General features: G+C 52.8%; 2 protein-coding genes and 1 long non-coding RNA gene across 10 annotated transcripts; 1 reads left to right on the forward strand and 2 right to left on the reverse strand.

Annotated features, from left to right (window-relative positions):
- Positions 1 to 4171: 4171 nt before the first annotated feature.
- On the reverse strand, positions 4172 to 8836 carry LOC109435775 (uncharacterized). Its single transcript, XR_002136017.3, has 3 exons — positions 8714 to 8836; positions 8008 to 8117; positions 4172 to 6075 (listed from the first exon to the last, which is right to left on the reverse strand). It is a non-coding gene; the product is annotated as an uncharacterized LOC109435775 (long non-coding RNA).
- A 10-nt stretch (positions 8837 to 8846) lies between these two features.
- Positions 8847 to 19153, forward strand: NINJ1 (ninjurin 1). Its single transcript, XM_019713844.3, has 4 exons — positions 8847 to 8988; positions 16711 to 16936; positions 17630 to 17791; positions 18640 to 19153. The coding sequence occupies exons 1-3, from the start codon at positions 8914 to 8916 to the stop codon at positions 17782 to 17784; spliced, it is 456 nt and encodes a 151-aa protein (XP_019569403.1). The 5' UTR covers positions 8847 to 8913; the 3' UTR covers positions 17785 to 17791; positions 18640 to 19153.
- Positions 19154 to 33446: 14293 nt separating this feature from the next.
- CARD19 (caspase recruitment domain family member 19) lies at positions 33447 to 49341 on the reverse strand. 8 transcript variants are annotated; one of them, XM_019713848.3, is made up of 8 exons: positions 49061 to 49202; positions 45714 to 45827; positions 38815 to 38867; positions 37963 to 38105; positions 35778 to 35931; positions 34596 to 34655; positions 34283 to 34354; positions 33447 to 33734 (listed from the first exon to the last, which is right to left on the reverse strand). In XM_019713848.3, exons 3-8 carry the CDS (start codon positions 38831 to 38833, stop codon positions 33619 to 33621), a joined length of 564 nt encoding a protein of 187 aa, XP_019569407.1. In that variant the 5' UTR covers positions 38834 to 38867; positions 45714 to 45827; positions 49061 to 49202; the 3' UTR covers positions 33447 to 33618. The 8 variants fall into 8 exon arrangements, with proteins under 8 accessions (XP_019569407.1, XP_019569405.2, XP_019569406.1 ...); XM_019713846.3 differs by lacking the exon at positions 45714 to 45827 and having other exon boundaries at positions 49061 to 49215; XM_019713847.3 differs by lacking the exon at positions 45714 to 45827 and having other exon boundaries at positions 37963 to 38100; positions 49061 to 49212.
- Between the last annotated feature and the right edge of the window lie 14207 nt (positions 49342 to 63548).

A 63548-nucleotide genomic window follows, 5' to 3' on the forward strand; every position in this document is an offset into this window, starting at 1 on the left:
CATGTGATCTACCATAGTATGTTCCTGTGTTTCCCCTGTTGGAAATTTATTTCCAAATTGTCATGCTTAGTTATCACAGGACAATGAATATATTCATGTATGGGCATTTCTTTTCTCCCTTTGAGTTGTTTCCCAAAGATAAAATCACAGACTTGGAACTATATGGAAGGGAATGAATATTTTACTCCTTCTTGATACGTATTTAAATGTTTGCCTTTCGAAAGAAATCAGCCGCTGCACTTCTCCACCAGCTATACTCACAGGTGCCTATGGCAGACACCACAAATCACCCACCCCATATTTCTTAGGAAATGAGCTATGATTTTATTCTGGTGGGCAATTTGGCCAGTTCACCCAGTAGCCAGGGGTAGCTAATGAGATGTAAGCAGAGTTTATTGAGTGAGTCATCTGGAAAGCTCCTTAAACGTGGACAGAAAACTAGAAAGGAGCCCATTTTTGCCTCCTCTACCTCCTTCTTGCTGTGATGGTTGGATCTCCAGCAGCCATATTGGGCCATGAGGCCATTTTGAGGATAGAAGTTCCACACTATGCAAAGCAGAGAAGAAAGATCCTTAATAATACTGTGGAGGGGTCATCTCAGTCTTAGATTTCCTATCCCCAGCCTTCTTTCAGGTGAGACAAAAATAAATCCTGTATTAGTTAAGTCTTTGAATTTTAGAACTCTATTACTAGTAGCAACTGAGCTACTTCTTAACCTCTTCAAAAAATTACCATCATTGGTTTTAGCACATTAAAAAATTTAAATTATTAATAGGTGTCAAGTAAGACTTAATTGTTGCTTAGTTTTGGATTTTTGGAGGGACATTATAGGCAGAAGGTGTAGCACAGACAAAGCTATACAAGCTGGAAAGGACAGGCATTTTCAGGGACACAGAAGTCACTTCCTGGAGTGGAGGCCATCTGCTCTCATCTTACTGACAGGGTATCAGGTGAGACATAAATTCACATTATTCACATCATGGAAAATGGTTGAGACACAACATCCCAACAGACTGTATTTCCGTATTTTGATATTTCCATCCCCCCTCTCCCCTGCAATACCTGCCTCTCCCTCTCTTTCTTCCCATCCCTGTCTCGCTACTCCTCTCCTTTGTCCCTCCGCTGTACCCCCCATCTCTTTCTTCCCCTCCTCCCTTTCTCCCTCTCTCTCTAACAGTTTCATCAGGAGAGGAATCAGTGAGTCCCCTGCCAGGACAGAGTGACTAACTCACCATGAATATGGACAGGTTGCACAGCTTGGAGAAGGAGCCGGAAAACTGACACCCTCCAGAGAAGGAGAGCCTAGCCCTGCTGGCACTCTGTGAAAAACTATTTCTGTGCTCCCTGCGTTCAGATGGAGACACACCATCCAGCTGATAAATGCCCCCTTTGTGCTGGATGGGTTTCCATCAACTTGTGAGATGCCTTTAATGAGAGCCGGCTGCACGCTGCCCTGGGCTCAGCCCAGCACCAACCCTGCAGGCTGGATGCCACTGGAGCCAGGGACAGGAGACATGGCATTTTAAGGAGCTGTCCCAGAGACTGCAGCCTCTGCACAGGGCAGACAACAACCACACGCTGCACAGGCAGCCAGCCCCATGAGAGGCCAGTGTGTCCCCAGGGCCTGGCTCCTGGACTTGCCTTGAATAGATGGCTGAGGGCCAAGTGGGTTGGCCCCTGAGCAGTGGTGTCCCCTGGACGAGCCCCAGGGTTCAGCCAGGCCCTACTCCTGCCCAGCCACAAGAACACACTGCATCCTACCAGTTCCTGACTGACAGCATGAGGGTCCTTTCTGTGGCACCCCTTCCCTTAGACTGGAGGTCGCATCTGTGGAATTGAAATGGAATATCTCAGCTCCCAAACTCTTATGGTCAGCCTTGGCTGAAAGCAAGGAAAGAAACCAGAGGCTGGTCCACCATGTGGGATTCAAGGGAACTTGGAAGAAGAGGTTGTTGAAACTAACGTTTTTAGACTGAGAAGCACAGACCAGGCATTACAGCTTGTGGCCATACGAAGTGTTACTGCCCCACTCCCTCACCTGGCCACTTGCAATTGTTCCCAGCAATCAAGGTCCTCCAGGCCCGTGCTTTTCCACAGCACACTTTACAGGGTTGAGGGCAGTGCTTGCCCATCTGCTAGACTGGGTTTGCTCCTCAGCTGTGAGATGTGACAGGTGACAGGACATGGCCTGGTGGTCAGGAACCCCACCTGCATGAAAGCCATGACAGCCAATGTGGCCATGATAGCTTCAGGCCTCTTCCCTTCAGGGGCTCGAACAAGTAAAGTAACTAAAAATGATGCCTTCGCAGTACAGCCCTTTCTAAATTGCCACACTGATAAGTCTCGACTTTCCCACAGCAGAGAGACCCGTGCCCGCACTAAGAGGCAACTCATGAGGGCAGCTGTGTGAAGGAACACCCACAGCATGTGCTCAGAAGTGGGGCCCCTCAGTCAAATCCATGACTTGACCCAAATTCCCACCTCAGGGCTCAGGGTGGGGCCTGGGCAGAAAGGAAAGATGGTGCTGGCAAGCCATGTCCCTCAGCGGTTCTGATACTGGTGCAGCCAGAAGCGACACAGGACACCCCTCTGGATGGAGCTGCATAGTGTCCCAAAGGTGTGAGGCCTACCGCTGTCCTCTCCCTGCACAGCATCCACACCTGGGCCTGAAGCCTCTGGCCCACCACAAGTCCCTGGGGTGTTTGCCTAGAGTCTGAGGTGGGCCACGCGTTTCCAGGGAAGGGAGGAAAGTCTTCAGGTGGCCAAGAGCGCCTGAGGGTCTCACCGTGACCTCGAGGTGACTCCCAGCACCTGCTGGGGAGGGCAAGTGGGTTCAGGAGACCTGAGTTCAAATGGGAGCCTCGGTTTCCCCAAATGTAGAATGGGCACAGCACCCCACAGTGAGATAGTGCACACCAAAGCCCCAGCCTGGGCATCTGGGTGGCAATGTCTCCACTTGGAATCATGGTCGTAACTCACGGCCTGTGAACAGGCCCCGACAACAAGGGTGGAAAGCATTCTGGGAGCTGTGAGTACTAAAGCAGATAGCCCCTGAGCCTCAGTGAACCTCAGAGGGAGGTGGTGTCCAAGGAAGGGGCAGGGAGAGACCTGGGGGTACAGAGAAGATGCCCTCAGGGGAATCTGGGGGCTTCCTGGAGGAGGAGAATAAGGAGGTTCTGGTCCTGAGCAGGGGAGGCAGGCAGGGGGCTCTGAGGGCTGGGTGTGCACAGGCCCCACCAGTGCCTTAGCAACTGTTTGCTGAGCACCTGGCCAAGTGCGAAGCTCTGAGATCCAGTTTACTAAGGAGCCATGGCCTGCCCACAGGGCCTCCTCACCACCCAGGGTTGGGCCCTCAACCCAGCCAGCCAGCTCCCTGGACAGGCCACAGCCAGCAGCCGACCTTCAGAGAGGAAGGGGCTACCCAGACTAGACCTGACCTGCCAGTGACGGCTCTTGGCCAAACCACAGGCCACTTGCCCACCCTGGCTCCAGAAGTCCGTCCTCTTTCCCATTCTCACCTGTAACCCCGTGGTTTCATGGCCTCAGTCAAGGTCAAGAACACAGAGCCGGCAGCCCTGTCATTAGTGGTTTGTGGAGTAGAGGCTGGGCCCAGCTGGCTGAGCGAGGGACACCTGGAGGCTGGATAAAGCAGACATGCCCAGGGCATGACCCGGGCAGCCAGAGAGCGTGGGCTGAGAATCAGCAGTGCCTGGGGCTTTATGTCTGGGGGGGGGGGGGGGACAGTCAACATGCACACAAACAAGTGCTTCCAGACACTGACCCAGGGCAGGGGTTAGTGGGGCCAGGGGCCCCTGCAGACAGTGGTCTGTGATCAGCTGACAAGAAGCAGCCTGCCACATAGAAGCCTGGGGGCAGGCTCTCCAGGTGGGGGATGCAAAGGCCGTGGGGAAGAGTCCATGGAACAAACAGAAGGGCAAAAGGAGCAGAAGATGTAGCCTCCAGAAGCAAGGATTTTCCAGAGAAGACTTTAGAGGAATTTAAACTGGCCAGTGACATAATCTGATTTACCTTTTCCAAATAGGATTGAGGGGGAGGAGGAAGTGTTTCAATCTGTTGTATTTTCTGTGTTTAAAGAAAACCTATTTATTAATGAGAAATATAACACATATAAAAAATAGGATGGAGATCAGGAAAAAAAATTACAGCATCCTCAAAATAGATTTTTTTTTTCTTACTCACACTAAGAAGTTTTGAGGTGGGCAACCCAGGGAGGGCCTGGGCTCAGTGCTCCAAGCACTGGGGCAACAGGCTCCTCTGCCTTGGGCTCTGCTGTGTGAGACTCCCATACTCAAGTTCTCCTCCTGGTCCAATATAGCTGCTGGAGCTCTGGCCATTACATCCATATTCCAGCCAGCAGAAAGGAGGAAATAATGAAGACTGGCACACCCCCTTCCATCGTGAGGATGTAGCCACACAGGCACACCCAGCTGCAGGAAAGTTTGGCAAATGCATCTCCTATTTTGGGAAGCCATTTGCTAAGCTAATAGTAGGAGTCTGTGACTGAGGAAGAAGGGGAGAACCAATAATGAGGGTGACCACTGTCCCTGCCACCTTTGCCCTGGCTGGTGGGGATAAGGGCTTTCCTGGGCAGATGCCCACAGACGACAAGTGGGATCAGCTCCACCTGCCCCAGGGAGACATGGATGCACAAACAAGCAGGACAGACAGATGAATCAGGGCTCCTCACTGTCTCTCCACAGTACCAGGGGGTCCCTCTTATCAGCTGGCTGTCTCACCCACTCTGCTGATTGCTGTGTGACATGCCAGAATGCAATGGGCATAATTCCGCGATTCCCTCATGGGGGGCACCCACTTTGATTCCAGGGTTCAGGGCCTTCGGGGGGCAGCTGTGCCTTGCCGTGTGGCCTTGGGATGTCAAGTGAGGGGGTGCACACACCTGCATGGGTGCCCACCTCACACTATCTAGCCCATTTCCATGCTCGACCTGGGCGTGCCTGCATGATGTTGGCAGTGCCTCTCCTCCTGTCTTTAAAGTGGAGGTGATGGCACAGTTCATCCTTGCATGCCTAGCCTCTTTCCTCGGTCCTTCTGGAAATGGGATGGAAACCCTCTCCCACCCCCTGCTCTGTGCACCCACCTGGTGGGAGCTGTGGTCGCTGAAAGTACCTGACAGAAGTGCAGAGCCCTGGGCCCACCCCACTGCCATGTAACGGCCCCCCAGGGTGGGTGCCCGGCGGGAGTGCCCATTGTCCCATGTTGGTACCCTCCCTGGCTGGCAGCGTGTTAAGGTCTGCCTGAGCCCAGGAGAGGCATAGTGCAGCTGCAGAGCCGGCCTCCTGGGCCAGGACTGGGCATCACTTGGCCTGAGGCCCCAGGGGCAGGCCTCACCACCTTCCAGCTTTGGTCTCATCCTCGCTCCAAGCCCGCCTCTCAGAGATGGAGAGGGACAGGCACCCGACTACTTTCAAAGGCTCCTGTTTACAAATGTGGTCAGTCTGAAATCCGCCCAGGCCTGAGGTGCCACATCTGTATTCTCCTCGTGGTAATGCTTATGCCCGGCTCCTGGGGCCACAGAGAGGGTTGGAGGTCCAGTGGGGCCCTTGTCCCTCCTGACCAGGAGTGATGCTACAATTCTGGGTCCTGGTGGGATCAAGCCGCCTGCTCAAGGTGGCGGCATGAGGAGGGGGCTGGGTCAAGGCCTCCATCACCCTCACATAGGCTAGGTCACTTTATCTTCATGGCACCCCCATTTTATAGACAAGAAGCACGTCCCCAGTCACATGGCTCAGAAGTGGCAGGTGAACTCAACACAATGCTGTGTGTGTGTGTGTCTGCATGTGTGTGCTGGTTGCACTCATGTCCCCTCCACCATGTCGCCGTGTCTCTGCTGGAGCACAGCTGACTGGCCCCATCCCTCCCCAGCCCACCTCCCTCCTGGGACATTCCCCAGTGGTCACTTCCCCACGAGCTCTTGCTCAGTTCAGGGTCTGGGAACTGGAAACCAGCCTTGGGCACTCATGCAGGTCTCTCCAGGAGAATTTGAAACGAGGTAGACATGGGACACTGCTCCTTTCAGCTTGTCCTGCGAACAGTCTGGGAAACAGACACTTCTTAGGCAAATGAGGATGACACAGCAGACAGGAAGTCCCTCGAGGACACATGTCAGGGTTGACAGGCCTGGAGGATAAGACCCTGCCCAGAGCTGACCCCAGGAAGGTGGAGTGCCTGCCAGCCCCCCAGTCAGTACAGAGTAGGGTGACATACCCAGATCTAAATGCCCAGTTGTTCCACCACGACCTTTCCTGGCTTCCTCCTTCTAGACGGAATAATGAACCTCAACTCAGAGCTATTCTGAGGCCCACAGGACAGATGTCCTCAGGATGGGAGACCAGGCGCCCGGAGCTTTCCCACTGAGACCGTCAGCGCCAGAGAGGCAAGGACACAGAGGTCCACAGTCCCTCTCCTCCCCCAGCCCCCTTCCCCACTCCCCCCACCTGGGGCCTCCACTCTCCACCCTCAGGGCTCTCTCTCCTGGTCACCCTCTGTCTGGCCCCTCCAGGAGGCAGTCTGTCCCCGGGGTGGAAATTAGTCCCATATGGCTGGGAGAGCAGCAAGTGCATTTGCATGAATGGTGCCAACATCTGAAAATCTGGATTTCCAGCTGCTCATGGTCAGGTGTGGGTTATGTGAGAATTAACAGTAACCACTGTTACAAGGGGCTGCTATGCCCAGACCCCCAGGAACCGCCGTGCCCCTGCTCATGGCAGCTGCTGAGGCAGGACCAAGGAAGTGACCACCTCTCTGAGCCTCAGTTTCCTTAGCTGTGAAGTGTGCCAACAGCATGGGACGGGTGTGCGTGGGCAGAATCAACGCCCCACGGGAAAGTGCTGAGGGCGTTGGTGGCCCTGCCCACTCCCGCACACAACTAAGGTCTAGCAGTCTGAGCTGTGGGCTGGGGGACTTCAAGGCTGTAGTCAGGCCAAGCTCCCCACACTCTCTGAACCCCAGGTCCCCCAGATGGGCATAGCACTGAGGGATCAGATCCAAAAGCCTCCATAAGCAGATGGGAAAATCAGCCATACAGAGGCAGGGGCCCAGCTGGGGTTCAGCCCCACCATGGGTGACACGACTGTGCCTGTGGGTCAGGGGGAGGCACGACCAGGGTTTAGTGGAAGATCCCTTTCCCGGTAAATCCCCAGGCTGACTTGCATTTTCCAGGCCTTCAGTTTCACTTACAAAACACCCTGCCCCCTTCTCCATAGCAGGGGTGAGTGAGGCACAGGGTAAGGGGAGACGAGGAGGTCCCAGCCTAGAGTGTAGAGGGCATTCACGGGCAAGGCCAACACTGGGTTCCAGCGTCCACAGGTGCCCACCTGCTGGCTGGGCAGACCGCAGCGGGAAGCGTCCATCACTTAAATAGCCACACTACCTCCCCAGGAGTTCTGAGCTATGCCTCTTTGGCCTCTCCCCAGCTGTGCCTCAGTTTCTACCCCTGTCAGGTGAGGGTGAATGCCTGCTTCCCAGAGCTGTAAGAGAAGCAATGCACCTAGGCCCATGCAGGGGTGCCCACGCCACCTCCCATAAGCCCCGCTCTGGCTGCCTTGTTGCAGCCCCAGTGTCTAGAACAGGGCCTGGCATAGTAGCAGGTGCTCCATGACTAGAGGGTGAAGGATGTGCCTCCAGCAGCAGCTGGGCTGGTGCTCAGGGGCCCTAACTTGCTGCTTCCTGACCTTGGCACTGCTGCTTACCCTCTCTGATCTTCAGTTTATGGGGAGGGGAAAAGATCATGCCGGCCTGGCCTTGTGCTAAGAGCAGCACATTCCCCTCTCACATATGGGGAAGCTGATGCACAAAGAGGTCAAGCCACCTGCCTGAGCCCACACAGATACTGGCAGTGGTTCAGGGTCATAGAGTCTGGCAGCCTGGCCCAACCAGGCCCTGAGAGGGACTATGGCGCCTCCCCTGGGCAGCTGGGAGGATCAAAGGGCCGCCGTCCCCCCACCCCACCCCCGGGGCTCTGCTTACCGCACACTGGGGGAAGGGGGGCTTCAATGGAGACATCAGCAGACACCGTGGAAGAAGGCATAAATCGAAGGTCCAACTGGGGAGGACTCAAAAGCAGCTGTGCCCTGGGCCTGGTCAGGACAGGAGAACACGGTGGCTGCCAGCCTTAGAGTACCAGCCCTAATAACGTCCCGGCCCCTTCCACCCCACACGCTGGGCCAGGCACAAGTCCTGGGAAACAAGGGCCAACTGAGCCAGGGGCTGCAGGAGCCCCGACCCGCTGAAAAGAGCACAGGGTGCCACCCGGGCAACCGGGCCCTGCCTCCCGCCTGGCACCGCAGGGCCCGACCCGCAGTAATTCGCTCTCTGCCCGCCCCCCCCCGGCCCCCCCCCTTCCCTAGAGCGCGGGAGGCCTTCGCGCCCGCATTTCCCAGGCTGGAAAGCCGAGCCTCAGAGGCTGGAGGCCCAGTGTCAGGGGGCACAAACAGACTCGTTGACGCAGTTACTGTGTGCGGGATGGGCCCCCGAAACCCAACATCCGCTGCAGTAGTGCCCATTAGCCTTCCTTCAGGGCGCGCCGGGCAGTTGGCGAAGTGGCCAGGTTCTTGGCTTCATTTTATGAATTCAAAGTGTCCACGACGGGCGCGCATTGGGTGGGGGACGTGCCTAGCCCACGACCACGCAAGGCCGGGGCCTGGGTAGCCAGGACGCAGCGCGGGGTCCTCACCCGGAGAGGGAGGGGTCGTTGATGTCCCGCGAGCCGGCCCTCCGGGGCCCGGGACCGCCCCGGCTGGGGGCGGAGCCCGGGACGAATGCGCGCGGCGGGGCGGGCCGGGGCGGTCCCGGGGCGGGCTTGCAGCTTGGGACCCACGGCGGAGACGCGGGAGGCCTTCAGGCCCGGAGTGAGGCGGCCCCGGCGGCCGCATCATGGATTCGGGTCCCGAGAACTACGAGCTCAACGGCGACCTGAGTCCGGGCTCCCCCGGCTCCCCGGACTCCTCAGTAAGCTCCCTTCCCCCGCACCGCTGTGCGACATTGGCTGGCGCCCACCCTCTCTGGACTCCGCGCTCGCGGAGCCAGGGTACCTATCGGCGCCGGCCAGCTGCGCGCTGGGTCCGTACTGTGGGTTGGCTGGGGTCGCCGCCCAGCGCCTCACCCGCGCCGTCGGGGGCCCGAGCGGTGGTCCCTGGGCTCCCGCTATCCCGGCAGGTGAACAGGGGCGCAGGGAGGGCTGGCAGGCTGCCCACGCCTCTCAGCGACCCGGCCTTCCCCCTCCTGCACCACACTCTAACTTACTGCTGCCTCTTCTCCTCCCGCTCGCTGCGCGCGCGGGGTGGGCGGGGAGGATCCCAGCCTCTGGGCCCTAGGCCAGCAGCAGGCAGACAGCTACGTCACCCACGGTGTCCGCGGCGACCGCACAATCTGGTGCATGCCCTGATGGGGAACTTGGGGCCGCTGTGGCCCCGCTCCTCTCTCCACCCCCAAGCCCTCTGGCAGCCTGTGCAGTCTGCTCTGCCGACCTGGGAGGGCAGGGCGGTGGGCACGGGGCAGGCCCTGGCAATTGTCCCACCCCCACATTAAGTCTGGTGCCCTCCTGCCCTTTGGTCGGCAAGGCCCAAGCGGTGGTCCGTGCCACTTCTGGCCCAGCACTTCCCCAGCGCTTGTTTGTGAAGCAGTCCTGGGCACAGCACTCCGGGATTGGTTGACTTTGGACATTCTTTCTGTTTCTGACCCTCTGGGGATGGGGGCAGGGCCAGCAGCCTCTCGGTGTGAACCTGGCTGGGGCAGACAGCTGACAATACCCAGGTGTGGAGAATGCCCTGGTGGCAGCCTGTGTTGGGGTAGGGAAGGGGGAGGACCAAGTGGGGCGAGTGAAGCCCCAGAAGGCCTGGATGGCTCCACAGGGGAGTCCTCCCCATCCTTCTCCGCGTCAAGTGTTTCTGAGGACCCAGCCACCTTGCTGGCCCTTCAGTAAATCCTGACAGCCCTGGGGTGGCACAGGATGTTTGTCCACGGGTTAGAGATGAGGAAACTGAAGACTGAGAGGAGCCCACACTTGGCCCTGCCCTGGCATGTGAGCACTTTGGAGCAGTGGGCAGCGTGTGCTTGAGGCTGCTTCACCTCACTGGGCCTTCTGTCCATGGTATGAAAAGGAAGAACAGATGACCCCTGCCTGCCCCATAAGCAGAGCAGACAGAGAAGTGGGGAGAGCATGGCAGGTAACAAACGACAGATGGGTTGGAAGTCGGTTTAAAAGGGGGGGGTTCCTGGTCACCTCCCAGCCTTGGCTGGGCCCTTTACTCCACGCCTGCCTTGCTTGCCTCACCTCTGGAGCACTGCACTGTCTCTGGGACCAGAGTGAGGGAAGGAAGGGTGTTGGCACTACGCCCCATAAGCAGAGCAGACAGAGAAGCCCCCCCCCCCCCCCCCCGGCCAAAGTGCTAAGGGAGGTGGTGGTAGGAATGTGACATTGGTGCTGGGCCCTGGAAGATACGTGGGGTGTGGGTATATTCCCCCACAGTGTGGGGGGCATCCCAGGCAGAGGGAACAGGAAGGGGCCCGTAGGCTGGCCACGGAGCACATTGGCGCTAGTTAGAGAGGAGGTTCAGTGATGCGAGGCCAGCCTTACCGGGAGCGACTGTGAGAGTGAATGCATTTGCCTGGCTGTCCTCAGTCACAGGCAGGGAGACCTTGGGATGGGTGGCCAGCCTCAAGGCCACTCTGCTCACCCCACCTGGGCCCAGGTCTACCCAACACGGTGCCTCAGACTCCACCCTCCCTGTCCCTCCCTCAGGACTTGCTTCATTGTGTTCTTGGGCACATCCCTCTGTGCCTCAGTTTCTCATATGTGAAATGGGAGGTAGCAGTGCATCTCTCAGAGGTCGACCTGAGGACTAAATGAGCTATGTGTGGAGTGCCGCAGCCAGCGAGGCACACCATGTCATTGACATCTCCGCCTGCCACATGAGACCGGGGGTGACGCCCAGGCAGGTACCTTCCCCAGGCGGCACTTGTGGACTTCCCCCTGCGCCTCTCCTGGCACTTCTGCAGCTGGCCCTTCCAGCGGCCCTGCCTGAATCTGAGCCTCAGGTACCTGTGTGAGAGCAGGAAGAAAGTCTTGCCTAAAGGAGGGATAAACCCAGGGGTCTGAAGACACATCCCCACTAGATTGGGAACCCTAGATGGCAGTGTGGGTGGGCTAGGGGACTACTGTGTCCCCAGCATGCCCCTGCCTGTGGGAGGACAAACTGGGAGGCCTGGCCTCGCCGTGTGACCTTGGGCAAGTGCAGACTTGCTGCGGCCTCAGTTTCCTCTTCTGTGATGGTGCGGAATGGCTCACCTCCCGGGGTGGCTGGGCCTAGGAAGGAGTTCGTGTGTAACCCGTGAGCAGACAAGCACCGCTGGGCCAAGGCAGTGGGGAGCTCCACAGATGCACCCCCCTGTGTGCCTAAGCCCCCACGGCCCTCAGGTAGGCCCGTCAGCCCATGGCCCCGCAGGAGTGATCTGATGTTTTTGTTAAGTCAACTTGCTTTTGGCTGCCAGCAGGAGGAATGGTAAACATCCCATTTATTGTAAAAGTGGCCCACGGCTGTGTCATGCCCAGAGTGGCTTGGCTTGGCAGCGATACTGCACTCTACAGCAGGTGCGGGTCCTGGCAAGCTGACGACAGAACAGGGAGTTGGTAGGACAGGGTGGGGCAAGGCTCCTGGGGCCACATCTGGGCCATGCACAACCTCAGCTACTGGGGAAACTTTGTTCTTTCATTTCTGCTTTCCTGACAGATCCCGAGGCTGACAGGGTCCCGGCCAAGTTCTAAAAGGTGACTCTGATGTGGACACAGGGTCACTGACAACCAGTGCTGACCCTGCAGGAAGTGGGTGTGCCCAGCCCATGGCGCCACTGCCACAGGAAACTCTTCTCCCCCCTTCTCCCCCCACCCCCCAACCAAACTTCCTGCGTGGAACTGGAGACATCTTGGCTGGCCGGGTGGCAACAGTTCGGGGACAGTGTGGGCTGATGTGGCCCAGGCGGGTGCCTTCACACAGCCTGTGTGGTGGGCACAATGGCAGCTCACGCACTGGTGGGTCAGACAAGGGACACCCAGGCCCTGCCAGAGCCAACTTGGTTCTCAGATCTCACCCCAGAGGGGAGGACGCCAGAGCCCACACTTCCTCTGGTGCTGACTGAGCCCAAGGTTGGGTTCCTGCACAGGAGGGACTGCAGTGGGCCAACAGCTGGAGATGGACACCCAGGACCCACCAGTGCCGCTCGTCTTACACGGACAGCCCTATTTCCCAGGCTTGTCCGTTTTCTTCCTAGTTGCAGAGTGGTTTGATGGAGTTCATTAATTAGCTTGCACAGTTTGTTTGGGAGGCAGTCTTTCAAAGCCCTGGGGACTAGGCGGTGAGGACCATCCCTCCTGCCCCAGCTGGTTGTGCTCTGACCGGTCCCCAGGCCTCTGAGCGCCTGACTGCCTGGTTTATAGGTGTGAGGAAACCGAAGCAGAGGGCAGGCACCCTTATGTCCGTGGTGTGGCGGAGTATAGGGATGAGAGAGGGTAGGGCCGGTGGCAGCCCCACTCAGCTCCTAACAGCCTGGTCAATGAACCACATAGATTTGTTAGTGTCCTTGGTCTTTTACTCTGAAGATGTGGTCATGGGGTGTGGAAGAACAGGCAGGGAGTTCCCATGTGGGCTCCTTGTTCCATACTGTACTCAGGATTTGGGGTCAGTGGCAGAGTGGGGGTCAGGCAGGATTGGAGGGAGTCAGTAAACATTCCCCTCAGGTGGTGCAGGGTGTCAGTGGGCCTCAGCCCTGGCCTGTTCTGGTCTCCCAGGGAGGCAGGGGTTAGGAGGCTGGGGGTAGGCCAGACAACTGGGCCCAGCTGGTGCCTCAGGCAGCCCCCCATCTTCCATCCAAGCCTGGGGTGGGCCAGAGCATCCTTTATGCTGTGACCAGAACTGGGTGCCCAGGGTGTCTCAAACCTGGGTTCAAGTCCAGTTCTAACTCCCTTCCCCCTGAGCTGAGCATGCCCAGCAGTGTGACCTGGGTTCAGTGGCCTGGGCCCCTGTGAGCTGCCTGTGAAGAGCTGCCACAAAACCTTCTGTCCACAGAAGGTGGGTGGCCCTGCAGAGAGTCAGCTATCTCCCCACAAGGCTCCTCCTGGCTTAGGGAAGGTCACCCAGCTCCTGGGACCACAGTTGAGAGTTTGGGAAGTCCTGTTGGCCCTGGGCACATGTTAACCAGGGTTCCCTGCACTGCCCAGATCATGGCAGAGGTCTTGGTGGGAGAGTCCCACCCAGGGTGGCCCCTGGCAGCTGAGTGAGCAGGTGGCGGGTCCAGACCCACGGAGCTCCAGACCTGCAGGAGGTGGCTTCCAAGACAGTGGCCTCCTTGAGGCTCACCTGTACAGTGGTCATCTCCAGGGCCCAGAGTTCCCCTCAGAGTTAAGGGCCCCCCACACCCCCCCAGGAGGCCTGGGGCGATGAGGACAGGCATGGGGGAAGTGTATCAGCCCTGGGCCCCTTCCTAAGTTGGACGAGAAGTCACACCATATCCTGGGCAGCCCTAAACTTTGGGGCAAACAGGCTCAGTTTGAATGCTGATCTGCCCCTCCCTCACGGTGGCTCTGGCAGCCCCCAAGCCTCAGTCTCCAGCTCTGTAGAATGGGAGAATCACACTTTCTCTCCTGGTTAGTGGGAGAACTCAGTGGATGGCAGAGCTTCCCAGAGTGCAGCCTGGGGATTACAGAGGGGGAGACCAAGGCCGGCAGAGGGGGAGCACATTGTCAAGGCCACACAGCCAGGCTATGGTGAGCCAGGGTTTGACGCCCCTCCACCCCCAGCCCACTGTAACTGTACAGGTTGAACAGGAAGCAGACGGCCGCATGGGCAGGAAGCGCCCTGTACCAGGAGAGGTGCATGGCCAGGGCTCTGAAGCAGTGGCCAGACCCCCAGAAGGTCCACAGTGCCTGCTCTGTGGCCCTGTTATACCCACGGGAGACTGAGGCCCAGAGAGGGCTGGCTGTGCTGAGGTCATGCAGCTGGGCCTGGGCAGGAAGCCTCTGAGTGCTCTGCCCTCACGGGCTGGCCCTGGGCCCCAGCCCCCTCCATGGGACCATAGTGTCAGCCACCAAGGCTTCTGAGCTCCGGGACCTGGGTTCAAATCCCAGTGCAGCCCTCACTTGCTATTGGCTTTGAACAAGGGGCTTCAGTTTACCTACAGTAAGTGGATATGAGATCAGAGGGCCTCCCTGGAAGAGGGCACCCAGGTGAAAGGTGAATAAGGACGCCCAGGACAGAGGACAGCAGGGGCACAGGCTCCCTGTGGTTGGAGTGCTGCCACTGACAGCGTCATTCTGTGTTTGAATGTGTCTGTGGCTGAATGGCATAAAATATTGAAATGGTTCAGGAGAGCTCAGAAGAAAAAGGAATTCTTCCTTCTGCTCAGAGGCCACCACACGTAGCCTGGGCATGTACCCGTGTGTGTGTGTGTGTGTGTGTGTGTGTGTGTGTGTGTGTGTTAATGCATGTGTACTTGTGTATGTGTTGTGCATATATGTGTATGTATAATGTGTATTGTGTGTGTGCACATCTAGTTACATGTGTATGCAGGCCCATGTGTATGTTTATGTATGTGTATGTGTATATGTGTGTTCACATGTGTATATATATGTTGCTTATGCATGGTGTATGTATATGTTTGTTTATGGTATGTACATGTATGTGTGTATGTAGGGGTGTGTAGATGTGTGTATACGCTCATGTGTATACAGATGCAGCCCAGAAGCGGGGAGCCCCTGTAAGATCTGCACCTGGCTTTTTCTCTGGGGTTGGAGACTGGGATGAGCATTGGGGTAGCTTCAAGTAACAGCACTTTGAACTTTCGGTTTATGAAACATAGGAGCACACCACCAGCTCAGGCCAGCACCTCCCACATTGCACCCCCAGAGGAGCACACATGTGACAGGGTGTGGAGCTAGGGGACATCTTTATGCTGTGGGGGACACAGGCCCGCAGGCAGTGGGCAGTCTGCTCCAAACCCTGGGGAGGAGCAGCCATGCCCTGGGGTGCAGGGGCCTGGGGATAGTCCACCCAACTGTGGTACAACTGCAGACCTGGCATGAAGAGGCAAAGAGAAAGCCCACATGGAGAGTTATAGGGGAGACCGGGGGCTTGACTGCATGGATCACCCCAGAGAGCAGGGCTGGGGCCTGGGTCTGTGGAGGAGGCCTTCCTGTATGCACTTGGGTTTAGCATTTTAAACCAGGAGGATTTGCTGCTTCACAGCCACTTACTGAGGAAAGGTGCGGCAGGTAGCACACTTACCTGTGTTCAGCATACCCAGCCTCCCTTCCTCCTGGGCTTGTTATTCTGGACTAAATTTAAACCTAAAGTCACACCGTAAAAGCAAGGCCCGCCTTTCTGTGTCAGTCTGTATATTTTCCCGGTAAAATTTCCAGCTGCAGAAAGTGGAGGCGGACTGAACACCATGTCGCTTTTCCTGGTGCTATGTGGCCCCTCTGGCGCCCGCCTCCCAGCCCTGCATCTTTCATGAGTCTAGAAACAGGATATCCTGGGCCCCAGGAGGCCTGCCTGCTGACCAGTCCCCTGGGAGGCCTCAGGCCCAGCCTGGCGGCTCAGGCCCCAGTGGACAATGGGCCAGGGCCCAGGGGCTCAGACTTGTCCTTGGGGGCTGCGGAGGGGCCTGGCCAGGGCCCATTGAAGGTCACCTTGATGTGGGCTGACCAAAGTCACTGCGTGGAGGGGACCCAGGAGTGGCAGGGAACCTGCTCTGAGGCTGGGGGGGTTCTCAGGCAGAGATGAGGGAGGAGGGGTCCGAACTCTACTCCTGTTTTATCAACAGGAACAGGAAGGCAGAGTAAGTGCAGGAGCTCCACGGTGCCTGGCACTGTAAGGGTGGCCTCAGTCAAGTCTTCTCATCACAAATCCTGGTGAATAAAGGGGGCAGGAGGAGACGTTTGGAGGGGATGGATATGTGATGGCCTGGAGGGGGTAATATCACACATGAACGCTTGTCTCCAAACTCTTCAAGTTGTTTACATTACATATGTACAGTGTTTTGTGTCAATCATACTTCAATAAAGTGGTTTAAAATTGTTTTAATAAAAATTAAGGAAGAAGCTAAGCGCGACTTCAGCATAGCAAGCCGAGGCACCCTGGAGCACCTGTGTGCCCTCTGCATCTGGGAGGTGGCCTGGGCAAGGTCACTGGTCCAGGGAAGTCTTATTTCACAGCTGGGTAAGTGTGCAGGGATCCAGGACCCAGCTCCTGTCCTGCACACACGTCATTTCCGCCCTGGCGCCAGCCACCCCCCCAGATTGTGGGGGAGGGGAGGCACGGCCCTGAAGGAAAGGGCATCTGGGGAAGGCTGCCAGACACCGCGCCATGGTAGGCAGGCACTGGGAGCAGTTTCCAGTCTGAAACCAGAGTGTGTGCTGCAGTTGTGTTTGTGTTTCCTTTCTCTTCCAGGACTTGATCCCTAGGGAGGGTGCAGGACGGCTGAATAGCCTTCTCTGGGCCTCTTGTTCTGTTAATATGCCCTTCCCTCTTGAGCCCTCACCTGAGCCCACACCTGCAAGCAGTCAGCCCCCACTTCCCCGCCAGTCCTGGAGGAGACCTGGGTGGGGCCTGCGGTAGGCCCAGGCCTGCACCCCTGCCTGCTCCCTGCGGGTGGGAGACTCATGACTGCCCCTCCCCACAGCCGCGCCGCTGGGGCAGGAGCCGGCCCATCAACGTGAACCATTATGCCAACAAGAAGAGCGCAGCAGAGAGCATGCTGGACATCGCGCTGCTGATGGCCAATGCCTCCCAGCTGAAGGCTGTCATCGAACAGGGCCCCGGCTTTGGCTTCTTCGTCCCCCTGGTGGTCCTCATCTCCATCTCCCTTGTGCTGCAGATCGGTGTGGGCGTGCTGCTCATCTTCCTGGGTAGGTGCCTGGGCAGGGCCAGGCGGTGAGACGGCCTTGGGGCAGCCCCACCCCGTGGGCAGCTGGTTCTCCTTACATACTTCCAGGGATGGGATGCTCACCACCTGACACCCTCTGAGCGTGGAGGTTGCTGGCCCTCACCTGGCCATGAAGTCCAGGATGTGGCCCCCAGAGAGACCCCCATGGCTCTGTCCTTCCACTCACCCAAGCTGAGGATGCAGGAAAATGTTATAAACATACTAGATCTGACATTTATTGGGTGCCTGCCATGTGCCCTCTAGTCCTAATGGTGGTCTACAGGACTAGAGGGTGGTCCTGTCCCCCCAGCAACCCTGCGCTCCGAGGTGAGGGTCAGGGCCAGGTATACCAGGGCTCCAGGGCTGCCCCTCCTCCTGGCTCTGTGGCCTCAGGTGGTTACTTGGCCTCCTAGGCATAAAGATAGGGTGCTGGGTATGTGTGAGTATCGCAGGGTGGGCCTTGGGGTGGTGCCCCCCACTCCCCTATTCTATGACCATAGGCACCAGGCCCCTTCTGGGCTTCTAGCCAGCCAGCTTCCTGGGCCAGACCCATGGTGGGTCGTGTGTTAAAGTAGGCATGTTTCTCTGGGAGACGAGTGGGTCCTGCAGCACCGCTCGGCCGCAGTGCTGGGCCCGATGCAGGCAGCCTGGGATGCAGCCGCGCTCTCGCCCACAGTCAGGTATGACCTCAACAACCCAGCCAAGCACGCCAAGCTGGACTTCCTCAACAACCTGGCCACGGGCCTGGTCTTCATCATTGTGGTGGTCAACATCTTCATCACGGCCTTCGGCGTCCAGAAGCCCGTGGTGGACGTGGCGTCCCGGCAGTAGGGCTCCGGTGAGTTGGGAGGGCCGGCCTGTGCGCCCCTGGCCGCTGACCCAGGAGCAGACCTGGGGGCTCGGGGCCTCTCACCAGGAGCCCCATGACTGGGCCTCCTAGGGTGGGCACCCCTGGACACATACACCCCCACCACACTCAGCCCCTGTCCTTGCTCAGAAGCCAAGCACCGGCCAAGGTTGTCCCACTAAAGGAGCCGGGGCCAAGGGAGGCCGGTGACCTTGTAACATGCTCAGCACAGCAGCACGACTGTGCAGAGTCTGGGCGCTCGGACACAGGCACCTGCGAGTGTCACGAGGGCAGATGCAGAAGGTCAGCATAGTTCAACATTCTGCTGAGCTTGATGACCAAGGCCTGGGGCATGAGTGTCCTGTGTCTGGGACCCGAGCCAGGGCTGCACACCACACGTCCATGCGACCTGGAGCCCAGTGCTCACTCCTTAGACTGGCCCCAGAGGAAAGGTGGGCACCATGAACAGGGTGCCCACAGCACAGTGGGAACCCCCCCAGAACCCTCTGAATGCCAGCTTGCTCCCTTATTCCTGGCATGAGTACCAGACCATTTATTAATCACCTACTGTATGCCCCAAACACAATCCTGACCCTCCCCACGCATCAGCCCCTGCTCTCCAGGTTTCCCATCAGAACGTTCCAGGACAGGGCCTTTAAATCCTGGCAGTGACCCAGGAGGGGAAACAGGCTCACCCAGATCAGAATTGAGCCCTTCCAGATTTGGAGCGGCCTCAGTGATCATGGACTGGTCACTGGACACACCACTGAGGCAGGGTCACGGACAGGACCAGGGCCCCCTGGTCTAGGTGGTCCTCATGCCTCTCCTCTCCTTTACAGATGCCCAGATTGTGCATAGCCAGAGCCACAAGGACTTCAGCAGCTGCCTCACCCTCGCCCACCTCCCTGCGTGGCACTTCCTGAAACTGCCAGAGCCTAGGACTGGACTGGAGGCCACTTGGGCCGGCCTGGGAACTACTCCATCCTCGGCTGCTCCTCCTAGAGCAGGGACAGCAAGACCCAGAAGGCAGAACTGGAGATCCCCAAGAAGGGTCATGGTCAACACGGACACGTGGGAGGCCCGAGGCTGGGCAGCAAGGGGCCAGGGCAAGCCTCAGTCTCAGGATGTTTCCAGAGGAACGAGGAGAAGCCCCCCTTAGCCAACATACCCCCTGGGGGACCCATGGCCTCTATACTTCCTGACCCAGAAGACTGGACATCCAGCTCCTCCACTGGCCTTCCACTGTGGCTATGGTCCCTGCAGACATCCTCCACCAGCAGTGACTGGGCAGGGGCCTGGGGCCTGAGGCCCCATTCCCTAAGCACTAATGATCAATAAAACTGATGCTCCTTCTGTGTAGCTGCCAGTGCTGTCCTCCACCCCCAACCCCAGGCCTGGGCCCTGCCCTGTACCCCCATAATCCCAGCCTATGCTGTCCTGCACCCCCACCCGCGGGCCTGGGCCCTGCCCTGTACCCCTAGAACCCCAGCCTATGCTGTTCTCCCCACCCCCGGGCCTGGGCCCCGCCCTGTACCCCCAGAACCCCAGCCTATGCTGTCCTGCACCCCCACCCGCGGGCCTGGGCCCTGCCCTGTACCCCTAGAACCCCAGCCTATGCTGTCCTCCCCACCCCCACTGCCGGGCCTGGGCCCTGCGCTGTAGCCCTAGAACCCCAGCCTATGCTGTTCTCCCCACCCCCGGGCCTGGGCCCCGCCCTGTACCCCCAGAACCCCAGCCTATGCTGTCCTGCACCCCCACCCGCGGGCCTGGGCCCTGCCCTGTACCCCTAGAACCCCAGCCTATGCTGTCCTCCCCATCCCCGGGCCTGGGCCCTGACCTGTACCCCCAGAACCCAGCCTATGCTGTTCTCCCCACCCCCGGGCCTGGGCCCCGCCCTGTACCCCCAGAACCCCAGCCTATGCTGTCCTGCACCCCCACCCGCGGGCCTGGGCCCTGCCCTGTACCCCTAGAACCCCAGCCTATGCTGTTCTCCCCACCCCCGGGCCTGGGCCCCGCCCTGTACCCCCAGAACCCCAGCCTATGCTGTCCTGCACCCCCACCCGCGGGCCTGGGCCCTGCCCTGTACCCCTAGAACCCCAGCCTATGCTGTCCTCCCCACCCCCACTGCCGGGCCTGGGCCCTGCGCTGTAGCCCTAGAACCCCAGCCTATGCTGTTCTCCCCACCCCCGGGCCTGGGCCCCGCCCTGTACCCCCAGAACCCCAGCCTATGCTGTCCTGCACCCCCACCCGCGGGCCTGGGCCCTGCCCTGTACCCCTAGAACCCCAGCCTATGCTGTCCTCCCCATCCCCGGGCCTGGGCCCTGACCTGTACCCCCAGAACCCAGCCTATGCTGTTCTCCCCACCCCCGGGCCTGGGCCCCGCCCTGTACCCCCAGAACCCCAGCCTATGCTGTCCTGCACCCCCACCCGCGGGCCTGGGCCCTGCCCTGTACCCCTAGAACCCCAGCCTATGCTGTTCTCCCCACCCCCGGGCCTGGGCCCCGCCCTGTACCCCCAGAACCCCAGCCTATGCTGTCCTGCACCCCCACCCGCGGGCCTGGGCCCTGCCCTGTACCCCTAGAACCCCAGCCTATGCTGTCCTCCCCATCCCCGGGCCTGGGCCCTGACCTGTACCCCCAGAACCCAGCCTATGCTGTTCTCCCCACCCCTGGGCCTGGGCCCCGCCCTGTACCCCCAGAACCCCAGCCTATGCTGTCCTGCACCCCCACCCGCGGGCCTGGGCCCTGCCCTGTACCCCTAGAACCCCAGCCTATGCTGTTCTCCCCACCCCCGGGCCTGGGCCCCGCCCTGTACCCCCAGAACCCCAGCCTATGCTGTCCTGCACCCCCACCCGCGGGCCTGGGCCCTGCCCTGTACCCCTAGAACCCCAGCCTATGCTGTCCTGCACCCCCACCCGTGGGCCTGGGCCCTTCCCTGTACCCCTAGAACCCCAGCCTATGCTGTCCTGCACCCCCACCCGCGGGCCTGGGCCCTGCCCTGTACCCCTAGAACCCCAGCCTATGCTGTTCTCCCCATCCCCGGGCCTGGGCCCTGACCTGTACCCCCAGAACCCAGCCTATGCTGTTCTCCCCACCCCCGGGCCTGGGCCCCACCCTGTACCCCCAGAACCCCAGCCTATGCTGTCCTGCACCCCCACCCGCGGGCCTGGGCCCTGCCCTGTACCCCTAGAACCCCAGCCTATGCTGTTCTCCCCATCCCCGGGCCTGGGCCCTGACCTGTATCCCCAGAACCCAGCCTATACTGGCCTCCCCTCCTACTCAGGGCAGTCATGGGGTCATGGTTCGAACCACAGGTGCCTTCTCCAGAACCGTGAGCTTGAGCAGCTCCCTTGGGTCCTGACATACTGGGTCAGGTTTTTCGGCAGATAGTAGGGTCTTGGGTTTCTAATGCCCTAGTGTCTTTTTTTTACTTTAGAGCACGGAAGAATGGTTCAGAGCTCCTGGTAGCCTGGGCCCAGGAGACAGCATGTCAAGAAGTCTCGTCACAGGTCATCCTTTGTTTTATTAGGAGCCTGCCTGTGGCTCCGCGCCCATCCCATCTGGCTGGGGCTCCAGTGAGTGACACATGCTGCACTGACTGCCAAAAACTTAAGTGTGAACCTCCCAGAAATGGGTTCACTGACATGACCACACATGATAACCAGGTCAGAAAACCAGCCTTGACACAATACTGCTGCCCACATGGCAGACCTATCATGCATTGCCAGGCTTTCCACTAGCTCATTTATAGCAGAACAGAACAAAACCCCAAGGTCTCGCCCCCTGCTCTGGTTCAGGGGCTCCCAGGTGTTTCCTCAAATCTGGATCAGGTGGAGCAATTTTTAAGGTGACTGGCCTGGGGTGCCTGTGTCAGAGCTGCAGGGCAGTGGCTGGTCCCCATGTCAACTTTGGGGGCATTTGGGATCAGAAGCCAAGACCCTCCTCCACAGGGATTGGAGGAAGGGTGGCACACAGGATGCCCTTGGGGAAGCATCCTCCATTGGCATCTCCAGACGGCCCCTACTGTCCTCAAGGCACTCAGCCCCTGACCAGCCCCTCATGGAAAGTTCCAGCACTTACTGCTTCCTGCAGCCTCATGCCATGTGTCTTCCCTCCATACCCACAGGCGTGTCCCACCCTAAGATGATGCCCAACACCGCCCTTCCGGAAGGCCTAGCGAGCGTGCCAACGACAGCAGGGCTGACCCAGGCACCTGCGATCCTGCAGAGACCCTAACAGGGACCAGCTGCTATCTCTGGGGGGGGGGGGGGGGCTGGCCTGTCCCAGCAGTCCTGCCTGGAACCCCCAGCTGCTTCCATCTACCCCCAGGCCTACAGGGCCTGAGCCCTTACTCTGCCCCTTGTCGCCTCCACCATGACCCTGCCTGTCCCACCCCCTTACCTCCTTGAGGTGGCAGGTCTGCCCTCATCTGGTACCCTCTGCGTGCCTGGGATACCTGCGAATGCCTGTGGCCTTCACCCCTCCTCCTCTCCCCATCACGTCTCTTCCCCATCCCCACCAGAGCCTGCGGTGGCTCCAACATCTGTTCCCTTAATATGGTCAGGTGACCCCGCAGTCCGGTCTGTGGGGCTAAAGGATCAGCTCTGCACAAAGCTGGTGGGTGAGACATCCAGTCCTGAGCTTTGCTTACAAATACTCCACAGGGAAATGATGAAACAGGGTTGGAAAAGTGCTAGTGACTGCAGCATGGGGCTATCAGGCAGCTCTGCTCCAGTGAGTGTCCCATACAGAGGGTTTTTAAAGGTGATGCCACATGGGACAAGGTCCAAGAAGAAGCAAGTGAGCAGCTGGGCAGTGGGTGGACACATCTTGGTGGACACGTCTTTGTGGCCGGGATGCGGGGGATCTTAGGGGGGAAGGCGCAGAGGTGTGCAGCAGGCAGGCCCTGGGACGGGTAGCAAGGAGGTTCCTGGACTCACACCTTCTCTCCTGCTGGTCACTGTGAACACACCTACTTTCCCCTCTCACTTTTGGCAGGAAGCAGCAGGCGGTCAGGCCCTCTCCTTGTACAGGCCCTCTTGCCAGCCTGTCTGATGCGCCCCGTCCCATCCTCCTTGCCCTCCTGCTCCCAGACATCCTAGTGTATTTAGGGCAGTGTCCAGGCCCCCTCCCTCGGGTCCAGCTCTACCACACAGTCCCTGGGATGGCCTGGAGTGGCCCGTGGCCTTCCTGCAGTATGGCTGGCCGGCAGCCATGAGGGAGGGATGCCAGCCTGTGTTCTGGTCTCATGAGGCAGCACCTCAGACATGGCCAACGGATGGACTGGTTCCTCCTTTGGCCAGGACCGGAAGTCTGCCCGAACACAGCTGAAGAGGGACAGGCCCAGAAGGCTGGACTGAATCCCGGGCCACCAAGTCAGGCTGGCCTCCCTGGGTTCTGGGGATACTGGGAAAACAGTGGATGGGTCTGTGCATCCCAGACCCCCAAACGCCCCATCCCAGGTAGGGCTCTGCTTCTTGACCTCAATGGTCCCTGTCCCCAAGTGCCCCCACCAGGCACACATGATGGCCCTCACCTCTCTCTCCACCAGCTCCCAGACTCAAACCTCAACAGCAACTCCAGCCCCCTGAGCCTCACTCCAGACACATCCCTGTCTCAGGCCTTGGTTTGTGCTGCCGTTTTCCAGGGTCAGCCCTGAGGTTCTCCCCACAGGTCTCCGACCCCTCCACTTGTCGCTGTCACAGTGGGCTGTTTAGGTTTACTTAGCCTTTGGTGCTGTAGGATGGCCTCACTGACCACTGTGTCTCTCTGGCCAGTGTCTGAGCCCCATCCACCCTTGCCACACTGGCCCAAGACCAGAGCTGCACCCCAGGAAGGAAGTAGCCGCCGGTCTCCCCAAGGGCAGAGGGGCTCTGCTTGCGATGAGGGGGGCGGGCCCCATTCATGGCTGTGCTTTTATTTACTTACTTGGTCTGGTTCGGCTGTCCCACCAGATACCACCATCCATGGCCTGTGTCCTTGGCACTATGTCCAGCATACAGTAGGTGCTCAGTTAATGTCTACAGCATACCCACTCACTCAGACATGTGTACCGAAGCCCAGAGAGAAGGCCCAGGTGGACCCAGCCCCCAGGTGTGACAACTTTCAGTGGCTCCTTCTGGACCCTAACATGCCCACTCCTGTATAACTCTCCTCTCTGCCCCACTCCGGAGCTCAGCTTTGTCCCCCCGGGGGACATCAGAGACCCCAAGAGTGAGCAAAGGGTGTAGAGCAAGGAGATGCATACACAGAGTTGGGGGGATGCCACAGAGGGACACACATAGAGAAGGGGGCTTGGCAGAGGGAAGAACTCTGAGGCACTATGAACCTGGCTTGAGGGGGGTTCTGAGTGAGACGGGGGAGGGGGACTGTATGCTTACCCTTCTTACTGTAAACGATAGATGATGGTAGATGAATGGACAAGAGCTGATACATTTATCCATTGGTACTGTGTTTCCCCAAAAATAAGACCTAACCAGAAAATAAGTCCTAGCATGATTTTTCAGGATGACATCCCCTGAACGTAATCCCTAATGCGTCTTTTGGAGCAAAAATTGATATAAGACTTGGTCTTATTTCCGGGGAAACACGGTACATGATAGATGATAGATGGGTGATAGGGATATGTATGATTAACTGAATACTTGATCGATAGATAACAGATTAATGGATAAATAAATGATAGATGATAGACAGGTAGGTGATAGAGAGGTGACAGACTGACAGATAAATGATAGCATATGATGGACAGATAGGCATAGGGGGAGAGGGGTTGTCTCCAGGCTGCCCTTCCAGTGTCTTCAGGTGAGGAAGTAGCTCTGTGCCTGTGGAAGCCCAGACAGGGTCCCTCCGTCTCTCCCACGACCTTGCTGGTGTGTCCTCATGGCTCAGGTCCCCTGCCTGCATCCCAGGGCACCAGTTTATCCTGCCTGGCTCAAACACTGGGTGTGTCCTCCAGGTCCAGTTCACTCTACAGGTTTCCCTCCCCTGCCTCTCCATCCCCACCGTCCACACTTGACCTGAGCCGAGGAAGGAGGAGGAAGGACAGGCAGAGTCAGCCATGACCATCACCACCCTGCCCACCCCCAGGAGGTGATAACCAGACAGGGTGGGCCTGCTGGGCTGGGAAGACGGCCATTTGCTCCCATACCCACCACACCCACACCCTTCCATTTTCCTCTTCCCACCCTCAGGGGCCTTCCACCTGCCTTTAATTGACTAATCCCTCTTTCCTCATGCCATTATTTTTAAAAATCAAGGGGCTAAATGTTTTAATGTTTTTCTTCTCTTTCTCTCAAGTATTTATTTCACGTGGAAACTAACTAAGCACTGGATCTGTGTGGCATTGGGAAGCTGACCCAGGGCAGCGACCCTTCCCCAGACCTGCTTGGCCTCTGCCCTCCAGGACCTCTCAGCTGGGAGATGGGGTTCTGTCCCACCTCCAGGTGGGATAAAAATCAGCTGCCACCTCGCCAGTGCTGAGGGAGGGCCCCACTCTCTAAAAGGGGTACCGTTCTTGCCCTCATCCTACAGGTAAGCTGACCAAACTCCAGCGGGCAGGCCTGGGGACAGAACAGGCCCACCCAGCTCTCCATCTCTGGAGCCCCCTCCGAGCCCGACCCCTCACAGATACTCATCTGTGACACTGTGGGTCCCATAGCAGGGGCCTGACCCAGGGCCTGGGTTTTGTGGAGAGGTTTGTGGGGACACAAGGGGCCTGAGTGGGCAGGGCTCCCTCTCAGCCTTGCCTCAGAGCTGACTGGGTGGGAACTATAAATAGCAACCCCAATTCCAGCAGTGTCAGCGCCCCCCCCCCCCCAACCTGGCCCTGTGCCTGCAGAGTCAACACCACCCTCTTGCAAAGGGGAACCCTGTATTGTGCAAGATGCAGCTGCATTTGGGGCCCCGAAAACAAGAGCCTGTGGCACACCCGGTTTGTAACCATATCCCTCCTGGTCAAGAGCCAGAGACCCAAACTCCCTCCCTCACATGAACATCCACTAATCAGATACATGGCCCTGCTTCATAGTACACCGTCCCAACACCCACACCAAGTCCCTACCTAACCAACTCTTCACACCCTCCCTCACACCTCCTCTCACTCCCTCCCTCTCTCCCTCCCTCACACCCTCCCTCAAATATCTTCCCTCACATCTTCCTTCACACACTGTCCCTTCCTCACACAACATCCCTCACACAGCCCCTCCCCACACACCTTTGGTAATGGGAGCTCTCTTCCCACCCCAGGCAACCCCTTCCAGCCCCTGCACAGCTCTGGAGGAAGGAAAGGCACCCCAATACTGTGGTAGCCATGATGAGAAACTACAGTCATGGGTCCCTTAAGGACAGGAATGTGTTCTGATAAATGCCTTGTTAGGTGATTCCCTTGTTGTGCACACATCACAGAGTGCATTTACACAAATCTAGATGGTACAGCCTACTGCACTCCTAGGCTGTATGGTTTAGCCTATTGCTCCTGCGCTACAAACCTGTACAGCATGTTGTAGGCAACTGTACTGCATACTGTAGGCAACTGTAACACAATGGTAAGTATTTGTGTGTCAAAACATATCTAAACATAGAGAAAGTACAGTAAAAATACGGTATGAAAGATTAAAAATGGTCCACCTGTATTGTATATGGCACTTAACATGAATAGAGCTTACAGGACTGGAAGTTGCTCCAGGTGAGTCAGTGAGTGAGTGGGGAGGGAGTGTGAAGGCCTTGGACGTACTGTCCACTACTGTAGACCTTATAAACTGTACAGTTAGCCTCCACTAACTAAATTTATAAAAATGTTTTTTTCTTCAATAATAAGTTAACCTTAGCTTCTGTAACTTTTTTACTTTATAAACTTTTAATTTTTTAACTTTTTGACTCTTTTGTAATAACACTTAGCTTAAAACATAAATACATTGTACAGCTATACAAATATTTTTTTCTTCTATATGCTTTTTTCTATTTAAAATTTTTTAATTTGTTTTACTCTTTAAACTTTTTTGTTAAAAACTAAGACACAAACATATTATTAGCCTAGGCCTACACAAGGTTAAGTTCATCAATATCACTGTCTCCACCTCCACCTTTGTCCCACTGGGAGGTCCTCAGGGGCAGTAACAGGCACAGAACTGTCATCTCTTATGACAACAATGCCTTTCTCTGGGATATCTACTGAAGAACCTGCCTGAGATTCTTCTTGAGGAGGTGTCACTCTTTCCAGAAATATGTCCATGGTGCTTTGCTTGGTTTATTACTTTTTTTCTTCAGAGATTTTCTCTTAAGTAGATAATACACCATGACCATTCCTCTCTATTAATTAAAATATGGGGGGTGCCAGAAAAATGTACACAAGTGGACACTTTGGTCAACGTTGCTCAAGCAGTAGTTCGATGTAATCAGAAGTGTCTAGATGCTGACGGTAACCACTTTGAGCACCGCTTATAATTGCAGAAGTCAAACGTGACTTGTATTTATCTTTTGTTGTCAGTATACATTGAGTATTACAATTTTAATACAGTTCCTTTCTTAAAATGTGTATACATTTTTTTTGGCACCCTCTGTATTTTATTGTTGGAGTCCACGTTTTCAAACTTTTTAAGGATCTTGCTGAGTTCTACAAAAGCTTCTTCTAGACTCTTCATGGAATTTCCTTGTGGGATCTTCTTCTAAATTTTTCATTCATTGTCTTGGAGGTCCTTCTTATTTTTCTTCTCCTGCAGTTTCCTTTTCTCTTGCCTCTTCCTCAGCTACATGTTCCTGTTCCAGTTCCAACAACTCTTCATTAGTCAGTTCCTCATGAACCCCCTCCAGGAGCTCCTCAATGTCACGTTCACCCACACCCAAGATACAGTTGTTTGCCATCTCACACAGTCTTGGTGATTTTTGCAACCTCCTCATCCTTGGCAAATCCTTTGAAGTCATGGGCGAACCTCTTGAGTGTCTTCTTCCAGATGCCATTCATACACTCCTTGGTGACTTCATCCCAAATCCCAGCAAGGTCACAGATGCAGTCATAAATGGTGTAATCCTTCCAGAATTGCATCAGTAACTTCTGGGTGTCTTCCTCAGTTGCTGCAATAGCCTGGGCAAAATTCCCCTCAGATAATACACCTTTAAAGCTGCTATAACTCCTTGGCCCATTGGGTGGGTCCAAGAGGTGCTGTTTGGAGGGAGGAACACCAGTCTGATGCCGGGATGAAGATCCCCAATAAAAGAGGCTGTCTGGGAGCATTACCAACAATAAGCTAAATCTTGAAAGGTATGTTATTCTCCAAACAGTACTTCTCCATTTCACTGACATAGTGATCGGGAGGGCATCTTGGGAGAGGAGCTGGGTCATCTGTGACTTCTCATCGCTCCTATAGTACACCCACACTGTGTGCCTGTTGATACACCGGAAGGCCCTGGGTTCTCACTGTGCCAATCACGAGGGGCTCCCATTTGTTGCCCCCAGGCAAGACTATTATCCTGCCCTTAACTGCATTGAAACCTGGCATCGACTTGGCCTTCTGGGTGAAAGTTCTTTCAGGCATCTGTTTCCAGAATAGGGAGGTTTCATCCATATCAAATATTTGCTCTGGCAAGTAATTTCCCTCCACAATCAGCTTATCTAGCATTTCCAAAAATTCCTCACATCAGCACTCAGACTCACCACCCACTTTCACATTAAGTAATGAATAATGATACTTGAGTTACTTAAGCCACCCAGAACCAGCAGTAAATTCATCGTCATAGTTGGGTCCAGCCTTTTCTTTCAACATTGTAAACAAACTTATTGCTTTGGCCGTGATAGTTATGGTCCTGAGAGGGACCCGCTTCTGTGCCTGGTCTTCAGGTCATTAGAAGTTTCTCCATATCTGATACAGGGTCTTCTTGAAGTTTTGTTAGTCTCATTGCCTTTAGTGAAGCAGATCTATTAACATCTTCGATCATTTTGTTCTTGTTCTTCAAGATGGAAGCTATCTATGGTCCAGTGGGATATGCCTGAGTGGTGATTTTCTACCTTCACAGCCCTTAATAGCTTTTAATTTTGTTTCTAGTTCAATCACTTGACGTAGCCTCCTACTGGCAACATTAACAGTGGATTTGTATGCTTAGGGTCCATGAAGAACAGAACGACATGAGATTAGATCAAGCACAAGAGAAAATGACGCAGTCAAGAGACCAGTTAAATATGAAATGTATGATGCTACTGCCAGCATAACACAGCTACTGTTTTATAGCAAAATCTTATTATAAGTAGATAGAGTTCACTCTGAAATAACGATAAAAAGTATAGTATAGTAAATATATTAACCGGTAACATAGTCATTTATTATCATGTATTATGTACTGTACATGTTGCTGTCACAAGGCCCGTGTGCTCAGGGCATCAAATATTTAATATTCAATAGATAAGAGTTTGGAATAACGAAAGGTTTTATTTATCAAGACAATGCTGTAACAAGAAGATGGGAGCTTTCTACGTTTCTCAAGTCCGTCTTAAGAGCACCCCAAGTTCCAGCACCCTATATATCTAGGGAAGGAAGGAGGGATGGGGCAAGAGGTCAGAATCTCCAAATCTCTTTGTTCCCAATAGGTCGGACCAGAAGTTACTCAAGTCTCAGGCAGAACCCCTCCAGTCAATTAGCATATCTATAGAAACGCTGGGCTGGAATTAAGGTGGAGTCAGGGAGGGAAGCAGAAGCATTCTACCCTGTTACAAACGTACATCATTGTGTGTGCTATACTTTCATATGACTTGCAATGCAGTAGATTTGTTTACACCAACCAGCATCACCATGAACATACGAGTAATGCTATGATGTTACAAAGCTATGTCACTAGATAATGGGAATTTTTCAGCTCTGTTATAATCTTATGGGACAACTGTCATATATGTGGTCCATCGTTGACCGAAATGTCTTTATGCGATGCATGACAGTATTCTTACTGGAATGTTAGGAAGGGCTTCCTGGAGGAGGTGGCATTTTACCCAAGACCTGAAGAGTGAGTAGATGGGGGATTAGTAAGGAGTGTTCCAGCCAAGGGACCAGCATGTTCAAAGGTGCAGAGACATGGATCATGAGCAGTTATTGTTGCTGGGGTGTGGAGATGGGGAGTCTGGGCAGACAGTGAGGGCTGTGAAGCAGGAGGGCCAACAGGAGAGGTCTGACCTGTTGTGCTTTTCATGCTCCGATGGATTTAATTCATTCCAGGTCACAAGCACTGACTAACCAGGTGGTTGACAGAGTGGGGATCTCATGGCAGAGAGTGGGGGGTGGGGGGTGCTGAGCCTAGATACCGCTGCCCTATTGTTTTCCCTCCCTAAATCCCACCCTAAGAGGAAAGGCCTTTGGGGGCTCTGAGCAGCTGGGGGTGGGCAGATGGGAGAGAGGCCTGGCTCGTGGGTTGTGCCAGTAGGCTGGGCCGTTGCAGATCTCAGATCCAGGCCCAGAGTCCAGGCATTATCAGAGAAGGGGCCATCATCATTGAGGCTGAGAGCAGGGGGAAGGGTCCAAGAACAGCCTGGGCTCAGGGACTGGCTTTGGACCTCGAGGGCAGGGTCTTGGTGGGTCACGGATGGAAGAAAAAAGCAGTCACGGGAAGTGGCCCAGCCCAAGCCAAGGGACAAGCACCCTGGACCATCACAGCTCACCAGAGGGGTCCTGAGGCCCTGGGATAGGCACTGACCATGCCTCACTCGGAATGGCACCCTCCTCAGGGCCCTACAGAGCCATGGCCTCGCAGGTGTCAGGTGACGGGCCCGCTTGTCTGTTGGACATTTCCTGAAAGCACTGCTTTAGTCTGTCCAGGCTGCTACTCGTATAACAGGGTCCATAGCCTGGGCAGCTTCAACAAAAAGGGCATTTATGTCTCAGTCTGGAGGCTGCAAGTATGAGATCAAGGAATCTGCAGATCTGGAATCTGTCACCTTCACCCAAGCGTCACTGTCACCTTTACACCGGCATCTCGGTCGCATTTCCCTGCGTTTCTGTCACCTTTTCCCAGCTTTGTCTCTCAGAGAGCAGGACAAACATAGAGAACACCCCAGGGTTTCTGCCCAGAAGAAATTTACCCAGGAATCAGGATCTTGCCCCTCGTGGCAGGTAAAGAGACTGCAGACTGGACAGGACATGCCAGGCTGAGCCACAGGGGTCTGCTGACCTTGAGAACCTCTGCTGCCCCCCAAGTTCAGAGCCTAGAGGAGGCACAAGCACTAGTCACATCTGCCTGGCAACCAAGAAGCAGCCTCCAGCCCAGCCTTGGTAACGACGGAGATAGTTTACATGGGGCTTCGATGGCTGCAAGGGATTGGAGAGCAGTGCATCTTCCTAGCCCTGGACAGGCCCCGGAGAAGGGCTGGAGGGGAGTGGGCGGGTTCACAGTATCTCTCACCGCGGACCCCAGCAAGGCCAAGAGGGATCCCATGTGGGGCACAGCCACCTTGGGCTCCATTCAGCCTGCCCAGCTCGGGACGACAACCTTGCTCTCTCTATCAGAAACCTGCTTTGGCTACATCTGCCAGCAAAGTGGTAAATGCATAGAGCACTTTGCAGGGATGGCGCTTTAACTGAGCAGTGCTACCCCAGACTGTGCTCGTGAGGTTCCCAGAGGAGGCTCCCATTGCACGGATGCCTGGGGTGGCAGAGCGGGTGGTCAGGCACGTCCTCGGTGTTGGCAGGTGGGAGGGCTCCTGAGCACAGCTCCCCTGCCCTCACCCTTACTTCTCTGACAGGCACACAGTGAAATAGTACCGAGCTGGCCACATGCCGCTGGCCACCGTGTCCTGGAGCTGATTCCTCTGTCCCCATCTAGTTTCCCACTCCCTGTGCTCTGAGAACCTGTCTGGCGCCTCCGGAAACCCCCTGAGGAAACTGCAAACTCATGATGACTCTCTGGATGACAAATATGCTTCTGTTTCCCCAAAAAGAGGCTGGGGGAGGAGCTCATAGAGGGAGGCAAACAAGAGAGACCCATTGGGGGCTGGGCTGAGGCCCAGCAGCATGCTCATGTGTGTGCACGTGTGTACAGGAAGGTTGTGCACATGTGTACACATGGGTGTGTATACAGGAGTGTTGTGTCCATGTGTGCACGTGTGTATAGTGCCTGTGCACATGTGGGGAGGGCAAGGGAAACCCTAGTCTCAGTTGCTGTGAGGTCCTGGGTTCAGAACCTCAGGTCCCTCGTCAATGAGGGTGGTGACAGGCACAGAAGAGGGGAAGGGTGCTCTGCCACCACCAGGAGGACGGGAGGCATCCGTGGGCAAGCGTGGGAGTGTGGCCAGCTCCCGGACCCGGGCCTGACAGTGGACACCAAGGGCAGTACCAGGCGCCCGGGTGCTTGTATGCTCACCCTCTTCTGTCCGTGAGTGATGTTGTCACAGCAGGATGCTGAGCATGGGGCTGGGGTGCAGACTCCCTGGTGGAGGGGGGCCCGGGCACTGAGGACGGAGGACGGGGGCGCAGACCCCTGGTGGGGGGGGGCCCGGCACTGAGGAGGACGGGGGCGCAGACCCCTGGTGGGGGGGGGCCCGGGCACTGAGGAGGACGGGGGCGCAGACCCCTGGTGGGGGGGGGCCCGGGCACTGAGGAGGACGGGGGCGCAGACCCCTGGTGGAGGGGGGCCCGGGCACTGAGGAGGACGGGGGCGCAGACCCCTGGTGGAGGGGGGCCCGGCACTGAGGACGGAGGACGGGGGCGCAGACCCCTGGTGGAGGGGGGCTAGAACTGAGGACGAGGGACAGGGCCCCAGGAATCCCAGGCAGCCTGTGGAGGATGTGATGGAGTCAGAGGTCAGGACCTGGGAGAGCACAACGATGTATTTCATCTCTAAATTTTCTAGAATGTTCCTTGGATTGTTTTCTTTTCAGTCTGGAGTCTCCTGGAATCCCAGACAAGATTTTGTGTTCATTTCTAGGCTCTGAACTAAAAAGAACCTGCCATAACCTTTGGTGGGTGGGAGGAGCAGGGGCTCTGTCAAGAGTGGTCTGTGGGGCCAGGCAGGGGCCCAGGAAAGGGATGAGGGGTGAGGAGGAGGCGTCTGCTCAGGACACATCACGGGACTGGAACGAGATGTGGTTGAGCTCACACCTCAAGTGCAGAGTCCCTCTTTCTTGGCTGAGGGACCTCCCACCTTCGCCTGTTTCCTATTGGGGAAAATGGGAACAGCAGCCCCCACGTGCTGGGGTGGCCAAGAGGAATCAAGTTAACACGCAGGCACTGGGGCAGCACAGGTCATTGGCTGATGGGCCCCGAGGCCCAGGGCTTGGGTGACTGAGTGGCCTGGTGGTGGCTGCCCCTCCTACCCATCTGGGGCCTAGAGCTGGGGAGGGAGATGTGATGGGTAGGGATGTGTGTGGGGAGGTGGGAGCTCTGGAGAGCTGTGGGAAGAGGCCATGGAGGGGAGAGGACATGCAGCACGGGGACATCTGGCATGGGCAGTAGGGTGGGAGACATCCGGGGGTGACACTAGGAGGATTGTGGCGGCAGGGCTGGAGCAGGTAGCCAGGTAGAGGGGGGCGGGGCCTATTCCTACACTGATGGGACCGTACCTGAGCAGGCCCTGGGCCCCAGGCTGGACGAGGGACTCCGAGAGCCCTCAGGGTCAGCTCCTGCGAGAGGTATGTGAAGTCTCAAGTGGGAATCATCTAAAAAACACTCCTGAGAGAAGGGAGGAGACTGGTACATTTAATATGGTTGAGCACCTTTGTAAGAAGGTAAAGCGCTTCTTACAGTCATTATAAATAGTGAAATAGAAGCATTTGGAAAAGAAGAAGGCCCCAGGCGAGTGGGCAGGCAGGGGCTCTTTGGTGCAAGATGGGCGGCAGCAGCTGGTCTGTCAGAGGCTCCCCAGGTCATCTGTCAGAAAGGCCAGCAGGAAGCGGCTGACGTGCCTGTCCACGATGAGTGGGGAGAAGCCCAGGACACGCCGGGCCCCTGGCAGCACCTTGGGGTCTGGAAAACAAGGGTGTCTCAGAACCCACCTTATGACACAGCAAGCTTCACACCCAAGTGACGTCAAGTGGGCCTGCCAGGCACTAACCCCACCTGACCTCGACATCTCAGCATATCCAAAAAGGGGTAGTGGGGCCACCATGCTGTGCCGACACGGCGCCTCAGCCATGGGCCTCCCGTCCATCCACCAGAGCTGGGACACTGGAGGGGACCCGGGACGTGGGCAGTGCCTTGCTCCAGGCCCCAATTGGGACAGGGCTTTCTATAACTCCTGAGCCCCGGCTGTGCCCCTTCTCCCACAAGGGGCCATCACTCTCTGACCCTGGGGGTGGTGGGCCACCAAATGCCGGGCATGGGGATCAGAACCCACCACTGGGCCCCCCACTCCCTGTTTCTCCTGAGCCTGGCCACTGTCCCAGTGCAGGTGAGGACAGCGAGTTTCCAAGAGACTGGGGCTGGTGCCTTGCTCAGAGCTGAGTGGGCAGTATGGGAGCCCTGTCCTGGGCTCTCGTGGGGGCTGGGCGGAGGCCTGGCCAGGCAGCACCCACCTGGAGGGCAGCAATAGATGAGGAGGGCCAGCCCCGCAGCCAGGCCAAGACAGGCCAGGAAGGCCACGGGTCCTGGGGGAGAAATGTGTGTCAGGGGCTGCCCGCATCTCAGAGGGCGGGGAGGGGTCCGGAGACCCAGAGGGACAGGCTTGTGGCCCAGGCTGGGGTCAGTGGGCAGGGATACCCCCAGTGAGCACCGTGGGGGGGTATGTCCACAGGAAGCCAGGAACAGAGCCCAACTTGGAGTGGAGAAGCCCCCACGTAGAGATAGAGCCCTGGGTGGGGGGGCAGAGGGGAAGCAGGAGACGGTTACCCCTGTCACTGAGCCCTCGGCTCGCGGTGCCTGAGTCTAGCTCTGTGCAATCTGAGTTCTCTGGAAACAAAATCACAGGGCGCAGTTAGTCATGGGTGGGCCAGAGAGGAAAGTGCTCACCCGCCCTCAGGAAACCAAGGGGGCTGTCAAGGTCCCTCTGCCCCAGGACCACCCAGCCCTGGGCCAAGCTGTGCTGGACCATGTTGTGCTTGAGGGGGCCAGTGCCCGGGAGAGAACCTTGCACGGTTCGGGGTCTTCTGTTCACTTTCTAGGACCTCAAGGGCCATAGGGTGGGGGCCTGTTGTTCCCTGGTGACCACGAGGCACCAGATGTAGCACAAACCCTGCCTGAAGGTGTCCCTGTCAGCAGGGCGCTCTCTCCCCAGGCCGCCCAACCAGCCCCCTGCCAGATGGCCCTGAGGGCAGCCGGGAGCTGAGCCAGGAAGGTGCTTGACTCCCAGCAGGGCGGGCGTGACAGGAGGGTCCAATGCTGAAGCTCAGAGCCAGTCCTGCCAGCCTGTCCTCGGGGTCAGACACCAGCCCCAGCCCAGGCTGAGTGGCCTGCGTGAGCCACCTCATCTCTGGGAGCCTTTGGCCTCTGTCCTAAGAATCGAGGAAAAGCAGCCACTCCTGGGGACCAGGGCACAGAGGCCTCAGGACTGAGCTGCCATCCCCACCTACACCCTCCACATCCTGGTCCCAGCAACTCAGAAGAACTCTCACATGACCCCCAGGCCCACAGGCGAGACCCCAAAACCAAAACACATGTGCATGGACTAGCCATCAGGCCTGAGACTGTTCTGCAGAAAAACCCACACTGGGAACCACTTGGGAAAAGGGTGGACACGGCCTCAGTACCCACTATGGGGGCCCATTCACTTAAGGCTGGTACAGGCCAGAGCTGTGAGGCCTTAGGATCAGAAGGGACAGGATTCCCACAGTGCACTAGGTTATGGAGGGAAGGGGCAGATGCTACCTTTTGTGTCAAGACGGGCACAAGAGACAGAGACACAGAGAAACATACAGACAGAGAGAGACACAGAGAGACCGGGAGACAAAGATATGTGTGCTGCGGGAAACACTCTCTACTCTCTGGGGCCAGAGGAGACTAGACACAGCCACAGGTGTCCCTAGCAAGGGGCTGAGCAAGGAGACGCTGGAGCCCGGGGAGTGAGACACTTACGCAGGGTGTGCCGGCTGGGCAGGCGGCTGTGCAGGGGCTGCGCGTGGATGTACAGGGCGCGGTAGAATTCCTGGCAATCTCGCTCGGTGCTCCGCTGCAAGTGGCCCAGGAGGTCACAGAGCCTCACGCGCAAGGATGCCTTGGGGTTCCGGAACTGGGGGCAGAAGGGCCACAAAGGAACCCGAGGTTGGAAGAGGCTGGGCCAAAGGTAGCTGTGCTGTCGGAGGGGGGTGGAGGGGCTCCAGGGTCAGCCCCCAGCCTGCTCCATCCCCAGCTTCCTCGTGGCAGGGTGACTCTGCCTGGGTGCTCCAAACACCCCAGGGAGGTAGTGACTGTGAACCACGGCCTCTTGGCCTGAGACTGTGCTAGTCACAGCATGGCTGCTAATTCTCACACTCTCTGTGAGGGCGGAGAGAGGCCACCAAGAAAGGCAGTGGTGACATTATCCCAAGCGTGGGAACTTAGTGGCTTGCTGTGTGACTTTAGTAATCGCTTCACCCCCTAAGACTCCCTTTGCTCATTTGTAAAAAGGGAAAAATAAACCCCACCCTGTAGGGTTATTACAGGGAATCAATGAGGTGATGATGTAATCACTTTTAATAGTTTACAGTCTACAGGAATGTGATTCAAGTATTTAAAAAATAAATCGAGGGTTGAGGAGGAAAGAATTGGCTCTATCGATGTGTCTGATGGAGAAATGTGAGGCTATGAAGGTCAGTGGATAGGGCACTTGGCATTGACAGCCAGGACCTGGAGGCTGTGGCCTGGTGCTACCCCCTGGTGGCGGCATAGTGTTCTACATGGAAGCAGAACTGAACCACATATGTGCAGAAGCTGCAGACAAGAGCAGCTGGAGCCACAGGTATCCATGTATGGAGGCGTTTCCTTTTTCTCATACAAACTTTTCAAATGTTTAAAAATGAACATGTATAAAACTTTTAACTACAATAGTAAGACATAATTTTGAGATCCAACTTTTTAGTTTCTTGTATTACTTTCATAACTTAAGAAGTACCATATTTTGCCATGTGTAATGCACACCCACGTTTTTGGCCCAAAATTTCAGGGGAAAAAATCTTTCGTTTTAATTTTCTAACTCAAATTTTTATTTGTTTACATTTAGCTACTTGTTTTTTGTATTATAAAGGAATTTTACCATTTATTTTTTAACATATTATGGTACAAGAAATTTTATGTAACAAATTACAAAACACAAGAACAGATATGAGGTACAAGAAATTTTATGTACCGGTAATAAATTTATGATATTTACGCATCATAAAAAAAGAGAAGGCCAAGAACTCTTTGTTGTTTCAAGTTCGTCATAAGTTCAACAAAACCGATTATAGTATTCCAAGGTATTATTCTGCATAAGGATATCATTACTGATTTCTAGAGTTACACTTTTAACTCACAAGCATAAATAAAAGAATTTAAAGCATTTCTATAGATATGGAATTAGTGCTACCCTTGTATAACGCACATCACTATTTTTCCCTCACAAATTTGGTCAAAAACGTATGAATTATACATGGCAAAATACGGTATCTGAGCCAGTAGCAGGTCCATGTGCATTCCAGTTCTGTCAGGGATCAACCCCACCTGTCTCCAGGAGAGGCCCAACCCTCTGGTCAGCCCCATGTGGCACCATTAATTTGCACCAAAGCAGGAAGCTGCAGCTCCAGAAGGGCTCACTCAGTGACCCAGCTGGGAGGGGAGCCTCCACCCCAAAGCCCTGGCTGGTCTCTGGCACCCACCTTCAGGCCTACGGGGGAGTCAGAGAAGTGGGTATAACAGGCAAGGTCACCCAGTCTCAGGCTGTGCCCATGAACAGGATGGGCTGTGTTACACCCAAAATGCTTGCTCATTTTGAACTTTTGGAAGAGGCAGAGTGAAGAGCCAGGTGGCACATGGGTGGGCCTGTCTAGAACCTCTGCTCCCTCCTCTGCCCCCTTCCAAGTTTGCTGCGTGTTGTCACATGTCTCCTGTGATACTCCCAGCATGGAAGGGGTCAACAGGAAGAGTGACACATGAAGACACTGGGACTGAGAGAGCTTATGTTCTGGGCCCAAGGATACCCAAAGAGGCAGTTTTCATCTCTGAGCTCTCCTGCCTCCCGCTCTCCCAGCCCAGAGAGGAAGGAATAGGACAGAAGCGTCCGGCAGGCGCGCCCCTCACTCAGCACCTTCTCGGCGTCCTTGTTGCTGAGGATCTGGGGGTAGTAGCGGTTCAGCTGGAGGATGATCCTGTCCACCTGCTGTTCGCTCAGGCGCCCATGGCCCATCAGGAAAGGTGTGTCCTGGACCAGGCGGTCACAGTAGGTCTGCTCTGAAACACAGGTAGGGAACACGGAGGGCATGAGGCAGCACGGCCCGAGGACGGGGTGGCTGCCCCCCCTCCCACAGCGCAGCAGGGCATCCATTGCCACGGGAGGCATGCAGGCTGTGAGCACCTCGATACATGCTGACATCCCAGCCCGTGTGGGCCTCACGCACAGCCCAGAGCCCCCCATGTCTTGTCAACACCCTGGCCAGAAGATGGGGTGGGCAGGTATGGTGAGAACAGTCCAAAATGCTCAAAAGCAGAACAGAGCCTCTGCCCCTTCTCTTCTATGAAAATGCACTGAGGGCCGAGGGATCTGCTGCCCAAGGGCGCTCACAGCCACCACTGTCATAGGACAAACGTACAGGGCTCAGGGTGGCCCGTGCTGGCATGGCAACAGGTCCGTGTCAGTAGAAGGTGGACAGGATCACCCTCCAGCCTGTCTGCAAGGCCTGGAAAAGCTGCCAACAGCAGACCAGTGTGCCTGCCAGGGGGCTGAGGAAGGCTTTTTCTCTTGTCTTTTCTTTCAGAATCACCGCTAAAGCATCATTGTTGCACCTTCCTTCCCATTAAGAATATTCCTTAGAATGACAAGCCTTTAACAACAAGGGATGGGATAGAGGTTGGCAAGTGGGGGACACAGGTTCTTTGAGGGAGGGTCCTGAGTCCCTGTGACACTGGCTACCTGAACAGGTGTACCACCTTACCTACGTACCTGTAGCAGTTTGTCCCATTTCCTGGTGGACACAGGCTGGGGGATGGGCAGAGCTGTATAGGAGGAGAGTTTCTGAAAGTGACTGGAGTTAAGTTGGTATCAATTCAAATTAAATTGTTATAACCTTAGGAAGTTGTGTGTAATCCTCATGGTAACCACACACACACACACACACACACACACACACACACACACACACAAAAAAATATATATATATATATATATCCATATATATATATATATATATATATATATATATATATATATATATCCACACAATACACACAAAATGAAATCAAAAGTATTGCTACAAAAAAATCAACTAAACACAAAAGAAGGCAGTAATGGATGAAATGAAAGACAAAAACGCTATAAGACATACAGAAAAGCAATAGCAAAAGACAAGAACAAGTTATTCCTATCAGTAATTACTTTTAATGTAAATGAATTAAACTCTCCATTCAAAAGGCAGAAATTGGCAGAATGGATCTGTGATGTTGTGATTTATAAGAAATGTATATTTGGTCTTCATCCTTCTTCCTGGCACACAGCTCCTAAAACCCTGGACTTTCTTAATCGATGAGCCATGAAAGTGGGAGTCTTTTGTTACTCATAACAAGCCCCTTTCAACCCCACCCGAGTTTGTGTAAATGACTTGACTTTTGGAAACGCCTGGAATAACCACAGGGTGGGGGCTGGTTGCCCAGAGAACCAAGTGATTAGAGGGTTGGAACTTTCAGCACCACCCACTGGGGAGGGGAGAGGGGCTAGAGATTGAATCAATCGCCAATGGCCAATGATTTAATCTCATGCCTACGTAACAAAGCCTCCATAAGAACCCCAAACGATGGGTTTTGGAGAGCTTCTGAGAAGTTGGCAGGGCGGCCCAACTGGCAGGGGCATGGAAGCTCTGCACTCCTTCCCACAAGCCTTGCCCTATTCGTCTCTTCCATCTGGCTGTTCACTTACATACTTTGAAATATCCTTTGTAATAAATTGGCAGGAATAAATAAAGTGTTTTCCTGAGTTCTGTGAGCCACTCTACCAAATAACTGAACTCAAGGAGGGGGGGATGGAAATCCGATTTATAGCCAGTTGGTCATAGGCCCAGGTGACAACCTGGATTTGTGATTGGCATCTGAAGTAGGAGCAGTCTTGTGGGACTGAGCCCTGACCTGTGGCATCTGATGCTGTCTCCAGCTAGATGGTGTGAGAATTGACTTAAACTGTAGGACACCCAGTTAGTATCCACCAGAGAACTGGATAATTGCTTGGGGGCAAACAAACACATTCGGTGACCAGAAGTATCAGAAGTGTTGAGAAGTTGAGGGTTTGTGTAGGAATAGAGGAGAAATTGTGTTTTTCTCCCAGGATTGAAAATATATATATAATTCAATTATATGCTATCTTCAAAAGACTCTCACTTTAGATCTAAAGACACAAATAGGGTGAAAATGAAAGGATGGAAAAAAATATTCCATGCAAACAGTAACCAAGAGAGCTTAGGTGGCTATACTAATATGAGAAAAAAAGACTTTGTCACAATTGTTATATGAGACAAAGAAGTATATTATATATTAAGAAAAGGGATATTCACCAAGAGGACATAACAAACATATATGCAGTCTGACAATTAAGTTGGCGAACTCATCCTAGAAAAAGTGCTATATACCTCACTGCTGAATATCACTACGGTCGCCTTCAAAGTACTGAGAAGCTATGCACTGATAGCCTTCAAAGCAATTTTGGAACTCTTTTTCTGGAATGGCCATCAGAGCTGTCGTCGTAGTACCCTTGATGTCCTGAATGTCATCAAAATGTCTCCCTTTCAATATTTCCTTTATCTTTAGGTAAAGAAAGAAGTCATTGGGGGCCAGATCAGGTGAGCAGGGAGGGTGTTCCAATACAGTTATTTGTTTACTGGCTAAAAACTCCCTCATGGACAGTGCCGTGTGAACTGGTGCATTGTCGTGATGCAAGAGCCATGAATTGTTGGCGAAAAGTTCAGGTCGTGTTCATCTAACTTTTTCATGCAACCTTTTCAGCACTTCTGAATAGTAAAGTTGACTAACTGTTTGTCTAGTTGGTACAAATTCATAATGAATAATCCCTCTGATATCAAAAAAGGATAGCAACATCGTTTTGACTCTTGATTTGGATGGACCTTTTTTGGTCATGGAGAATTGGCTGACTTCCATTGTGCACTTTGAGGCTTTGTTTCAGAGTCCTATTGGTACACCCATGTTTCATCACCAGTGATAACACGGCCCAAAACATCGTCTTGCATCTCCAAATGTTCTTGGCAAACCTCGACTCTCCTTTACTTTTATTCATTGGTGAGCTCCTTCAGGACCATTTTTGCACACACCTTTGTCATGCCAAGATTTTCAGTTCAGATTTTCCTGTTTCTTTATTGATGTTTACTTAGTCTGCTACGCTTCTCCCAATCAGCTGACGATTTTGACACACAATTCGATGGATTTTTGCAATGTTTTCGTCAGTTCTGCTTGTTACTGGCTACCCTAACCTCTCTTCATCACTGATGCGTGCTATCCCCTCAGAAAAATGTTTAATCCATTTTTACACTGCTGTTTTCTTCATGACGTTATCCCTATAAACTTGGACTAACATGTCCCTGATTTCACTTGCACTATTGCCAAGTTTAACAAGAAATTTAATGTCTGTTCGTTGCTTTAATTCAAGCTCAGACATTCTAGCAATGGCACAAGAAAACACGCAACAACAATAATGAGTGCCACTCAGCAAGACACCGCCACATGTGGACACGAACACGGCTGCAGTTGTGAAACACTGATATACCAAGGTTATGAAACTTTACCGAGATTTTTGCACAGTGCTGCCAATAAAAGTGCACGTGGCAAATTCACGAACTTAACTGTCAGACCTCGTATACACCAAATATCAAAGCCCCAAAAAATACAAAGCAAAGATTGGCAGAATTTAAGGGAGAAATAGACAGCTTTATAATAATAGTTTGAGACTTTAATACACCACTTTCAATAATAGACACAACAACCAGACACATGATCAATAAGGAAACAGAGGATATGAACAACTCCATAAACAAATGATACCTAACAGATACACACACAATACTCCACCCATCAATAGCAGAATGCACATTTTTCTCAAGTGCACATGGGACATTCTCCAGGATAGACCTCAAAATAAGTTTGGCCACAAAACAAGTCTTAATAGATTATAAAAGACTGAAATTATGCAAAGGATATTTCCTAATCACATGGAATAAAACTAGAAATCAGTAATAGAAGGAACACTAAAAATTCATAAGTATGTTAAAATTAAACCAATGGGTCAAAGCAGAAATCACAAAGGAAATTAGAAAATACCTTGAGATAAATGAAAATAAAAATACAGCATATCACAATTTAAGGAGTGCAGTGAAAGCAGTGCCGAGCATGAAATTCATAGCTGTAAATGCACACAATAAAACAGAAGAAAGACCTTAAATCAATAACCTCATGTCACACCTCAAGGAACTAGAAAAAGAGCAAACTAAACCCAAAGCAACAGAAGGAAGGACATAATAAAGATTAGAATGAAGGTAAATGAGAAAGAGAAGAAACAGTAGGAAAAAAGCAACAAAACCAAAAGTTGGTTCTCTGAAAAGATAAAAAATTGACAGACCTTTATCTAGACTGACAAAGAAAAAAAGAAAGTAAAACTCAGAAATTACAGTGGGTATATTACTACCAATTTTACAGAAATAAAAATTATAAGAGAGTACCATGAAGATTTGTATGCCAACAAATTGGACATCCTAGATGAAATGGACAAATTTCTAAAAACACAATTTACCAATGCTGAATCATGAAGAAATAGAAAATCTGAATAGATGTATAACTAATAATGAGATGAAGTCAGTAATCAAAATTGCCCCCAACAAATAAAAGCTCAGGACCAGATGGTTTCACTGGTGAATTCTACCAACATTTAAAGAACTAACACCAATCATTGTAAAACTCTTCCAAAAAACTGGAGAGGAGGGAATACTTTATAACTCTCTCTGAGGCCATCATTACCTTGATACCAAAACCAGACAAAGACACTACAAGAAAACTACACACCAATATTGCTTATAAATACTGATGCAAAAATCCTCAATAAAATACTAGTAAACTGAATTCAGCAGCACATTAAAAGGATTTATTCCCAGAATGCACAGATGGTTCAACATATAAAAATCTATCAATATAATAGATCACATTAATAACATGAAAGAAAAAAACACGATCATCTCAAGCGATGCAGAAAAAGCATTTGACAAAATTTAATACTCTTTTTTGATTTAAAATCTATAAATTAGAAATAGAAGCAAACTTCCTCAAACTTGACAACAAAGGTCTGTCAACATGATAAAAGTTATATGGTCATATATGAAAAGTCTACAACAAACATCATACTCAATGGTGAAAGATGGAAGCTTCTTCCCTAAGATCAGGAATAAGGATACTCACTCTCACCACTTCTTTTCAATATACCGTGTTTCCCCGAAAATAAGACTGGGTCTTTTATTAAGGTTGCTCTAAAAGATGCATTAGGGCTTATGTTCAGGGGATGTTATCCTGCAATATCATGCTAGGGCTTATTTTCTGGTTAGGTCTTATTTTTGGGGAAACACGGTAGTACTAGATGTCCTATTCAGAGCAAGTACGCAAGAAAAGGAAATAGAAGGCATCCAATTGTAAGGAAGAAGTAAAATTATCTCTGTTTGCAGATGATATGATCTTAGGAAAACCCCAAAGTTTAAAACAAAACAAAACTGTTAGAACTAACATATTCAGCAAAGTTGCAAGACACAAAATCAACACCAAAAATCAGTTCCATTTCTATACACTAACAATGAACAATCCAAAAAATATAAGAACAGAATTCCATTTATAGTAGCATCAAAAAGATAAAATACTTAGGAATAAAATTAAGTAATGAAGTGAAAGACCTGTACACTGAAAACTATACAACTGCTGAAAGAAATGAAAGAAGACACAAATAAATGGAAAGATATCCCATGTTTATGGATTGAAAGGCTTAATATTGTGAAGATAATAGTAGCCAAAGTGATCTGCAAATTCAATACAATCCCTATAAAAACCCCAATGATGACTTTGCAGAAACAGAAAAAGTCATTCTAAAATTCATTTATCAAAGAACCTTCATACTGAAAACAATCCTGAAAAAAAAAACAAAGTTGGAGGATTCATACTTCTTGATTTCAAAACTTAATACAAATCTACAGGAATCAAAACAGTGTGGTAGTGGACAGATATATAGACCAATGGACTGGAATAAAGAGTCCAGAAATAAACAGCATTTTGAATAGAAAAAAAAAGTGAAAAGACAACCCACAGAATAGGAGAGAATATCTGCAAAGCATATATCTGATAAGGGATTAATACCCAGAATATATAAAGAACTCCTACAACTCAACAACAAAAAATCCATAAACAGCCCAATTAAAAAATGGGCAAAGAACTTGAATAGGCATTTCTCCAAAGAAGATATACAAATGGCTACTAAGCACATGAAAAGAAGCTCAATATCATTAGTCATCAGGGACATGTAAACCAAACCATGACATATCACTTCATACTCATTAGGGTGACCATATATATATATATATATATATGTAAAATGAGGATGTGAAGAAATTGGAACTCTTGTGCATTGCTGGTGGGCATGTAAAATGGTGCAGCCATCATGGAAAAACAGTTCGGCAGTTCCTCAAAAAGCTAAACATAAATTGTTATACGAATGAGCAATTCCACTTCTAGGCATACACCAAAAAGAATTGAAAGCAGGGACTCAAACAGACACTTGCACACCAGTGTTCAGAGTAGCACTATTCACAAGAGCCAAAAGGTGGAAGCAACCGATGGATGACTGAATGAACAAGATATGGCATATGCACACCATGGAATATTATTCAGCCTTTGAAAGGACAGAAATTCAGACACATTGAAATTACGACACATTGAAAATATTATGCGAGTTTGAAAAAGTCAGACACAAACGGACAAATATTGTGATTCCACTTAAATGACATCTAGAATGGGCAATTCTAGAGAATGGAAAGTAGAATGGTGGTTGCCAGGGGTCATGGGATAAAGGGGAGTTAGTAATTAATGGGGATATAGAGCTTCTGTTTGGGATGATAAAAAAAAGTTCTGGAAATGGAGAGTAGTGATGGTTTCACAGCATTGTGAATGTATTTAATGCCACTGAAATAGCTAAAACAGTGACACACAAACAAAAAAAGTGAACAGATAATTGGTTTATCTATACAATGAAATATAAGTGATAAAAAGACCTATGAAGTCATAAAAAGACATAGAAGAAACGTAAATGCATACTGCTAAAAGTAAAAGAAGCTAATGTGAAAAGCCTATTCCAACAGAAAAGCCAAACTATGGAGCCAGTAAAAAGATCAGAGGGTGCTTAGATCAGGGAAAAGGGAGGGGTGAGTAGGTGGGGCAAAGGATTTTTAGGGCCGTGAAACTATATGACAGTGCGATAGTAAACACAGGACATTATGCATTTTTCAGAACTCAGAATGTACAACACAAGGAGTGAACCCTAATGTGAACTGCAGTTAGTACTAATGTATTGATATTGGTTTATCAAGGGTAACAAATGTACCATGCGATGCAAGATGTCAATAGGGGAAACGGGGGGGGGGGGGGGGGGAGTTAGGCTGAGGACATTCTGTACTGTCTGCTCAACTTTCCATAACATAAAATTGCTCTAAAATAAAATCTAGTAATTAAAAAGAAATTCTATTTAGAAATTCCAGTGTAGAATCTGAAAGAAAAAATGGGGGTCACAGAAAGCAGCCGAACTCGTTGATCAGATGGGGTTACCTGGGAAGGAGCACGAAGAAACTCTTTGGAGTGATGGAGATGTTCTGACTTGATCAGGCCTGGGCTGCTAGTTCCACGGGTGTATACACTTGTCCAAACTTATCAAATTATTCACTAAAAATGAGTGCATTTGTTTGTAATTATGTCTCAGTGAAGTTGAATATTTAAAAATGGGGTCATCATGTTGGAACAAATGGGTCTCCTCCCTGATTTCCTATGTGGAGTAACTCAATAGACCATTTGTCTCCCTCATCTCTCTCCCATTGTCAACTCCTCCTGGCTGGCCTTTTTGCCCCTGATTACAAATTTCTAACTTCTAAATTCTCCCAGCCTCTGGAAATCTACCTGGAAGAAAAACTTGTCAGCAGCCCCGTCACGGTGAGAAAGCAGAACACTAGGACACCGAGAGACCTGCCACAGCCCCGTTGGTGGGACCCTCGTAGCCACCCGGCTTCAGCACATTCTGATTAAAGAGTTAAGAATACCAGCCAGAGTTCAGAGTGTGCCCCATGGCCAGGCATTCTGTGGGCTCTGTGCATACAGATAATCTTCATCCTTAGATTAGTATGAGCACAACCACCACCCCCATTTTCAGATGGGGAAACTGAGGCACAGCAAGTAGATAAGGTACCTGCCCAACCAAGGCCTTAGCCAGCCAGGGAGTGATGGGACAAGGTGAGGACCTAGGCACAGTGTCGGGGCCACCTCCTGAAATCCAGACTTTCCGCCCCCCTACAACGCTTGCCTGTGGGTCTCAGACCTACATCCATTCATTCCAGCACTCCTTTAACTGTGCACTTAGCTGCATCATGTCTGCTCCTAGCCAGGCCCAGTAGGGCAGGCCCGAGGCTGTCCTGTCCAGTATGTGCAGCTGTGCAGAGCCAGCACACAGTAGGCGCTCACTAGGAGTTCTGGAATAAATGGATGTAGGTCTGAGAGCCACAGACGAGCGCTGTTGGAGGATGGGGGCCAGCCCTGCAGTGGCTCCTGCAGCCCCGTGGGCACAGAAGCAGGTGGGGCCGTGGCCACCAGGTGTGAGTCATCTGGCACAGTAGCACAGCCGGGGGCGAGGCTCCAGGTTCTGCCTCACTCTGTGCTTCCTGTGGTCGCTGTAAACTGCACACAAACCACACCCAGGCAGCTACTCAAGGCACAAAATGGCACTAGAAAGGAAACCACTTTGGTCTTGGTCCTGATAAACAGTTCCAGGTTTTTAAAGGATAAAGAAAGAACACTCTGGCACAACACCCACCAGGACTTTGCCAGCTCCCTTTGCCAAGCCCCACGTCCTCCACCTTTTTGCCTAGCTGGCACCAGAACCATGGACTCCTAACCCATTACCCCCACATGGCACTTGTGGCCAGGTGGGAGCTGGCCCCACCTACTCTCACCCAGCCCCCCATGTCTCTGAGCCTTCCCACATGGCAGCCACCAACTGCACCACACTGCCCAGGACCCCCGCCCCAAGTCAATAAGATGCATCCCTGTGGTTTCCACCCAGCTAACTGGTGCTTAGCTCACTGCCCTCCCCACCCCCCGAGGCCATCGCCCCCACCCCACTGCAATCCACATGCTTGGACCTCAAGCTCCATCCTGAATGGAATCTCCCAGAATCTTCTCCTCTCCCAGAGCCCAACCTGGCTTTGGGCATGGAGGAGCTGAGATTGCTCACTCCAACACACTACAAGGCCGGGACTGGTTATACAGCAAGAGTTAACAGCTGCAATAACATTTGGCCACTGCATGGCCTGTGTAGGCACAGTGGGTCCCAGACACTTACTCCACAGCCTGTCACGGCGGCCCCAGAACCAGGATGAGGCAGGCCCATCAATGCACAGGGAGAGTGAACCATGGACAACAGGCCTGCAGTCTTGCAGGGCTGCCCATTTGATGCTCCTTGGCCTACGCTCTCTGCTCAGTTCCCCATCCCCAAAATGAAGGGAGGTGAGGGGTTGGGTCTCTAGAGGCCCAGCACACAGAGATGGCAGGGACAGGGAGGGTCAGAGGGCATGAGAAGGACACAGGTCTAGTCCCGGCTCTGCCACTGACCACCCGAGGGGCCTGCTGCTTGGCACGTGCCCAGTCTGAGCCTTTGTTTCCTCATCCGCACACGACATTCCACATGTCCCTACATGGTACCTCTGGGTGGGACGTCCTCGCTGCAGGGCCAAGCACACATTAGGTGCTTAGGAATGGCAGCCACACACAAAAAAAGGGTTCACAGAGATGACAGGGGAGCAGGTAGCAGCTGGGGTCTTTTCTAGCCTAGGCTGGGACACTCATGTCCTAGAAGTTACCAGGTTCCAGCCCATATGTGCAGGATCCAGGCTGGAACTCCGGTGAGTTCTGGGGTGAAAGGACAGGGATTTCTGGGGCCTCCCTGACCCCTGGGCCACCCTAGGTGACTTATGCCCCATGAGGCAGAAGAATGGGCCTCACAGGGATGAAGTATGGCTCTGGGAGGCCCCACATTCCCTGCCCACTCTGCTATGGGTCCACAACAGGCCTATCATCCTAAGAGCTTGCCAACAAGGTAAGAAAGTGCACAGAGCAGTGTGACCCCACTTGGCTGGGGTCAGGAGGGAGGTGAGGGCCCCAGTTCAGAGAGGTCCTTGGGGGTGGCTGGGCTGCAGATTCCATCCTGGAAAAAGAAGTTGGAGGGGCTGTGGCCACACAGCATGGAGCACAAAGTCTTGGGGGGGGCTCAGTCTGTGTCCCCGATTCCCATAGGCCTGTCCTTGACTGAGAGGTACAGCCGGGGAGGGACCAGAGAGTTCCCGGGGTACCACACACTGCCCAAGAATGCAGTGCCAGTCAGGCCTGTCTGTCAGGTGGCTGTGAGTTTGGAGTGTCTGTATCTCCTACTAGTAGGACCACAGAGTATTACCAGCACCGTTTTCACTTTCACCTCCCACTCTGTCAGGCGGCATCCTCACCCCAGCACCTCCCTATCCACAGATGCACATCGGCCTTTATCCCTTAGAACTTTCCAGGGCCTGACCATGGCCATTGCCCCCCAGAACCCTCCAGGGCCTGACCATGGTCCCGTTCCCAAAAATTTTCCAGGGCTTGATCTGGGTACGCCCCCAAGAACCTTCCAGGGCCTGACCATGCCCCCTCCCCACATACACCAGAACCCTGCAGGGGGTGACCACGCCCCCGGGCCTCTGTAGTCCCGCCGACTGCGGAGGCTGTCACGGGCACGCGGTCACGAACAAGATCACTGAAACAACGCAGTGAGGAGATGCCCCCGCGGGCGACATCGGCGTAGCAGGGCCCTGCGGGCCACCCGGATCGCGTACCCGTCCAGGGGGCACAGGCACGACCCGGGCCAGGCCCGCGCTCACCTGTCATGGCGGCGGCACGGCATGCACCCGCCCGGCACCGGCCTATCCCCCTACCGCCGTCCGCCAGTCAGTCGGCCTCCTCCAGCGGACTAGGGGTGACCGCAGCCCACCCGTCCGGCTAGATCTGCCCCTTCCCGGAAGGCCCCGCCCCCAGCGTCGGCAACGTCGCTGTCACAGCCCTAACCCCGCCCAGCCATGGCCCCGCCCGCTGAGCCCCGCCCCAGCGTCGGCGACGTGTCTACCAGAGCCCTGAAACACACCCTCATTGAGTTCCACCCTCACCGACGTCGGCTACGTAGTTGCCACAACCCTGTACCGCGCCTTTCACTGAGCCCCGCCCTCGCCTCCTACGGGGCCTGCAGGAGCCCGCAGCCTCGCTCGCGCCGGCAGACGGTGCAATGTCCTCAGAAGCCTTTAGCGCCGCTCTTCACTCGAGGCCCGCCCCTAGCTCCGACGCGCCTCCCGCCCCGCTTCCTCCGGGCCCAGCTGGCGTGTGGGCCCCGCCCCCGGCCCCACAGCGCCCTGCGGCTGGGCTGTTGTCCAGGTGGCCTGCGCTACTGCGCCCAGTCCGCTGCCCCACGCCCTGAAAGAGAAAACTGAGGCGCTTAGAGAGAGTTACCCAAGGTCACGCAGAAGGTCAGGTCGTGCGGGGTACAGGGCCAGGCCTGGAGCAAAAGGCCGGTGGGCTGCAGTACCCTAGAAGGATCAGCTAAAGAGGGCAGTACCTGCCCAGTGACCCTCCCCAATCCAGGGGAGAAGTTGGACTCAACGGTGTGACTTGGGTGGGGCACTCCCCTCTCTCGCCTCAGTTTGCAAAAGGGCACATCAGCCTATTAGTGTGACCCTAACTAGGAGGTCGTTTAGCTTGCCTGAATCTCAGTTTTCTAGTCTGTAAAATGGCTGACCTTGGGCAAATCTCTTTTTTCCGGAAGCCCACTCCCCCTTCTGCTACAGGCCTGGCCTTTCTATAATGCACCCACCCGGGAAGCCCCCAGTCCTTAGATATGCGAGTGCGGTATGTGAATGCGCAGGGTTCCCTCCGCACAGTGGAGTGCTGTGCTGGGAAGGGAAAGCAGGGCCTTCACAGAAGCCATTGCAGATATGGTTTTGGTTTTTTCTGGTTCCTTCTTTGCCTGTGCCAGCTGTTCCTCCTTTACATGCTCTAATGAGATGCAGGGGCTGGACCTGGAGTGGGGGCTCAAGCACAGTATTCTTTTCTTAGCACAGGGATGCTCTGCTCCCAAAGTCCATGCGCCCTCCAAGTCTATGCCTCAGCTGTCTCCTGTAATACAGGGTTAGGACCGACCATCAAGGTTGTGTGCAGTTGGGGCATCCAAAGAATGGGTGCAGTTGTCTCCTGGAAACCCCAAAACCCTTGGGCTGAATCATGGTTGTCACTACCTGGGAGCCACACCCTCCCCAAACAGTGGGAGTGCTTCCCCATGAGGCCCAGCCTTCGCCTGCCCCCAGCTGGGGATCCACATGGGCAGGGCCTCCCTGGGGAGGGAGGCTGGGGTTCCCTCCTTGTGGAGCCCCACACAGGCATGCCCAGGGGCCTCTGGTAGAGGGCCTCTTGAGCCTAGTAGAACCCAGCCTGAACCCCATTACTCCACATCTTTCAGCCTGTGTCACGGCTCCTGGCATTTACCTGTTAGTTTATTTCATCCTCTAGAAGTAATGTCAGTGCAGTAAAGGCAGAGTTTGGATGGACAGGGAACACAATAGGACAGTGAGGTCTTCCAGGCCTACTCACCTCCAGGGAGCCCCAACACTTCCTGGGTGACCGACTTCACAGCCATTCCTGCCGCGGGATGGAAGGGGAAATTGAGGCTTGGACAGCAGAATTCTTCGCCCAAGGTCTAGCAGTCAGGACCAGCTTCCCAGGTTCAGGATTTGCTCCCAGGGCCCCACCCAAGAACTCACAGATAGAGCCCAGTGCCCCTAGGATGTCCACTGTAGGCCAGCGGGAGTAGAAGCCACCAGTAGGGGACTACCAGCTTTGATCCCTACCCCAGGTGGTAGGTAGGCACAACACTCCCAGGATCAGAGAGCAGCTCCCAGGCACTCGGCTCTCTGGGGGGGAAGGGGCAGAGTTCCTCCCATCCCCCAGGCCAACACAGAAGTGAGCACTTAGGCCTGGAGGCCCAGCCATTCACAGTGGGAGGGCAGGTATGCTGAGGACCCGCACTTGCTGTACTGAGAACTATAGTTCTCACACGCAGAGGGAACCTGATCACCCTGTGTGCCATGGGAGCTGAGGTTGCTCACCAGCTGTCCCTGATGCACCAGCCCTGAGCCCCAGCCCCAGCCTGACAGCTTCCATCCCCTTCTCTCAGTTCTTTAGAATTTTGTAACCAAGGCATGCTTATCTGGTAAATACAATTTTAAATCCTCAGGGAAAGCTCATGCAGTATGGTGTCTGCATTTGCTATTCCCCTGGTTTTCTCAGGGTCTCCTTACTTATTCAGCTATTTTCTCAGCCTCCCCTGCAACAGGTCAGCAAAGTCAGACAGCAAACAAGAAACCGGGGAAATGTCAGCAGCTCATCTTTCTAATGACTAGAGCTCCTATAGATCAGAAAGAGGTCAACAGTCCTGTGTTCAGAAAAAGAGGAAACACGCCATACCAAGCTGCTCGATTCTGTTTATAATAAGAATTTCATGTTTCGTGGATCAATCTGTCACAAATCCAAGGGCCTAATCAGACCCTCTGTGGTCCTGGCCCTGGGGAACACCCTGCCACGGGGTGCCTCCCCAGGCTCCCAAGTCCACCCCGGGCACTTCCTGCTGCCCCTCTCCCCACTAGAATGTCAGTTCCCAGGACAGGGGCCACATCGACCTCCAGGATGGCCCCACGATCTTCACATCCTGGATCACACGCTTCTGCATGGCTCTTCAGGCTGGTCTGTGACTGGTGAAATGTGGCAGAGGTGATGGCGTGCCACTTCTGAGGCCAGGTCATATGGCACATTGTGGCTTCTGCCCTTCTCTCCTGGGTCACCGGCTCTGGAAGCCAGCTGCCGTTTCATGAGGACGCTCAAGCAGCGCAGAGGAGAGCCCCGTGTGGGGAGCAGCTGAGGCCCTGAGCCCTCAGCCGGCACCAACTGTGAGGGAGTGAGTCACATGGAAGTGGAACCCCAGCCCCAGTCAGGCCATCAGATGAGACCCAGCTGATGTCTGACAGCAGCCTCAAGAGACACCCCGAGCCACAGCCACCCTGCCAAGCCTCACCCCAAATTGTGAGAGACAATAAATGATGATTATTGTTCTTGAGCTACTACCTTTGGGGGCAGCCGGTTACATAACTAATTCACCCGATGTCTCAGCAGAGGCCCGGCTGAAGTGAAGGAACAAGCTACATAACAGGTAGTGAAAGTATTCAAGAGGAAACAGTGCATGCGGGAGCCCTAGGCATGGATGACCTGGATGACCTTTCTGTGCTTGAGGAACAGCCACTGGAGTGGCTGGAGTGGAATGAGCAGGGGGATGAGGTCAGGAGGTCATGGGCAGATCATGCAGGGTCACACAACCAGGCAGCCAGGAGCCCGCAATCTGGGGATATATGAGGTCTGACAATTAAGTTCACGAACTCATCCTAGAAAAAGTGCTACACACCTCATTGCTGACTATCACTATGGTCACCTTCGAAGTAATCCCCTTGGGAAGTTATGCATCAATGCCAAAACAATTTTGGAATTCTTTTTCAGGAATGGCCATCAGAGCTGTCATCTTATTACCCTTGATGTCCTGAGTGTCATCAAAATATCTTCCTTTCTACATTTCCTTTATCTTTGGGTAAAGAAAGAAGTCATTAGGGGTCAGATCAGGTGAGTAGGGAGGGAGTTCCAATACAGTTATTTGTTTACTGGCTAAAAACTCTCTCACAGACAGTGCGGTGTGAGCTGGTGCATTGTCGTGATGCAAGAGCCATGAATTGTTGGTGAAAAGTTTAGGTCGTCTAACTTTTTCATGAAGCCTTTTCAGCACTTCCAAATAGTCAACTTGGTTAACTGTTTGTCCAGTTGGTACAAATTCATAATGAGTAATCCCTCATATGAAAACAGGTTAGCAACATCGTTGCAACAAGTTCACGAACTTAATTGTCAGAACTTATAAACTGAGGGAAGGGTGTGGTGATCTGATCTGTTTTTAAAACAACCCTCTGTCTACACAAGAGAATTGAAAGCATGGCCTCAAAGAGATGTTTGCACACTCAGAGTCACAGCAGCACTATTCAGATTAGCCAAAAGGTGGGACAACCCAAGTGCCCATTGACAGTGAATGGCTAAACTGTGGTATATATCCACACAGTGGAACATTATTCAGCCTTAAAAGGCAAGGAAATTCTGACACATTACAAGGATGAACCTGAGGACATTATACTGAGGAAAATAATACAGTCACAGAAGGACAAATATTGTACAGTTCCACTCATACATGTATGAGATTCCCTAGAGTAGTTAAATCACAGAGACAGAGCACAGAATGATGGTGCAGGAGCTGGGGGCAGGGAGGGGGAGTTACTGCTTAGTGGGCAGAGTTTCTTCTTGGGAAAGTGAACATGTTCTGCAGATGGATGGTGGGGATGCGGATGCCCACACAACACTGAAAATGGACTTAATGCTACTAAGCGTTACACTTAAAAATGGTTAAGATGGGGGGCCGGCCTGGTGGCTCAGGCGGTTAGAGCTCCATGCTCCTAACTCCGAAGGCTGCCGGTTCGATTCCCATATGGGTCAGTGGGCTCTCAACCACAAGGTTGCCTGTTCGACTCCCACAAGGGATGGTGGGCTGCGCCCCCTGCAACTAGCAATGGCAACTGGACCTGGAGCTGAGCTGCGCCCTCCACAGCTAAGACTGAAAGGACAACAACTTGACTTGGAAAAAATCCTGGAAGTACACTGTTCCCCAATAAAGGGGAACTTCCCTAATAAAATCTTAAAAAAAAAACACAAAAAACAACAACGGTTAAGATGGTAAATTTTATGTTATATTCTACCACAAAAAATCCAATAAAAAAGCAACCTTTTGATAGTTGTGGGGAAATTGGCTGGGGGGAGGGGGCTAGGATGCCGAGGTCTTCATGGCACGTGGGGCTCAGAAGTCTGAGGAATCCACATGTCTGACTGCTCAGCCAAGAGGGCCCTGGTCTAGGCCCAAGCCAACAATCCCACTTCCTGTTTCTTGGCACACTTACCCTGGAATCCCTGCCGCCATGCAGGAAGGATACTCAAGCTACATGCAGTGTTTCTAGATGTGTGAATAGAGATACCTCTGGAAGATTCCAGTCCTGGTCTCTGCTGACTGGACTCATGGGGGAGACATGTCAGCAAGAACTGGCAGAACCAGGAGAGAATGACTCCAGCTACTGAGTCAGGTGACTTACTGTCTGGCAGTGGATAAATGGGACACTCAGGTGACCAACTGCTGACAAATTGACTCCTGAGGCACAATCTTTCCCAACCACTGTCCCCACCTGGGGGATGCTCTGCCTGGCAATGAGGTTTCCTTTGTGACATCTTAGCCTGATTTGGCTCAGCCTCTTTTGGGGACAAGAATGACACCACTCCAGTATTTAAGGCTGACTGGTGTTTCCCCGAAAATAAGACTGGGTCTTGTATTAAGGTTTGCTCCAAAAGACGCATTAGGGCTTATGTTCAGGGGATGTCATCCTGAAAAATTATGCTAGGGCTTATTTTCTGGTTAGGTGTTATTTTCAGGGAAACACGGTAGTTGTCACAGCCACTGAAAACCGTGGGTCTCACCAGCACGTGACAGAGCTGATGCCGGCTTCAGAGGACGTGGGATAATGAGGATGTCATGGTTGTAGTGGTCGCTTGTGCCTAGCTGTTCCCTCTCCTGTCCCCACACCTGGGAGAGTCACGGTCATGGCCCATTAAGTCAGTGTGGTCAATGCACCCCACACACGAGTGGGGTGTGTCCCGAGACCAGACTGTGGTGTTGCTGGCGCTAGCCCCTGGGCATCCGTTCCCTCCCAGAGATCTCGGAGGCACGTGTCAGAACACGCTGCTCCACCGGCTTCCACTGTGCAGAGCCCCTGCCTGTAACACTGGGCATGTAGTGTGAGCAAGGAATAGTGAGGTTGTTTGAGCCTCTGAGGCTGGGGAGGTTGATGGATTGAATGTTTGCATCGCCCCCCAAATCCATATAATTGAAGCTTTACCTCCTGTGTGGCTGTGTTTGGAGATGGGCCTGTAAGGAAGTGATTAGGGGATGAGGTCGTAAGGGCGGGGCCCTGATCCCATAGGATTAGGGTTCTAATAAGAAGACACACCAGAGTTCTCTAGTCTCGTCCTCTCCCCCTATGCACAAGAACGAAGCCACATGAGGACAAAGGGAGAAGGAGGCTATCTTGTGACGGGCCAGCCGTCACGAGTCGATGGGTTCCCGAATGGGGGAGTGGGAATGAATAAAAGACACTCTCACATATGATGGCGATCGCGGAACTTCAGTGATCCTGAAGACACTAAGTTTATTTTACTGCTCCCATATAAGCAGTTTGAGCACGTGCAAGTGTGTATTAACATAACAAATGTAAATTCTTTAGCTTTCACATAGAGGATACAAAATTCACCGAAACTCACAAGTAATTATCTTATCAATTGCCCTGATAGGCATCAGCCTTCTGTGTCTGGGAACTGGCGGCTCCCACCAAATTCCTTAGCAGCTTACAAGCTCAAGCTCCCCTCAGGTGCAGGCAGAGACAATTGCCTCAGGGGGAGGAAACAGGTAGCATAAACTGAGCCATTCTGCAAAGCTCAGAGTTTCCTGTAACCATGGCTCCCCACATCTCCCCCTTTTTTATTTTATATGAACAAAATCCATCCGGCCAGGATGGTGAGGTGACGGCGCCTGTCTTAGGCATCCCAGGACGCCTGCCTCAACTTACCCGTCATTGGTACTTATATTTTATCATACAAGCCCTGTCTTAGGTGTTGAAGCGGCTCCCAAGTATTTGCCCGTCGTTGACTAACCCGCCCCTCATAAATGCACAGGGGTGAGAGTCTTAAGACTTGCCTTAAGCTCAAGCTGATGGATGTCAGCTCGTAAGTCTAACATCCTGCTGATGAAACATCTAATGAGGATGGGGAGTAGGCACAGAACCAAACAGACACAGAAGCCCAATAAACCGCTTTGGCCTACTCAAAGCATACTCAATTTCTTTAAAAACCTACAAACTTCTTTCAGCATACCAAGGTCCAGAAATATTAACAGGAAGCATAACAAAAGATGGTTGTTTAAGTATCATAACATGAGTTCCTAATGGTACCCAAGAAATACAATTTGCTAAAGAACAATTACTACAGGATACACTAAATTGATTTCCTATAAAGTGTACATTAACATTTCCAATCAACAGCGCATAAGGAGAAGGAACACAAGCAGATACATTAACAGTCTTAGCAACAGTAGTCCAACCTCTAGTCCCATCTTTCAAGACACTCACATGACTGCAGGGAGTGCCTGATTTACAGAACTCAACTATTTGAACAACTTCACCTATTACTCCCATAAGTCTCCACAATGAATTTTGCTGATATTGTGTATCAGAAGTCCAAAATCCAGAAATCAGTTCTCGGGCCCATCCTGACTGGTTACTTCTTGACCAGTTAATGATGTATCTGCCTGTTCCAGGAATGTCATAACGAACAGGATCATTGCCAGGATAGTCTCTCCATGGGACAGTCTCAATATTTAATTTCAATCTTTTATTGCAAGATGGATGTGATGGAGGGACGGGCAGATTTATTCTGCGTCCTCCTGACCAATCACCTAGCATATTAAGACGAACAGTCCATCCAACTAAAGAGTCATTAATGTGCATAGTGACAGGAGAACTACGCAAGCACCAAGATGTTGACCTATTATTTGCAATACAAATAGGCAAACCTGTTCTTATACCATTATAAGTAAAATTCTTCTCTAGTTGTTGTTTTATGTGTCCATCAGAGGGCAGTCCTAAACGCCTGAGTATCATTAACATAGACTGGAATCTCAGGACCGTCCCACACAGCGGGGTGGAGGATTGGTGGATCAGGTACATAGGCCCAATACGTCTGGTCAGGTTCCGCTTGGCAAAGCATCAGTAGCATCATCAATGGGCTGAGGGTCCACATGTCGCACCAATCGTTCTGGCAGCCACCGAGGGCCTTCTGCATCCTGTGGAAAAACACATACATGTCCTCGTCCCCATATGAGGACTGGATCTGGGCCTTGCCAAGAGCCCGTAAGTGGGTCTTTCCATTTGACCAAAGCCTGTGGGGCAGTAGAAGGATGCCAAAAGCGCTCTGCAGCACTCTTGCCATGGGCATCCAAGGTCAAAAAATTTTGAATAAAGAGAGAATGAGACAAATAATTATGAGGCGTCAGGGGATATAACTCCCCCTTTTTTATTTTTTGCAAATTAACTTTTAATGTACCATGAGTACATTCAACAATCCCTTGTCCTTGGGGATTGTAAGGAATGCCAGCAACATGATTGATCGAAAATTGCTGGCAAAATAGAGCAAATTTTTTGCTGGTATACCCTGAGCCATTATCTGTTTTAAGTTTTTTAGAAGTTCCAATCATGGCAAATGCAGCAAGACAACTGTTAGTAAACTGCATCAGGCCTTGAATCTGTGCTTTTGTAAAAGGAATAACAATAGAATCTGGCTCCTTTCCATAAAATTTTCGAGCTTCCAAGCGGCTCTCCTGAATTAAACTGGCCACAAATTCATAATAAGGTGTAAGATTTTTTTGTGCAGCCACATGGAGGTGTATCCATCTAAGTGGCCCTTCTTGCCACAACACTGCTGTGGGTGTATGCTTGGTGTCTAAAACATACACATATAGAGGTTTAGAATAATCTAAAAAAGAAACATGCTGTTGCTGAATGGCTTCCTCAACCTTAGAAAGAGCCTTCCGTGCAGGCTCAGTAAGAGACCTGGGCGAGGTCGGATCAGAATCTCCTTTTAAAATTTCAAACAGTGGTTTAAGATCTCCAGTAGTTAGTCCCAAAGAAGGGCGCAGCCAATTAATATCTCCCAACAGCTTTTGAAAATCATTAAGAGATTTAAGATGATCTTTCCTAAGCTCTATTTTTTGTGGAGTGAAATACTGAGCAAACAACTGAAATCTCAAGTAAGAATAAGGCTCACTTCTCTGTACTTTCTCAGGTGCAATAATAAGACCTGAGGCTAGAAGATTCTTTTTTATATCTGCAAAGCAAGCTAACAATATTCCTTCTTTCTTACAAGCCAATAAGATGTCATCCATATAATGAATGATATACACAGAAGGAAACTGTTTTCTGGTGTTATCAATTGCTTCACTAACAAACTTCTGACATAAAGTGGGGCTGTTTGCCATACCTTGGGGGAGGACTCGCCATTGATATCTTTTTATAGGTTCCTGGAAATTTGGACTAGGAATACTAAAAGCAAATCTCTTACAATCTTGGGGATGGAGGGGAATAGTATAAAAACAATCCTTCAAATCCAAGACTATTTTATAAGTGTCTTTTGGTATGGCAGAGGGATGAGGTAATCCTGGTTGCAAAGCCCCCATAACTTCCATAGTTTCATTCACTTTTCTCAAATCCTGCAACAATCTCCATTTCCCTGATTTTTTCTTAATTACAAAAATGGGTGAATTCCAAGGAGAGGTTGATTCAGTTATGTTGCCTTGTTCAAGCTGCTCCTGTACTAGCGCTTGAGCGGCCAAGATTTTTTCTTTAGTAAGGGGCCATTGATCTATCCACACAGGCGTATCAGATTTCCAAGTAATAGCCTCTGCTGTTTTTTGGTGGAGTACAGGTAAATCTATGACCCCTGGGGAAAATACCCCAAACCTGTCCTCTGTAAATTGGGATTGGGCGATATAGGTTCCTGACGTCCTTGTCCTGCGCTCCCTAAGCCTTTCCCAGGAAGAAACCCCTGATCAAACATCTGCTGAGTAACTTGAACACTCGGGCTGTAAAGATAAACTCCCATATTGCTCATAATATCACGTCCCCACAAATTCACCGGCAAACCGGGAATAATATAAGGCTGAAATGTTCCTTGATGACCATCATCATCCTGCCATGATAACAAATTGCTACTTTGCTGTGGGGCGTGAGACTGACCGATACCTTGCAGGCTTGTACTCGTACTTTGCATCGGCCAATTAGATGGCCAATGTTGCGCAGATATGCAAGACACATCGGCTCCAGTATCTAAAAGCCCCTGAAAATCTTTCCCAGCAATCTTAAGCTGTAGAACAGGTCGATCTTTCTTTATTTCTTGAACCCAATACACATCCGAGGAACCGAAGCCTCGATCTCCTCGTTCTTGGTCTTGTCTACTTTTCCCTATTTTCATCCTAGGCAAAATTATTAATTGAGCAATCCGAGTTCCAGAGGGAATATTGGAAATAGTCAGTGGTGAATGAACCATAATCTTAATTTTTCCGGTAAAATCCTCATCAATAACTCCCGGGGAAACTTGAATTCCCTTCATGGTTGTACTACTTCTCCCTAATAGAAGCCCAACGGTTTTTGGCGGCAGCGGCCCAAAAACCCCTGTGGGTAGGGCTTGCATTCCCATTTCAGGAGTTAATACGATGTCGGCGGTGGAACACAAGTCCAATCCTGCGCTGCCTGAGGTGGCCCGGAATAAATCTGTGATGTATTTCTTTTCTGAGGTTCGTTCCCTTTTTGCGGGAAGTTTCTGGTAGCATACGCCAGGCTTCCTTTGCAGCGGCAGAAGTCTGAGCATAAGCTCCTGCCGCAAAGCCCATTTGGTTTCTTATTTCAGCATAAATGCCTTCACCGGCCAACATCTCAAAAGTAATGGGAACTCGCCTCAAATTGTTTTGATTAGCTTTCTTTTTGCAGTTTTCATAAAACTCAGATCTCCATAAGAGATGATCGCCTCCCGAAAGGCAAGCATGAGCAATAAGCTTCCAATCCTCTGGAGGGGTGGCTTCAGTAGACAGAACATCCAAAATTGCCATGGTGAAAGGGGCAATAGGTCCATACTGCACACAAGCCTCTTTCAATTCTTTTATCTGCTTCCACTGGAAAGGCCTCCAATCCCTAACCCTACGTCCTGCCTGATCATATCTTTCAAAAATAGGATATACGCCAAACTGCTCTGTAGATTCCCCTTGCTTGTGAGCCTCTTCACAAGCTATTTGAAGAGGGGATAGTACAACAGAGTCCGATCCTGGCTTAACATAACTTGGCGAAGGCTCTGCAGGCATGTCCCAAACCGGGGACTGCGGCGGAGGTCTCCACCTACAGGACTCCTCAGGAGGTGGTGCAGAGGGATCAACTATGGGGGGATCTTTATTCCGAGGACAATTTCCTCCGTCTACAGCAACTTTAAGTTCTATCAACTGTCCCTGAATCTTTTTTATTTGATCTGCAAGAGAAAGTGCAGTATCTGCAAGTTTCTCGTCCTCCCGAGCCACAGCCACTAAAGGAGGGTTTTTGTCCCTATCATATTTGGCTCCCTCATCTTCTAATTTTTCCTGATCCTGAGGTTTTAAATCTTCCCGGTGCTCGACCGGAGTTTCCTGATAAACAGGCTCTTTATTAACCTTAAGAACTCCCTCTAACAACTTTGCGCTCTCTCCCTCCTCATCACCGGCTTGTTTCACTTTCTCTAATTTGCATTCCTCATGTTTAAGGTTCAAACAGTCTCGGATCAAAGTCCACAGTCCGAATGTTTCAATCGGAACCTGCTGAGGCCCGTGGTCAGTGTAAAAATCCTTTAACTGTTTTCCCACTTTCTGCCAGGTTCCCAGACTGACCGTTCCTTCTTCAGGAAACCACGGACAAACTTCTTTTACAAATTCTAAAAACTTATCTAACTGTTCTCTGCTCACCCGACTGCCACGGGCGGCAAGCAATTTCTTAAGTCCTCTAACATACAGGTCCTTGCTGCTGGCGTGACCCATTCTTTTCCCTAACTCGGTCCTTCTTTCAAACAAAGAAACAATCAGGTGCCCTTCTGGATTGGGGCCCAATCAAGCTCCGTGACAAAAAGTCGTGGAACTATCAATCATTCACACATTCATTCAACCGAGGGGATCGTGTCTCACTCACCGTGCATCCATTGATTCAGCTCTTATAAGCCGGGGCCCTTTCCACGCGGTGTTCCTCACTGTTACCCCCGTATTTGAGCCCCACGTTGGGCGCCAAGTGTGACGGGCCAGCCGTCACGAGTCGATGGGTTCCCGAATGGGGGAGTGGGAATGAATAAAAGACACTCTCACATATGATGGCGATCGCGGAACTTCAGTGATCCTGAAGACACTAAGTTTATTTTACTGCTCCCATATAAGCAGTTTGAGCACGTGCAAGTGTGTATTAACATAACAAATGTAAATTCTTTAGCTTTCACATAGAGGATACAAAATTCACCGAAACTCACAAGTAATTATCTTATCAATTGCCCTGATAGGCATCAGCCTTCTGTGTCTGGGAACTGGCGGCTCCCACCAAATTCCTTAGCAGCTTACAAGCTCAAGCTCCCCTCAGGTGCAGGCAGAGACAATTGCCTCAGGGGGAGGAAACAGGTAGCATAAACTGAGCCATTCTGCAAAGCTCAGAGTTTCCTGTAACCATGGCTCCCCACACTATCTGCAAGCCGGTAGGACGGCTTTCACAGAAACCGAATGGGCCAGCACCTTGATCTTGGACTTCCAGCCTCTAGAACTGAGAGACAGAAATGGCTGTGGCATTTGTTATGGCAGCCCCAGCTGACTGACACAGGGGCTGTTTGTTTCAGCAGCATAACCTCATTGATCCTGAATGCTATTAACAGCAACAGAAGTTCATGTTTCTCAAGCTGACAAGGAAAGTGTTGAGTGAGCCATGTGTCCTGCAAGAGCAGTGCTGCAGGCAGGGGGAACAGCAGGTGCTAAGGCCCCTTGGTGAGAGTGAGGTTTGGGTTTCAAAAAACAAGAAAAGGTGTTTCTGTCTTCCCAGCACAAGCTGGAATTGGTTTTAGGGGGAATTTGGGGCCGGCTCCCCCTCCTCCTCCTCATCTGTGGATGGGTGAAGACCCTCTGCTCTGAAATGCCTGTGGGAGGACACAGCTCCCTCCCCACTCCTTGGTGGGGCTGTCTCCCAACCCAGCTGAGACCCCGAGGCCGTGGCACAGAGGTCCAGCACTGTGAAGGCCTCCTGCCCCCCAGCTCTCCAGGGCAATGGCTCTGCCGTCCAGGCTGCACCCTCTCCAGCTGGGCACATCCTTTCTCTCCCTCCTGTCCTCCTGCCCCTGCAGCTCCCTGGTGGCCATCTGGACACCAATCTCTGCAACTCTCAGCTCTTGGTAGCTACAGAAGAATGGGGCCACCATTCTTTTGCCACTCCACTCCAATCCTCCTGTGCTCTGGTCCAGCAGCCCAGGGTCAGGCACCTGAGGACAAAACACCTGCCTCCCCGTCGCAGGCAACGCCAAACCCTCATGGCAGGCTTCTTCTCCCCCAGCCTCCCACCACCTCCTCCCAACGAGGGCTAGCGGATGGAGAGGCCCAGGTGGGGCTCACTTGCACTGAGGATGAGGGGAACCCAGAGCCTTTTCTCATCAGTGTTCCTCCTTGATGGAGTTGCTGAGCCCTGTAAGGAGCCAAGTGGTTTCCGAGAGCTACAGGGTGACATCCCCCGTCACCCTCTACAGGATCAAGGCAGCAGGGTGGCCGTCCACTCCTGCTGGCCCCCGCAGCTGAGCCTTCAGGTGGGTGGCTGAAGGGCCTCCCTTGCCACTCCCGGAAAAGCCAGAGGAGCAGTCTGTGGGGTACCCCACCATGTGAACACCCCACTGCTCTGGTTCAGGGCGGGGTCTGAGCTTGCCTACCTGGAGTCCCTGCTGTGTCTCCCCAGGAGCATGAATGAAAACCAGCAAGCCTAAGTGAGCACCACAGGCATGATCTCTGGCCTCAGGATCCGACTCTGGAATCCATCGACGGAACAGCATCCCAGAACAGAAAGGACGTCAGCACCACCCAGCAAACCTCCCTGGTGGCTTCCCAGGGATCACAGGATAGACAGACTGCTCTGTGCAGTATGTATCAGGACATGTTTGTAAGTGACGGACAACACAACAGATATGGCTTCAGGGGCCAGTGTGGGCCCTTTCAGGACCATCTGCTCTTCATCAGGCTGCCCTCCTCAGGGCCCCAATATGGCTGCAGGGCTCGCAGGCAGTGACTTCTTGGGGGCCAGAGTCAGCTCTAGTCAGTGCAGCTTTTAGGAAGGTCTGGGGACAAACCATATCGAGTATCCTCAATGGCTAGACAGGTCACACCCCAAATCGCAGGAGACTGGAGGTCAGCTTTTAACTGGCCCAGGACAGATGTGGGCTCTGCTGGTGACAGGGAATGTAGGTCCACTCAGAGGACAGGGCTGTGCAATGAGCCCGAGGTGATCTTAGATGGAGTAAATGTCTAAAGTCACACCTGAGGGGTGTGTATACACAGGTACATTGTACGGGCTC

This window comes from Rhinolophus sinicus, chromosome 16 (assembly GCF_057876585.1).
Source record: "Rhinolophus sinicus isolate RSI-liver-muscle chromosome 16, RSI-T2T, whole genome shotgun sequence".
Classification (NCBI taxonomy): domain Eukaryota; kingdom Metazoa; phylum Chordata; class Mammalia; order Chiroptera; family Rhinolophidae; genus Rhinolophus; species Rhinolophus sinicus.

Coding starts and splice junctions, on each gene's coding strand:
- NINJ1 (XM_019713844.3), top strand. CDS start 8,914: ATGGATTCGGGTCCCGAGAACTACGAGCTCAACGGCGACCTGAGTCCG. Junction 8,989..16,710: donor CCGGCTCCCCGGACTCCTCA/GTAAGCTCCCTT, acceptor CCCTCCCCACAG/CCGCGCCGCTGGGGCAGGAG. Junction 16,937..17,629: donor CGTGCTGCTCATCTTCCTGG/GTAGGTGCCTGG, acceptor TCTCGCCCACAG/TCAGGTATGACCTCAACAAC.
- CARD19 (XM_019713846.3), bottom strand. CDS start 49,083: ATGCCGTGCCGCCGCCATGACAG. Junction 34,656..35,777: donor GCCCAGCCGGCACACCCTGC/GTAAGTGTCTCA, acceptor TTTTGTTTCCAG/AGAACTCAGATTGCACAGAG. Junction 34,355..34,595: donor CCGAGGGCTCAGTGACAGGG/GTAACCGTCTCC, acceptor TTTCTCCCCCAG/GACCCGTGGCCTTCCTGGCC.